Source organism: Gallinula chloropus (assembly GCF_964237585.1).
Source record: "Gallinula chloropus genome assembly, chromosome: Z".
In the NCBI taxonomy this organism is placed as follows: Eukaryota; Metazoa; Chordata; class Aves; order Gruiformes; family Rallidae; genus Gallinula; species Gallinula chloropus.
Genome location: NC_140089.1, coordinates 39,663,505 through 39,735,593, shown reverse-complemented (window position 1 = coordinate 39,735,593; position 72,089 = coordinate 39,663,505). Strand labels below are relative to the sequence as shown.

Genomic DNA, 72,089 nt, shown 5'->3' with positions numbered 1-72,089 from the left:
TACATCCCTGATGGTCCAGCTGGGTTACCCACGTATTGAAATTTCCCAATGTTTCTAGCCCCTCCCCCTCCAGATCCATAGGCTCCCGTTCCTCTAGTCACTGCAATTGTGAGACTTCCCAGAGTTGGGAAGTTCCCCCTGGTTAGAATCTCTTCCTGATGTGCTGTCCTGCTGCAGATATGGCCATTCCAACTGTAAATATCCTAAATTCCCATAACGGTAGTACTCCCTTCCAGCATCCCTTCCCGGTTCTTTTTCCTTTCTTACCAGTCTTAACTCAGGCAACGAATTTGATCTTCTCTGGCCCCTGTCACTCACTCTTGAATTCCTTGCTAAAGTGGCAGCCAGTAAATTTTTCTCTTCTTTCATTTTTTCCCTCTCTGTACCCTGCTCAACTCTTTGCCTTTCCTCATGTCCATCACATGCAAACACAGTAACACTCAAAATCTTTTGCAAATTTTCTCCCTGCCACCCAGGCATATGTTCTTTAAAATATTTCCTTATGTTGGGGGCTTCCTGACGCACACAGATGCCCGTTGTGAGCATTTCATTAGGATTTTGTGTCATTCCTCCATATTTTAATGAGGGTTGTTGGAATTGCATCCAAAAACAGCTAGGGTGTACCTTAGCTACCTTTGCCCTCCGTTTCTTGCATGCCCTGTTCACTTCTTCTGAATTTTGGAGTGTAATTTGGCAGATGGTTGTATTTGCTGCAGTATTATAATTCCAATTTGGATTATTAGCCAGCCAGGGGTTTCTACCTCCTCCAGGCATTTGAGCCAATTCTGCACCTTTTCTAATTATCTTTTCATTTTCATCTGGCTGAAACAACTCCCTTAAAAACAGTTGAACATCTTCCCAATTTGGTTTATAACTGATGCATATATTAGAAAACAACGGAGCACATTTTTCAGAAACCTTTGCCAGTCTCAGCATTTTACTCCCCCATGCAGCTAAATCACTAGAATCCCAGGGTTGATTAGTAAATATGTGCAGCACCGGGGAAGCCCCTCCACCTCCCAGTTGCATAGCAGCAAGACTAGGTAAGACATTAGAAAGCACAGCATAGAGTTCAGCTGCTTGCAGAGGAGAATCGGAGAACAGAGAAGGAACATTAGGCACATAAAGCAGAGCGGACACGGTTGGAGTATTATCCGAGGTTTTGTTCAGGGCAGGAGCATCCACTAATGCAAGCATTACCTTTGGCAAGGCCCCTTGCATCCTGCTTCTCTCCTTCACCCAGTCATCCCAAACATACCAGTAATCCATTTGTCTTGGGAACCTATCCTCTAGGCAACACCGCAGAAAGACAAGTGTCTGCTGCTCAAAGGTCCCGTGCAGTGGCCAGCATTCTGAGAGATTTCCCTTCCTAGTTAGAGCTGGCCAGCTTTCTCAGCACAGAATGTCAGCATGCTCTTTTGATAGAGTTGCTGTAAGAACAATGCTATGCCAGTTTTGTAAGACCTCGGCCAAGGGTGTCCCCTTTTCTGAGCCGGGTAAGTTTTCCATTGTTTTGTCAAGCTCTTGTGCCTCTGTAGTGCTTTACACTGACCAGGTCAGAGGGCCAACCCCTTTCTTTCTTTGTGATTTACACTGATCAGTCCAGGCACTTTAGACTGCTGCAGTAAAATAAAACAAACTGCTTCTCTCTCCTTCCTGCCCCCCCTCCCCCACCAGGGTCTGCTCTGGGAATTTTAACACTTTTGGCACCTCCCGCTCCAAAGGTCCCAGGCAAACTCACCTGTTGCTGGCAGTTGGAAGTTTGGAGCTGAAAGGAACCAAAAGTGGTGGTCTAGGGTCCAAGCTGGATCGCCACACTGTTAAAGGAGTAGCTGCTGCTCATGCATTCACTCACCATTCACGGTGGTGCACGCACACACATGCACACTTATTCTTGGCCGCAGTTCCCCTTTCTTCAGGCTTGACCCTAGGTTTCCCGCAGCAGAGTCTTAGGCATTGGATTTTATAGAGTCAGTAAGTTAATCAAAAGGTCTGGCAGCAAGAGCAGCCTGGGCTGGGTGCCTCCCAAGAAAGGGACCCAGTACTGAAAAATCCTGGGGCAATTATACCCTTAGGACCCACAAACCCACCCCTCACGTGCCTTTCACACAGTCTCCACATGTCCTTTAGTCCAATGGTGATTTTTGGTCTGGGATCTTCTAACTTCTAATTGGGTTTTGCTGCTGTGTCCAGGCAAGAAGGCCCTTATCTTCTTGATTTGCAGTTTCTGCAGTTTCCACTGAAGGTTGGAGCCTCTGCATCTCCTCATGCACTTGCCCTTGGAGGTGGATCATGGAGAACTGAAGAGTGCCAGGCTTGTAAAAAATACTACTAAAACACTAGTGTGATATCAAAGGACTTGCCCATACAGAAGACCAAACACAGCACTGTACTAGCTGTTAGAAATACTACTAGGAAAGTTACTGTGAAAAATACCTCTCTTGTGGCCTAAAGGCATCAGCAAATGCAGCTACTCATGCTGTGTAAAGCTAATCAGACAGCACAAATCACACGCTATTATCATAGAATCACAGAATACCCTGAGTTCTAAGGGACCCATAACGACTGAGACAAACTCCTGACTCCATACAGGGCCAGACAGGTCAGAGCTTGTGACTGAGCACATTGTCCAGACACTTCTTGAACTCAACCAAGCTTGGAGCTGTGACTGCTTCCCTGGGGAGCCTGTGCCAGGACCAGCCTCTCAGTAAAGAGCCTCTTCCTCACATCCAAGCTAAACCTCCCCTGTTGCAGCTTCATACTGTTCCCTCGGGTTCTATCACTGGTCACCAACGAGAGGATATCAGGCTCCCCCTCATCAGGAAGCCACAGACCACAGTGAGGTCTTCCCTCAGCCTCCTTTTTACATAAGACTTCCCCTCCAGACCCATCCCCATACTTGTTGCTTTCCTCTGGACACTGTTCAATAGTTTTGTGTCCCTTGTACTGTGGCACCCAAAATTGCACCCAGTACTCAAGGTGAGGCTGCACCAGCACAGTGTAGAGTGGGACAATCCCTTACCTGGACCCCTGGCCATGCCATGCTTGATGCACCCCAGGATACAGTTGGTCCTCCTGGCTGTCTGGGCACACTTCTGTCTCTTCCTAAATAATTTATTGGAAGTAAAACTTTCTGATGTTAAACAACTAATATCCCTTAACAAGGTCAATTGTAGAAGCTGTCAGCCCCCTGAGTCCTTTTGTAGGAAAAATATGTTGATGCTGCTGGTTTCTGCTCTCTTTCCCAAGGATCTGCTTCTTGTCACTTGTATACATTTTCTAACATGCTTTTTTCACATCTTCAGTGGTCTGTGCTGACACGCTGCATCCAAATTTACTGTATTCAGTGCCCTGTACCTATGTTAGTTGCCATTTACTTGTTCTCTTCATTATCTCTAAAGCCAGTTCTGGGTCTGCATTTTTTTAACTTATCACAGAAGACTTGTTTATAGTTTCAGGGTCTCTCTCTAGTGCTAAACCTGTGATCCATTTCTTATCACCCCATGCCTGCCCTCTGTGCTGTATTGTGTGCCTCTGATTCTTAAGGCTTCTACTGTTGCCCCAAAATAGAGTTTCTCAGTGCTGTATCTTTGCGTTAGAAATGTAAATATCCCATTTTGCATAGAAATACTGCTCACTACTTCTGTCTGCATAAAAATACGGCTGTGCTTCACACAGCTAAAGCAGAGTGATCATCAGCACCTGATCAGTTAGAGAAATTGGTTTCACAGCTAAGCTAAACAAAAGGGCAGGTGGAAAAGGTTGAGACAGCACAAGTCTGACAGGCCCCATCCCTGAGGCTGAGCATTCAGTACAGAGTGTACAAAGCGTGATGAGGACAGTAAACAGCACTGGCAATACCACGTTGCAAGGCTACATGGTGTGACTGACAACTCTCTAACTCTGGTTAGCTGCTTTGAGCCATTGTGGAAAGACCTCTTCTGCCATCTCTATCCTAAAGAAGCCAAATGCTAATTTCTCTAGGAGCATTTTCATTCCTAAAAACTCCAGAATTTAATAAATAAATAAATAAATAATCTTTTGCTTAGTCTCCAAGAAAGACGAGTAGCATTTGGCTTTCTGGACATGTCTAGATTGGTTCAAAGAAGAGAAACAGAATCTGAGAAGATGAGATGGGAAGATAGATGGATCTTTTACATGTAACACACACTCGCCACATGAATGGCCACACAGCACTGTCCCTTAAAAAAAAAAACACAACTAAGCAAAATCCAAAAGCAAAATCCAAAATGTATATGATTTATTTCTAAGTTTTGCCCTGTGCAAAATTTTCAGTGTGCTTCCAAATGAAACTTATATAAAGCTCATGAGGTAAGGGAGTCCACCTCTTTTATCTTAAATCATGCTCAATAAAGACACATTCCAGGAAAATACCCCTTTTCAGATTACTTTTTCAAATACTGTAAGTCTAGTAAACTCCAGGTAATGGGCAACTTCTATCACGTACACATAAGCAAACAAATAAAACTACAAAGTGGCTCAAGTATTATATTTTTATGTTTATACATTCAGCAGTGAAGTAGAAAATGCAATCCTCTTTTGTGTTAAAAGAATATGAGGCAGAATAATGTCAGAAGTGTCAAACTCATGAATTATGTGCGTTCTGTGTGTCCTATTCAGTTCTGGGAAATTAGTATTACCTAAGCAACTGCTGTATCACTTCAACCCTGCAGAAAGTGTGAAGTACAGATTTATTTGCTAGGCAAACTTAGCCAAGATAATCATAATAGGAAGTTGGTTGGTTGCTTGTTTCTCAGAAATCTCTTGGTGGAGGATTAATGCTTACATATACAATTTTCTGTTTGAGTTTAGGAAGTCACTATGCTTAATATTTTGTATTGCTGATCCTCTTTTGCTTACTTGTCATTGAAAGTTGGAATGATTTTATAGGGCAAATGAATGAACAAAAAATAATTCTCTAGCAAAAGAGTGTGGTCTCCTTTCTTTTTAAGAACAGAAAACTTCATAACTAAATGTATTGAAGATGGCATTTTTTTGGAATTACAGTTGCTGGTCCAAGCTTTGAAAAGGGCTCAAACATGTGCCTAACTTCAATAGCACAATTTTTCCATATATGGGAAGGTGAGCATCAGGACAATTCAAAGACAAAAACTGCCTAACTCATAGGACTTGTAGGTTGGCTCTCTAAAGAGACAGCTGTGAAAGGCAAAGGACACCAGCAAAGATGGTTGGCTTTTAAGGTCAGCATTCTCCAAGTGCAGGAATGGTCTATTTTTAGAAAAACGAGAAGACCTATCAGGAGGTTGGCCTGGTAAGACAAGAAATTCCTGGCAAGCCAACAAGAACAGGCACCGTACAGGTGTGGGGACAAGGACAGGGTACAAAGGTGAAATTGAGAAACACTGGCCCAGAATGTAGAGGCAGTGTTAGGGAAGGCAAAACTCAGCTGGAGTTAAGATTGATGAAGGGTGTCAATGTCAGCAAGGGACAAGTTGGTGCATCTCCATCCTGGGCACGGGGTTCACACCCCATCTAGGTGAAGGCCTGATAAAATCTGGTCTCACCACTGTCCCTGCTTTAACCAGGTAGTTAGACACTCCTGAGATCCATTCCAACCTGGATTTCCTAAGATTCCATCATAGTAACATGTCTGCAGCTTCCATATTCTGAGAAATTACCCTTTCCATAGTATTTTAACCAATATGATAGAACAGAAGTCCCAGACATGACACTGCAAGTCTTTCCCACAGGAGCAAAATTATCCAGTCCTGCAAGTAAGAGTTGACTGCTTTTCCACCATTCTTCCATATGACTTTTGTCATCATCTTCATTTTCAAATGACCAATACAGCCAAAAAGTATCTTAGAAGAAACTCAGAACTCCCTGTTCAGCTTGGAACAGGCAAAGACCTGTTTGACACTTGGATCAAAAGAAGCACAGACACAGGTCAGCCAAAACAAACAGCAGTGCTAAAAACATCATTCTACATCTAAGGGGGAACAGGTATAATACTATCTGCTGATGTGGCAGATTGAGCTGCTTATTTCACAAAAAACTACACAGCATGCTGAGTATTTACAAAACTGGGTGAACATTGCAAGAACAGTGAGGGCAGAATTTGACATTGGACTTACACTGCAGCTGTGCTGTGCTGTGCTGTGCTGTGCACAGCTGTTCCTCAGGATGTATAAGCCTCAGACCACTCTGGAGATCCTAGTAGTAGGAGCAGGTTGGAAGTCTACCCAGAAGAAGCACTATGGGAGCAGGCTGTCTCCATGATTAACATGATGTGATGGTGTGTCCTCAGCCCCACTCTCTATTCCCCTCAACCTGACCTTTATTTCCTGTAACACTGCTCAAGAGATAACCATTGGTGATGGTGGTGATGGATGTGTCTGGTCATGATGACAGTAGCTGACCGAAAGTGGATGTGGGGCAGACAGATAACAACACAATAGTCAAGGAGTAATTTATGGCACATAACCACGGTGCTGCTCAGTGTCTTACTGAAGCCCAGCTTGGAAGAAAGGAATGTCTCTGGTCGGCATTCAAATATGACTATGAATCATTCATCTTACTTCCATAAATGGTGAGCATCCTGAGAGGCCTTTGAGACCTTCTGCATAGCAGTGGGGTGCATGTCAGGATGTCCCCTTGAGTAGGGGTGCCTCTCAAGGTTACTCCTTGAGGCTGAGAGATCCCTTGCTGGAAAAGATCCTTGTAAGTGTCTAGTAGCATGCTAAACTTTGAAACCTTAGCTTAGTGACAGAATAGATTGACTGTTCTTATCTAATAGTTTAGATATAAACCATTGACCAAGTCTGGGACTAGGAACAGATACGGCCACACCTAGACTCCCCTCTGAGGAGGAGTTTGGAAAGCAAAGGGATCTTTTCTGAACCTTATGACTCAATGGGAGCGTCTCCCTGGCAGTTCTGTCTGACCATGTCCTCAGTGTAGTAAATAATCTGGCACCATTGTCATGGAGACACAGACTGCTGGTCAAACAAAATGCCTTTATGCACACTCTGATCCTGTGTTTGTTTATTATGTTAATAATTGCAACAATTTGGAGGAGCCAGTTATGTGCCTTCAGCCCCTGAACAAACCATAAGGACAAGACAGACGGAAAGCGCATTAATCGCACATCTGCATCCACAGTGCTGTGCCTCTGAGGGCAGCATCATGTAACAGACTCAGTGCAGCCTCTGAAAGCACGCTATGAAAGTATGCCCTTTTCATGCTTCCAGGCATTGCCTACTTCCATCTAGACTCTTAGTGCTCCTTAAAAAATACCGAAATATTTTTTCTTCCAGCATGTAGCATTCATTTACATAATGAAGTTTTCAGAGAAGCTGTATTACCTGTGAAGAACAGCCAAGATGAATAAATACACCGTGCTTATAGGTAATGCTGAGCTGCTGATGGTATTTTACAGTTCACAGATCACTTCTTGACCACAGAACCAGTAGCAATGAAAGCTCCATGAAAGCTCAATGAAAAAAAAAAAGCAAAAAAAAAAAAAGAGCAATTTATAATTGATCATTAACAGGAATCAGTCTGAGTTCAAACCTGCCAGTGCATGGAAAGAATATAGCTGTATCTGAAGAATTTAACTTCATCCATAAGCTAATATACTTTACTCATTTGATCCATGAGATGTCCATGAATACTTTTAGGGTAGAAATCTGAAGAAATATCCTTTCCATTAGAGAAATGAGGATCTGGAACAGCTGCCCCTTCACAAGAAACAGGACAGAAATCCTAGCTAGCTTTAAGATGGAAATTGATATTGCATGGATTTGTGCACATGAGGTGGTATCAGATGGCTGATCTCAGTGGCTGAGGAGGTCCTTCCTGTTGCTATATTACCATAAATATAATAAATCTTTAACTGATTATAGAATTCAGCCTGGAATGACATTAACTGTAGATACATTAGGAAGAAGCTTACTGTTTCAAATTTGAAATAAGTACAAATCTACCCTAGGGTGTAATGGACAATAGGAAGTATCTGTCTTTAAGCACTTTCATGTATTACAAGGCACCCAACTTTATGAATTAATCCTTCTGTCTATTCCTTAATAATGACATGAATTGTGTTACTTCAATCACAGTGCAGTAATTGAAGTGTGCCTTGGTGTGAGCAATGATTGACAGGGTCATAACTTTCACATATCAAATCCCATTGGCTTAAAGCATTACCGTCATGTTCCTAAAGCAGTCCTGCAAGCACAGAGCAGAGTCAGCCCTGCCTTTCAGAATAAATCAGTATGTGAATAGTTCAAGTAGTTCATATGGGCTCTGATGCAAGAAAGGAAACCCTTTATTTGGTGAAATGTCAGTATTTGCCCCTGTTTTCTGCTCTCTCTGTAGGAAGGCTCCTGGAGCTCTTCTGCCTGTAAGCCCCAGTACAACTGACATGAACAAAAGGAGCTGACTCTGGAGCCATTTTACTTGAAGTTGGGTTCTCTGATTTAAGCAAGTGATACTGTTAAAAACTGAGAGGTGAGTAGGCCATTGGTACTAACCAGACATGACTCTATTGAAACACTCATTGTCTGCAAACACTGCACTGAGCCGATTTCATCCCAGCACCAAATGCTTTTGTTGCCATATAATGTCTATCCTGGATTCTGTTTGTTGTTGCAGGAGAAAAACTGTCAGAAAAACTCTCACTCCAAGCAGTTTATGTTGCGCAGAATCACATGAGGCATTCTGCTGAAGTAAACTTCTGCTGTGAAATGTTGCTTTCTCTTTTGTCAGAGGTTGGATGGTTGGAAAGTGTGATCCAATGCCAACTTCAAGTAACTCCCAAGACTAGATGGGATATCACCTGACTTTTTTCTAATTCAACAGAAATGTTCTTTTCCTGCTTTTTATTCTTCCTTGAGCAGGCTGTGCTATGTGGGCGGGTGCAATACTTGCATAATGTATGAACACTCTGGGTGCCTATTACGTAGAATGTGTCTTTTGCTGCTTTCTACCGAGTTTCCCTGGATATATAATGAATGATAATTCTATGGAATAGTCAATATGTACCATCCTTGTAGCAGCAGCAGCCATTCTAATTTCCGTATAGTTGCAGAGAGTGAGAGGCAAAGTGCTTTCATGTTATTTCTTTATGCTGAATAAGAGCTGCAAAGCCAGGATTCAAAAGAACACGTTGTTTTGTTAAGGAGATATTTCAGGTTCTTGAACAGACATACATCCTTCAGTGTTTAGTAGGTTTTCTGGGTGATTGGTTGGAAATACAAGGCCTCATTTTCAACTACCTGGAGTCTGCTCAGCTTAATCTTTGAGGCAAGGTGGCTTGAGAGTTTCAGTCTAGTATATAGGCAACACTGAGGGTCTTTGAATGGAAATTTCATATAGTCATGAAAATTATCTATTTTTTTTTGTGTGGATATAAGACGTAAGGAATAATGTTCTCTATTATCAAGAACTGAAATTAAAAAGTAATCATGCTTCACAAATAGCTAAATAGAAAGACATACTGAAAATTATGTTACTGTGAAGTAGAAGAATGGTATGGAAAGACACGTGACATAGTAATTCTAGAGAGATTCCTGATTGCAAAAGGCAGTCCTTAATCTTTCAAGCATGGTCTTTCAAATATAAAATCAGCCAGTTGCTCAAGTATCTACTTATGCATATATAGAAGTGAGATGGAGAAGATCAAAGGACCATTTTTATCCAGAGACCCAAGAGAGAAAGAAGGGATTTATATTAAGGAAAACTTTCCTTCCCTTTCTTTAAGGATGCTGAACTGATTTTTCCAGAAAAAAAACCCCAAACAACAAAAGACAAAACAGCCAACTTGTTTATGTGATCCTTTTTCATGGTTCTGTTCATTGTACTAGACACAAATCTTATAAATGCAGTTGAAATAAACCCCCCCTTACTATTGTGGCTGCAGAGGTGTGAGAGTCGCATTTGTAGCAGGTGAGAGTTGCTTTACAACTTTCTCCTGTGGAACTTCTAGTAGAAAATAAGGCATTTAGTTCGCATGAGAAAGGGAGGATTAGCTTTTTTCCTTCTCCCTTCTCTTCTTGTCCACAAGTTAATGAAAACATAGAATCTTAAAGTTCATCTGACCACAGATTGTTGAAATTAGGGCCTTGAGATGGATTAGGGAACAGGCATATGACCTGAAACCACATATGGCAGAAACTGCTGTCACTTCTCAGTTCAAGAGAACAGTCATTATGAAAGAACAACATACTAGCTAAAAGAACTAGTTGAAAGAATGACTGTGGAGGCCATTCCGTTATGAGGGGCAGGGTGACCTCAGTTTTGTCTCCCTACAGAGTCCGTCAACTCTCTCACTGAATTAAAACTAAACTTTCAAATTCATAAATAGAAACCTCATAAGCCATTTAAAAAACCCACAGATTTTAGTGGCAGGAGTCACTGGGCTTGTATAGTAAGCTGTTTCACATCCTCCACATTGAAACAACCTCTCTGTAACTTTTTATACCTTGGTTGGCAGTCTGTTAGGCAGAAAGCTATTAAAATTCTTTCTTTTTTTGAAGGTGAAAGCATGCACCCAGAGGAGATCTGACAGGGACAACAAAAAAAATTGCTGCTAAGTGAAACATGTAATTTCAGGAGTTGAAATCAGAAAATAAGGAAAAAACACAGGCCCAAAAAGCACTAATTAGACTTACGTGTGCAAGCTTAGCTACACCCCCTGTGAAATTAGATATTTGGTTAGCAGACAGACTTTCACTGTGAAAGCATGTAATGCATTATCACTTTTTAGAAAAACCCCTCAGGACTGCATTTAATTTGGTGCATCTGAACATGATTTAAAGGAACGATTTATGATCAGAGTGGGTGGCTGCATGTGGGAAGTGAATGGAAGTATTTGGCAGTGAGGAGTTAACGAATACAAGTAGGTGTTGCTATTTTTGTTTAAGGCACGTGAACTAAGGTTGCCGTAGGATGTCAATACAATCTTCAGCTGATGAGTTGCTTAATCTTTAACCATTATAGCTTATTAAAAAGAGGTATCTGTTCAGTCTCAAAATTAGTTGTCTAGAAAGCAAATGATGAGTTGGTCTTCTGGTTAACTCCTTCACTGTGCAAAATTGCTTCCCAACACAAACATTTCTTATGAATCTTCTCCCTGGAGAAGATTTCTCCCTGGAAATATATGCGTCCTTCTTGGTAATAAAAGAAAGGTCTACTACACACAAAATCTTGGATTTCTACTCCACTGTCTAAAGTACAGACATATATAACCCCCAGTTTTGTTTTTTGATGAAAAACCTCTTCAGTGGACAACTTCTTTTTGTAGTTTGTCTGTGGCAACTCAGCCTGGTTTTTCAGTTCAAACTTGACTGCTCAGTCGTGCGGTCCATGACTCAAACTAGGCTCCCTGTGCAGGTTGGCCTTTGTTATAAGCTGCTATATATTGATTTAAATAAATCAATCTTATGGTTGTATAGCTAAGGTAAAATCAGGAGGTTTAACAGTAATAATGTCAAAATGACTGTCCATTATTTCAGTTCAGCCAGCTCCACAGGCTTCTGGATTCCCAAATGCACACGGGATGTAATTTTTGCAACAACAGAGTGTATTCTGAGTTCCGAATCTGTGGAGGAACAGCACTCATATCAAGTGATCAACAGGGGTACCTGAGAGGTTTGTGAAACTCTCCAGTCAGAAACTTGCTTGGATATTTTATCTTTCTGCACATTTCTACTGTTGTGACACACCAAATCTGGCGTCAGTGGAGCATGGTAATTCCTGTTTAAAGCACTCTAGGGTTTGCTGGCACAGGGCTCTGGAATAGCCCAGGCACAGATAGCTTCTTTAATCTTGCAGTGTCCTCTGGCACTGACTGTGCTGTGCAAACACGTCCAAATCATACTATATGCGGCATAGAAAACCAGAATTTACCACACATTGCTTGATCCTAGACCACCATCTAGTTTCTCAGTATCTACTTGGGGTTCTCCCTGGATATTGGAAATGCAGTTCTCTGTGGTGAAGATGTACTTCCTTCTTGTGAACTACAGTTGCAACACTGGAGTCCAATTATAGTACAGTTTCAAAAGCTGACTTTATCCTGTAATCCATTGACTCACAGTCTTCACTGAAGAATGAGACACATAACTGGCCCCTGATCTAGCAGCCTTGGGAGGCTCCTTGTGAGACTGAGAGTTGCTGCAAGAACAGCTATGAGCTACTTGTTTCACTCTCCCGCTTTTTAGCAGGCAATATTTTACCCAAATGTCTTGGAAAATAAAAGTGAAAAAGCAGAAAGCATTTTCTTTAGTATGGAATCTCAAAGCTAGGAATCAGTGCTAATACCATGGGAATTTCAGAACTTCTTCTGGGAATGTATAGGAGTTTTTTCACTCTCAGACCAGTGGGTCTTTCTGTCAGTATCTGCCTTGGCGGCTGTAGGGCAGGGACACATCAAAACTAGCGTGGCTGTAAAATCAAAGAGTACAAGTCCTCTTTCTCAAGTGACATAGCCAGAGAAGAAAGAGTACTTTTGTCTAGTTATTTCTCTTGTTCTTCCAGACATCCATTTCCCTCACACTGACAAGGAACCAGGGTAGCTCTTCCCCCAGATGATGAAGCATGCACGAAGAATCCACTGCAGGTACCTTGGCAGTTTTTCTGCAACTCTGACTGTGTGGAGGACTGAGAAACAGAAGCCTGTTTGATTTACATAAACTAATTGCCTTTTATAAAGGCTTACATTTTCTTTCCCCCCTCTCAGTTGTATCTAATCCAAAAAAACTACAAAAATACAGCAGTTTAACACTTAAAGTGTGTGAATGAGTGTGACTTACCAGGGACAGAGATTCTCAAAGGAGACAAGCCACTTTGCCTGCCTTGTCTTTCTGTCACAGTGTACTATTTAAAGCATCGTACTTGCATATCAAAAGGGCCTATGAGTCACGACAGTACTTCTGAATCACAAAAACAATCTTGCTTGTGCCACTGATGAAAAAATAGCCTAGTTGTGAATGCTAGCAGGTGGCAGATAATTAGATGCATGTGAGTAGATGTCCAAAACCATACTTTTATACTCTCAAGCAGAAGACTGCTACTTGTTAGCTCTAAGTGGCATGGGAGACAGTTGTAGATGTTGATAACACCTGGTCTAAATGCGGGTAGCACATCCTGAATCCTCCAGTTCATGGACATGAGATACCATGCAAGGGCCTGATCCCACATCCTGATGTTGTGCATGGATTGTTTTTACTGGGAAAGCTGGGGCCTGGAAAGGAACAGGTGAAGATCTGGGACAAAGGAAACATCTTGGAAGTGGGGGAAGATCCTGGAGATCAGAGAGCGGAGTTGAGATAAGTGCCAGGAGGATAACCAGCATCCTTACTCGGTAGCACCTAAGAAAGGCAACTACTAGCAGCACCACAGCAGGACCATACATGGCTTTCTGTCCAATTGTCCTGGATCAGCAGTGTCCTCCCTGCTGGGGACAGAGGTTGAGATCTTGGGAACATAATGCTGTGGAAAGTGGGGCAGTGAGTGTGTGAAGAAACCTTAATCCCATTGGCTCAAGAACAAACCCCGGTACCCAGACCCCTCTTGGTTGTCATTCAATCTGTCTCAAATATGACAACTTGACAGGTGGCTTCATACGTTTTTTTAACTGCTTCTGAAAGCATTTCAGAGATGACATTTAGTAATGTGCACCAGCCGATGCACGCAGATGCTTTGGAGTGGAGATCCCACTGCTCTTTTCCACAAGTATTGAAATAAGTGCTGAAAAAAAAGCACAGAAAGCAATTATTGCCCCTGTGGTTTTGATATTTTTCAAAAATAAGATTGTTTCTGCTGTAGTGGACTGAAAAAATGCAAAAAAAAAAAAAAAGTCAAGCAATTCTATTTTCAAAATGCTGAAAATTCAGTAAACTCAACACTGAATGTTTAGCAAATCCATTTTTATCAGACAAAATACAAGACAGAGTATGATACGCGATCTGCATTTGACCACCCCACCAGCTCACATGAGGAAGCAGAATGTCTCTAGGCACACTATAAACATGGAAAGACATGATGACATGCCTCTACACCATTCTTACCAGTCCATTTGGGAGAAAGGGCAACATTGTCATTGGTAAAATTTGCAAAAGACATGGAGGTAGGGAAGGAAAGAATGAAATAATAAAGTTCAGTTCTATGATCTGCACAGCTTAACCACTTTGTCTGAAAGAATTAGCATGCATGTCAACAGAAAGGAATACAAGGTACATGCCCAGGAATAAGGAACGCAGGGTGCATTTATTCGGCAGCTAGCTGTGCCTTTGAATTGTCTGTGATTGATAATCAAATGAGTACGACTTCTCAGTGCAGCAGCACAAGCAAAATATAAAATATGCTGGTTTCAGAGGTATAAATAGGGACGTTACATAACCTCTGTATTTGGTATTTGGCATTAGCATGATTGCTTCTGGCATATCATGTCCACTTCTCATTGTCCATGAAAGACACTGAAATCAGACAGCATCCAAAAAAGCCATAAGGATCATTTAAGGTTGGAAAAACAAGCTGTACATTAAAAGACAAAAAGCACAATCTATTTAGTTTTTCAAAGAGGGATCTGCTTAGTCACAGTTAAAGCACAGCTTTAATAAGGGGGTTTTCCTATTCAATATAAAATATTGTATGTCTCAAAGCTCAATGTAAACAAATTGAAATTATAAATATAATGCATTTCTTGTTTTTTTTTTCCTCCAGGATATAATTACCAATGAAATTAATTTGGAATATCCTTTTAAAGGACATAATGACTTCTCTATTACTGGCAAACTGTGTATCAAGATCTTCCTAGAGATATACCCAAATATGTATAACCTCAGGCATTGCCAACGGTGCATATTACATAAATGATGAGACATTCAGCTGCATGTATGCGTGAAGGGAACAGCCGTGGACCGCATCTCAGCTTTAGAACCTCAAGTACAATGTTTCAGCTTAAAATCTGAAAGAAAGGGTAAATCTCTTAGTACCACCAATGTGAATAACTGAAAAGCACATTTTTTAAAAATTTAATGGGAATTTTACTTTAAGTTTTAAGGAAGTCTGAAGAAAACATAGTACAAACTATAGAAATCCTTGAATGTTGCAAGACAACAAACACATCTGAAAACCAACCTGAATCTGATAGTATTCATAAGCAGCAGAAGGGCTTCAGCAGGAGTCATGTAAAAACAGAACCAAAAAAGAGCTGTTAGTTATGATGCTAGTCAATAAATCGCGATGAAGAAATAAAGAATGACAAGCTTGATGAAGTGATGTTCTTGGACAGTGCTTGGCTACAAAAAAATAACTGATCCAATGTCTCTTACCTCTAATATGTGGCCACTACCACATGTCTCCATGTCACAGTGCTCTGATCTGTGGCAGTGTGCAGTCTGTGTGTGTGTTTATAACACTCCAGTCAGCATGTTTTCTCCACAGCTTTTGCAGGTACATTTCTAACGGAGGAGTTTTACTTTGGTATTGGTTTTATGAGAAGCCCTGTGATGCTTTTCTGAATTCTGTCAGGATTCCCTTCTGTAGATTTTAATGACATCATGGGCTGTGGGACTGTGTTTCCCAAATGTCAACTTGAAATTCAAGACAAATAGCATGTTATAAAACTAGGAATACTGTTATTACCTAAGGGGAAAAAAATAGAAACAGGCAGACGTTTAGCATCACAGAATGGTTTGTGGGGTTTTGATATTTAAAGCTTGTCTAGTCCAGGTCCCTGGCCATGGGCAGGGACATCTTCTGCTAGGTCAGCTTGCCCAAGGCTCCATCCAACCTGACCTTCAATACTTTCAATATTGGGGCATCCACAGCTTCTCTGGGCAACCAGTGTCAGTGTCTCTGAACTCTCACAGTAAAGAATTCCTTTCTTATGTCCAATTTCATTCTATCAGTTTAAAACCATTATCCCTTGTCCTATCACTAAATGCACTGGTAAAAAGTCTTTCTCTGTCTTTCTCAAAATAAATAATTATATATGACATATTTAATAAAGAATAAATGTTGAAAGGCCCCAATAAATTCTCCCCTGAAGCTTTCTCTTCTCCAGGCTGAACCCCAACTTTCTCAAACGGTCTTCATAGGAGAGGTGTTCCAGTCATATGATCATTTTTGTGTCCCTCCTCTGGACCTGTTCTAACAGGTCTTTCTTGTGCTGAGAACCCCAGATCTGGAAGCAGTACCCCAGAGAGGGACAACCACCTCCTTTGAACTGCTGGGCACATTTATTTTTATGGAGCCCAGGGCACAACTGGATTTCAGGGCTGCAAACACACATTGTTGGTTCATATCTAATTTTTCATCTGCTCGTATCCCCAAGTCATTTTCTGCAGAGCAGCTCTCAATCCATTTAACACCCGGCCTCTACTGATGCTGGAGATTACCCTGATCCAGGTGCAGGACCTTCTACTTGGTCTTGCTGAATTTCTTGAAGTTCACATTGGCTTACTCCTCAAGCCTGTCAAGGTCCCTCTGGCTAGCATCCCTTCCCTCAAACGTATCAACTGCACTGCTCAGCTTGGTGTCATCTGCAAACTTGCTGATGGTGCACTCAGTCCCACTGTTCATGTCACTAAGAAAATCACTGAACTGTACCAGCCCCAACACAAACCCACCACCCAGAACAGACATCACGTGTTAATGATCTCTGTTTGGATATTGAGCCATTGACTGCAACTCTTTGGATACAGTCATCCAGCCAGTTCCTTACTCATCTAACAGTCCATCCCTCAAACACATATCTCTTTATTTTGGTGACAAAGATGTCGTGCGGGACGTTGTTCTTAATGGGTTAAGGGTCTGACCTTCATTTCTGGTGTGATTTAAAGGGATAGAGGTTTGACTTGATGTTACCTGCTGTGGTTCTAGGAATGTATACCTAAGTTGTGTTTCCCAGTGACAGAGTTCATGCTGGTCTTTAATACTCACCATGTGTCCACACGGAAGTGATTCAAAATAAGCTCGGAGCTTTGGCCTGCTATTCCTTCTTCCTGCACATATGAACCACAGCTCTGTAATCTTCCTGTGGAGCCTGACCTTGCTTCCAGAGTTCATACAGTTTCTTTTTTGTCTTGAAGACTTCCCTGTTCAGCCAAGCTGGTCTTCTGCCATGCTTGCTTGCTTTATGACACAGTGGGATTACCTGTTCCTGTTCTTCTAAAAGGTGGTTCTTTTCAGAACTAACCATCAATTGTGGACTCCTGAACTCCCAAAAGCAGATCACTAGCATACTCTGATGAATAGTTCCCTGAGTAGCTTAAAGTTTTCTCTCCTGAAGCCCAGGGTAGCAACTCTGTGGGCTTTTTTTTTTTCCTGAAAGGCCTGGAAATTTTAAAATTCATGATCACTGTGGCCAGGACAGCCACCTACTATCACATGTCCCATGAGTCTTTCTTGTTTGGCTCACTGAGTGCCTGTGACAAGAACTTGTCTCCTATAAACCTCAAGAATTTCCAAGACAGTAGTATGATATTTCCATACATCACAGTAGTATGACATTTTGAATTGATGTCAAGGAAGTTGAAGTCTCCCATAAGGACCAGGGCTAATGATCCAGAAATTTTTCCTAATTGTCTATAGAGTAACTCTTCAGCGCTATCATCCTGGCTGGGTGATCAGTAGTAGACACCCACTATAACATCTCATTTGTTTTTCCTCCTAATCTTTACCCAGAGGGTCTCAACCACATCGCCATAACTGTAAGGACTATGCAATCACACGTCTCCCTTATGAACAGTGCAACACTTCCACCTTGCCTGTCCCACCTGTCCCCTCCGAACAGCCTTCAGCTCTCCATCCCAGCACTGCAACTGCAGGAATCTTTCCAGTAAGCTTCACTAATACCAACTGCATTGTAGCTGTAGGATCTGGCCTCCTGTTTGTTTCTCATAGTGCATGTTCTGGTGTACAAGCCTTTCAGATATGCTCCTAAGCCCTTCATGTTCCCAGGAGCAGTGCAAATGTTATCACTAGCATTGCCACCCTCTGGTGATGCCATGCCAACCTTTGGCTTACCTACTGCATTCCTGTCCGTATCTTCTTACTCCATCAACTCTAGTTTAAACTCTCTTGATCAAGACCTCCAGCTTATGCCCAAAGATGCATTTTCCCTGTTGGAACAGGTCAGGTCCCAGCACAACTCTTGTCTCGAAGGCTCTTACATGGTTTGAAAACTCAATGTTTTGGCAGAGGAACCAGTCCTGGACCCAGGTACTGATAACTTGAGGTCAGCGGTTTCCTCCAAAGTCTCCCCCCATTACTAGGAGAACTGATGAAAACACACATTCATCATGTACTGTAATTTGACAAATCAAATTTTCTCAGTGAGAGACCTCAGGCAACTACATCAAGTCCTGACCTGATTTGTTGCCAAAAAACCTCTGCTAACAACAGCAGACAACCAAAATCTGTTCTATTGTCTCTTAGCACGATCCTAGGTAAAGTTTAGCAAGGGTAGTGATTCATCCTGTGTGTCTTATGGAAACTGAAAATTTTGTCACCTAAATCTTTTGGCATGTTTCACCCATTCACGCTTCTAATGAAAGATGAGTTTTACTGACTTTTGTGTAGTCTTTCCTGACTTTTCTTAAGAACGCCTCTGGTTTAGTTATTGCAGTTCCTGTTAGGAATGAGGAAGTAAGCAAGAAGATCTTTATCAGTGTTAAAACCAATGTGAGCCAATCCATGCATCAGGTAATTACGTATCAGTGACCAAGTAAGTTGTACTACCTTTACATTTTAATGATGGGATATTTTATGGCAGTACTATGTTAATACTGCTTGGTTTTGGAGGTAAAAACCATGAGAAGGCAACTCCAACACCCTTGAAGGTGTCTGACCCTTTGCAGGTGTAGGAATCAAAGGCTGGCAGCTCTGTCCAGGCACTGGAGAGTGAATGCCCATGGCAGTAAATGCCATTTTGGGTGGGGTAATTTTCAGTTTTAGATGGAGTTGGAAAACAAGTATTGCAAACAGAGGTTGATGATATAAATGCTTCAAGGAAAATTAGGTGCTTGAAGTTGCCTGTGCGGGAACAGCCCTAGCTCACGATTTAATTTCGCAGTTTAGAGTAGATATTTAGAATGCTTCAATGTCTTTCTCTTCCTGAATAATACCAAGCATTTTCTGCATAGTTAACTTTGACAGAAAAAAAAAATAATCACCTTTTGTCTCTCTGTTAACTCAGATGCTGCAGGATCAGCTTTGGTGCTCTGAAACTTTGAAACAAGGTTTTGAATTCTTACTTTGTATGGTGTACAAAGTGAAACAGAATATTAGAAAGTGTTAATGAGAATGAAGGCACTCTGATCCTGCTAAGATATGTCCCTGTGCTCCTAGAAGTACATTGATAAATTGTTCTTCTAGTCCTGAAGTTGTTTGGCTTCACAACTCAAACTAAAGACTTGTTTCTATAATTGACTGGAAGAGACTGATTTAGAAGACAGGAGAGTCTGATAGACTTTTTTTTTTTAGAGTAGCAGATAAAAATACCGTGATTATGTACTTTAATGTAGCTGTGTTAGTGCCGGTATGATGACTTCAAAGAGTTTCCAAAACTAAGATTTATTTCAAAATGCTATTCAAACAAAACATTGTGCAATTTGTAAGAAGCTAAATCTCTCTCTCTCCAGGCCCTCAACCTTTTTGAAAAGAAGAGAGAGTTATTTCAATCAGTAAGTCAATTAGTATGTAATAGTTGCAACATTACAACAGAGCATTACACTTCTATTCAAGGAGGTAAAGTGCCTAGCCCAGTACATTCTAGCGAAACTAAGCATATACCAGTGTAATCCTCTTATAATATCTTGAAAGAATGACTCATTTTTTCACAGCTGGCGAGGTCTCATCTTAAGCTATGTCGATATCTAGGGCACGCATACGAAACTTGCAAACTAATAAAGGAGGGAAGGGCGTTAACTCTTCAGGGGCTGCCATGCTATCCCACATGGCACCTGGGAAAAGCAGAGCAGATCTCTAAGTCTTTTAACAGTGAACATTATAAAAAAATCAGAGTGCTTTGAACCACTTCTGGCAACAAATCTATCAACAGCAGTGTTGCTTATTGGCATTTCCCCCTAAAAGTGCTACAGGAAGGAACTGTCAGTGTTTTGGGTTTTCTCCCTGTGCATAAATACTGGCTGGATTAAATTTAACTGAAGCCAGTGGAGTATCGCCCTTTACGTAATGTAGCTGAAGGAAATTCCTGAGATTTTTAATGGAAAACCAGGGTTGAAACAGCATGAGATTCTCAGGAGCTGCCCACATGCCCACCGAATGCAGCCAAGGGGTTTCTCAGGAACAGTGAGCTCTGCTCAATATTACTTAGGACTGCAGCATGCGTGTGCCTGGGCAGGAGCCAGCACAAGAGCTCAGGATTTGAAGCTGAAAGCTGCCTGTGCCTGCAGTGAGTAGAGTGAAGCACAGATACCTAGGACAGCATACAGTGGGACCCAGCTTCCTTGGAAAATCAGGCTAGCTGCTGGCAGGAGGGCAGGGCAAGTTGATCAGAGCAGGAACTGTTGCTCGGGAAAGTTGTTTCCATTCTTCTGCTCACAGGACGATCGAGTGAGTTTACCTATACAGGGCTTGATCTCTGGTCACCCTGTTCCTCAGGTCTACTCCCTCTCCCGCTCGTTACCCGGTAGCAGAACCAGCATATCTCACTCCTTACCCTTCACACAGCAAAAGACAATTTTCCTTGCTTGAGGTCACAGCTTGGAATACAGCTCACTTCAGTTGCAGCCTTAATAAATACAGCAGTGTCACCCTCAGAAGGGTTTTTGTAAGATGGCTTTTGCAAGTTAAAAAAACCCACAAAACCTCCCCCACAAAAACCCCCAAATCAAAACACAACCAACTTTTGGTGCTATTCTTTTGAATTTACTGCCCTGCTGTTCAAGGAAGCAGGAAGTATTACAGAAAGATTTTCATTCCAGTTTCTTTTCCAAAAGACCAATTTGTGTTTTGTTTTTGTTTTGTTTGCTTGCTTCTTGTGTCAAAGAGACTAGAAATACAACTTAAAAGGCCATGTCTTAAAAAAAAAATAAATTTTATCTCATTGAAAGTCTTTTTAAACTACAAGACCTCTCACAAGAAACAGCCAGTAACAGCACAGGAGTGACTTTCGCATGTCCATTTTATTTTGCATGCTCTTCATGGCCTGACCAAGAAAAGTCAAGATAAGATATTTCAGTTAGAATAAGTCCATGAATTTTTAAATTTGCTTCACCGTAGCCTAAACATTCTTACACAAAGAAGGCAAGCTAAAGACAGATGACATGCTCACAGCAGACCAAAATTAAATTGATTCTTTGCTTTCTCACTGCATCTTTCTCTCTCCTCCCACCACTGATCTGGTGAGCTTCTGTGGAAAATAAAAAATCTGCTATGCATTTGTGTAGTGTCAGCACAGTGGGAAGGTCTTTTAATGGTAAACTATGGTAGGACAAACTTTGCAATCCAGCTTTCAGAATGACAATGTCAGTGTCCTTGATGCCAAGTTCATTTACCACTTGACAAAATGGTGAAGAAAGGTGTCTTCATATGGGAATTCAGAGGACACTCATGGTGTTATACTCGGTGTACATCATTCTGGCTTCGTGAAGTCTTACCCCAATGTTGTCCATAGAAATCCTCTTAGCACCTGTTCACGATGTACTTTTACTTAGGTTGTTGGAGCAGAGCATGGTTCTGGAAGTGTAGTGCTTTGTATTAACAGAATTAATTTTTGTTTGCCTTTTGTTTTCCTGAGGCTGTTTTCTCCTTTTACTGTACCTATCTCTGCCCTAGCTGACTGCCTGCTTCTGCTAGTTCTGGTAGCTCAGCTGGCATCTCTTTTCTACCCCCGTACCTTGTGCAGTACAGGGGCCAAGGACTGAGGAGACAAGAAACATAATGTGTTTAATGTTTCTAACATTTTAAAGTTATGATTATTCTTCTGAAAACATCCAATAAATTTCCTAGCGCTCCAGGCACAGGTTACAAGCTGCTGGCAGCTTGCGGCAGAGGAAGCTTACAAACTCAGCCGCCTTGTAAAAGCCAGTCTGAAAGCGGTTACAACCTCTGGCTTGGCTGCAAAATTCGGTCGCCAGACACTCATAAAACATTGCCAGACACCTTGTCAGGTTTGCCACCACTTCCCGGGAAGTACCTGGGACCCCAGACTCTGGTGGGTATTACTCCAGGCTTCTGCACCTCTTACACGGTGGAGGATGCATGGTTGAGGGGATAGGGGTGTTGTCCGGCCGTGGGGGTGGCTGATGGTTTGGACGGGAGGGGAAGGGATGACGCGGGACGGACGGGACAGGACCCCGCGTACCTCTCGACCGCGTCCCAGCGCCCCCCGCCCGCGCCCGCGGGCAACTCCCGCCTCCGGCCCGGCTTCCCGCCCTCCCTCCGCCGAAACCACTCCCCGAAGAAAAAAGTCACCGGGGGGGGGGTGGGGAAATGGTGACAGCTCCAGGAAGCCGCCGCCGGCAGCGGGAGACACCGAGGGGTGACAGCCTGCTGGGTGGCAGCTCCCAGGCGCCTCCAACACGGCGAAGCGAGACCCGCCGGCGGCCGCCTGCCCTCCCGCCGACATGGGCTCCCCTCATCGCTCGCCGCTCGCTCACGTCTTCAAGGGGACCTTCGTGCACTCCAGCTCCTCTGCTCCCATGGAGATCCTCCACGGACACCTTCTGGGGGTGAACGACAGCGGGACGGTGAGCGCGGGGGGGGCGAGGGAGAGGGGTGGCGCGGGGAGGGAGGGGGGCAGGGGAAGCGTGGGGAGATGCCCGAGCCGCCCCGCTCCAGGTGTCCCGCTCTCCCCCAGCGTCCCCCTGGCTCGGGGTGAAAACGGCCCTTTTCGGTCCCCAGTCCCGCTGCAGGGAAGGTGAGGGGCAGGGCCGTGTCAGGCGGTCTGTGCCTGAGAAAGTGGAAATTTTTCACCAAGTGCTCGGCGTCTGTCGGCAAGAGGCAGGAGCCGCGAGGGGATTTCGTGCTTGCCGGAGCTGGGGATGGCTGGGATGGCATGCCGTCTCCTTGGAACGAGTGCGCAGGTAGCTTAAATACGGTTTGGAAATGCGACGAGTGTTTCCAAAACACCAGAGTGCCCGGACCAGGCATTCTTCCAGATTCTCGCAGTTCTCTTTCAGTTTCACAAGTGTGGTTTTCATCTCTTAAGTATCAAAATAGTAACTGTGGGCAATTGCAGTTATCCCCTCTGCTCCTGCACAGCCTTCTGAGTGAGAGAGACGTGGGTTTGGGTCTTTTCCCTTGTCGCAGGAAAAACCATGGCGCAAACCCGTAACAGAGTCAGGAAGGTGATCATGTTGGGCACGTTAGTGGCACAAGCCAAGTTTAAAGCAGGCATTGCACTTCACAGGTTATAACGCAGGATCGATTCCCGCAAGGAAGCTGTATCATTCATTCCCTTAACAATATCCAAGGAGGAAGTCATTTGCAGAGTGCAGTGTGCGTAGGCAGATTGCTATAGTCGATAACGTGTATAGCTGCCCTCTATATAACAATGATAAAAAAGGTCATTTTCTTTCCTGTGGCTAAGTAATGGGCTTCAGCGTGTTTAGCTTCAGTAGCACTGGAAATCTGTGCAAAACACACTTTGAGCCCTTAGGCTGTTTATTTCCTCTGTTTGTACTGGTCCATGAAGGCCTGTCTCAAGACACAGCTCTTGAGGAGTTCGGTACCAGGTGTAGCAAAGTCTATGAGAAGCTGTGTTTTGAGGCATGGAGGGGGAATAAACTCTTACATAACAACGTGTTGGCTGGTGTCAACTAAAACCAATAGAGCTGAATGAAAAAAGGGTTCAGTTTGCGAAACTCAGGTGCAGGAGGCAGAAACTCACACCCCACCACTCCCTCTCACTAATGGCAGTTTCTGGGAAAGGGTCCCTAATCAGCATCCTTAGGAAATCAAGACATTTAAGTGATTTTCTTGAAAAAAGAGTACTTTAGGAAGCTATACCTAGGGATCTGTGCTCTCAGTGACTCTCGCCCCTTCTCCTAGTGAACAATGGATGATGTTTTCCTTGCATAAATTGGCACATTCCCACACAGTGGTTTTTTAAAAAAATTTTCCAGTAAACCACCATTGTCCAAAAGTAAAAATCCCACCAGAGTACATCAACAAGGACTTTCAGGTTCTTCTCTTTGTAATACAAATTCTTGGCATCATAACTACTCCAGGTTATGATACAGTGAATTCTGGGACCATTTAGCTTATTACTCATAATTTAACATTATGCAGAACCTCCATTGGAATCACAGAAGATGACTTGGCTTTTCAAGGACATGGTGGTGTGGTGTTTTAACCCTGGCTGGAGGCTAGATGCCCACCACCATCATTCTATCACTTCTCTTTTCATAGGGACAGAAGAGAAAATATGTATTTAGGAGGATTATGGGTTGAGATAAGGACAAGGAGAGATCATTCCACAATTTTCACAGAATAAAAAAAACCCATCTAATTTATTACCACCACCACCCCCCCGCCCCAACAAAGTACCCCTTAAAACCAGAGTAGGATAATGAGAAATAAAATCAAATCTTAAAACACCTCCCCCATCCCTCCCTTCTTCCTGGACTCAACTTTATTCATGATTTCTCTCCTTTTCTCCCACCCCCAAGGTGTCACAGAGGGAGACAGGGAATGGGAATTTCAGTCAGTTCATCAGGAGCTGTTTTTACTCTTGGGAGTGGGATTCCTCACACTGCTCCCCTGCTCAGCGTGCGGTCCCAACCACAGGAGATAGTCATCCACAAACTTCTCCAATGTGAATCCTTTCCCGTGGGGCTTCAACTCCTCACCAATTGCCCCAGTGTGGGTCACTTCCTTGGGGTATTTAAGGAAGAGACTGCTCTAGCCTGGTCCCCCATGGAGTCACAGGTCCCTTGAGCAAACCTGCTCTGGTGTGAGCCCCTCTGTCCCCATGCTGCAGGCCCTGCCAGGAGCTTGCTCCAGTGTGGGTTTCCCACCAGGTCACAGCATCCTTAAGGTGTCTCCACCCACTCCAGTGTGGGGTCCTGCACAGGCTGGAGGTGGGAACTCTACTCCTCATCACCTTCCATAGGCTGCAGGAGGACAACTTGCTTCACCATGGTCTTCTCCACAGGCTGCAGGGACATCTTTCTCTCCAGGCCCTGGCGCACCTCCTACCCCCACTTCTTCACTGACCTTGGTGCCCGCACAGTTTCTTACATCTTCTCACTCCCTCCTCTGGTGGCAAAAAGTGGCTGGTTCCATTTTTGTTTTTTTTTCCCTTCTTAAATATATTATCCCAGAGGTGCTACGACTGTCACTGACTGGCTCGGCCTTAGTCAGCAGCAGGTCCGGCCTTGAGCCCAGCTGGTATTTACTCTGTTGGGCCTCAGGGAAGCTTCTAGCAGCTTCTTGCAGAAGCCACTCCTGCAGCTCCACCCCCCACCTCCATTCCCCCAAAAAAACCTTGCCAGGCAAACCCACAACAGATGGTTACAAGGCTGCTTACTTGTATTTTCCAAATTTACACCAAAACCGTTTCAGTATTGCTCCCAAAGAACTCAGTTTAACTAAGTAGGTGTTCTTTTCCCTGACATTGCTAACTCCACCGTGCAATACTCTTGCACAGACTCTGAGAGGGTAAGCACATCAGCTTTTGTGAACAACCAGGCCCTGTTCTCCAGTGTGAGTCCCTGCCTGTCTTCCAAGGGACAGGAGCACACAACCGGTGCCACAGAAGCACTGCCCAGGCCCCCACAGCACATGGGGATATTTGGCTGGTGAAGGCAGCAGAGGAAATGCCAGCTCTCTGTGTGTTCCTTGTAGATTAAAAGGGAGCTTTAGCAAGGAAAACGCTGCTGTCAGGTATGAAGATCCAGGTTATCATTAAGTTAGCAAAATAAGGACTGTGTTTAACTAAGCAGTTTGAAGAGCAGAGTGGTGCCGCTTGTGAGGAATGGCAAATAGAAACTGTAGAATTCATCAGAGTAAAGAAAATAGAGACAGGTGCAAAATGTGAGTTATCATTCAAGTGTTGGTGTAATTAACTTAGCTGAGTAGAATATTAAGTAAATAGAGCACGTATTAATATAAAAGCTCCTGTTGATGGCATGAAAAGAGCTAGAGTTGTGGAATAAGAGTTAATATTGTTAAGTACTGCCAGACATAAGTGTTTGATTTAAGCCAGCTGGGATAGCAAGTGATGTATGTTAGCTGTACAAGGAGGAAGGTACTGAAGCACCAATATCCATCTGGAGTTCGTTGCTCAGCCTTTCTCAGCAGATTGGGCTGTTTGTTCAGGAGCCGGATCTGGTAAGTGCGTCTACCTCTTCATCTAGCCTCACAATCTGATTTGGGGAACTAGGCAAGAAGTCCCCAGTTGCAAGTATCAGCTTATAGTTGTGGGAACAGGTAAGGAAGAGAAGCATGTGGGAGGAGAAGGAAGGACGGACCCCTTACTCATGTTCATCCATGAATGTCATGGTCAGAAACAAAGTAACACAGGCACTCTTGGATCAAAACCCCCTGTGTTCCTTCATCCAGTGTCATTCACTTTGCATTCTTTTGTTAGTTAATTTATTTGCAGTGTGGTGCTTAGAGGCAGCCAGAGTTTACTGCATGAAGGCTGATGCATAGATTAGTGGACCAGCTATGCATCAATGGAGGAGCTTTGGGCATATCTTGGAATAAAAAACCCCTGACCCATCATGGTAGGGAGGTCTCATCTTTGGAGCCTTTTGTCCCTTTATGTGGGTGACAGATGAGAACTGTTTGAAGTGTTTGTGCACTGGTGTTAGCAGCTGCTGGTCCTGCTTTTTGTGACACACCTTTCTCAAAGTTCTGGTTGTTGTGTTTGACATCTTTCTTTACAAGCTGAAGGTCTTAGTCTTGCCAGTGCACTTCTCTTGACTCAGTGGTGATTCTGTGCCATAGAGTTTTTTCTTGATTTGACAGTGTTAAGGACCAGTGCACTAGGTTGGTTACCTAGATTGTACAAGCAAATACTCAAGCATACTTCCAAGCCAACCTCAAAGATTTTAAAGCACTCCATGTTAGAAAGGTGGCCAGAGCAAACACAATGCAAAGCAACAGGGAACGTCTCTTGTGTGACCAAGGAGTTCTGTTGGGAACTTTGTTTGAAGAGAGTATAGATGTCCTGCTGATTCATCTATAGCTGGATCTGACCATAATGGACCAGGTGTTAGGTTTAGGGTTGATTTCATGTGTCCAGCTCCCTTGAAATGTATTTTCTCCATTCTTCCGTGGTTTAAGTGTTTTATTTATTTGCACCCTAAAAGTGTATAATATCCACTTCTTTTCCATAGCAACGCCTGTTTCCAGAATTTGCCATCTGGTGTTTCATATTTCTCTCTCTCTCTTTCTTTTTTTTTTTTTCCTTTTTTTCAGCAGCTCTAACATTACTCATTCTGCATCCATTTTGACTTCAGTATCTGAGTGACATTTTCTTTATTGCTTACCAGAAATTTCAGTAGGTCTGTACTGTAAGCCCTCTGCAGATATATAGCTAATTATTCTGGCTGTATTCCTCTTTAGAAGGAGAGAGATGCTGCTTCATGTGAAGTATTATTGGAGTACAATATTCTTTCAATTTTTGCTATCGTGGTATTTATTTATGTGGTATGATTTTTATAGGGTTTTTTTCTGACTAAAAATATATAACACCTGCTCTTTAGACAATGTAAATCACATAAGGCGTATATGTGTTTAAAAGACCAGGCAGTCAATAGCTTCTTCTTTACAGTTTAGCAGCTTTTGCTTATTTTTCTCTGTAGAAAAAAATGGAAAATACAAAAGGTAGTGTCAGACACATAAAAAAATGGGTGTGCAAACAACTGCTAAACAGTGCTCTTTTTGGTCCTCTTGATCTTCTTCCTTAGTTCCTTCCTGTTGCCTTTTTAGAACTATTTGATTTTGCCTTTACATGTTTTTTTTTTTAATTGCTGCCTTAGCAACTGCTGTCATGAGGGTGATACAGGCCCTCAGTGTGGGAATCTTCACAGAAGCAGAAGGATGCCAATAGCAGTAAGATTACTCCCTTGATCATGAAGGAGCAAGCTCCCTATACCAAGGGATTTAGAAGTACATGAGGTGGTTGCTGGCGAAAGTTATGGTTAGGAGAGAATTCCTGAAAGCCCAGGATGGAAAGTCTTTGGCTGGGGGAGGCATCAGGATCCTCTACTCTGTCAAAAGTTAGGGAAATTCAGATCCTACCTGGACCCTCGAGAGGGCATTGCAGTTCTTAGACTCCCAGCTATTAGACTCCCAGTTTATTGGAGAGCTGGGAGTTCTGCTGCCATTTTACAGATTAAAATACCATGCAATTTAAAAATAAAGTGTGCTAAAATTCTGATTTGACAACAGAAACTCAGCAACAGTACAGCCAATGTCCTCACAGAGTTAAATGGTGCTCAGTTGGGCTCCAGATTGTAGGGTTTTTTGAAATAAACAGAGATCTTATGCATGCTTTTAGTCTGTTCTGGAAAATGAAAATACTATCTGAATTTTTTTACCTCCATTTCTTTTATTTTCCTAGGCACTTAGAAAATAAAATAAAATAAAAAAACATTAATGACACGAGCAGAAAATTAGAAAATACTTAGCTCAATTCCAGTCAGTCCTAGGCAAAGCAATTAATTCAATCCCTCTGGTTTTGAATACTGTAATTGCATTTCTGTAAGGCTGCTGCACACCTCTGTAATGAAGGACTGTACTGCCAGCGTGGTGGGATGTTACAGGAGGGCCACTGGACAGCGAAGTCTGTGCAGGTCTGCCCATGAGAATGAATTAATTGTTTTCTTAAAACTTATGAAGTGGGTGTGGTTATTCACTGGATGGTGAGTAGGCATTTCAAAATTATGCTGGATCATCAGGAAGAACAAGTATTTCAATGCAAACCTATCACCTTTGTAGTAAGCATGTAAAATCCGTTTTAAGATATGGCTTGTTTTGCCTTTATGGAAAGCTGATGTGGGATACAGGTTTAAAGTATGTAACTATGTTTTCTTTCTTTTAGATTGTGTTTTTGGAGCAAGCTGATCAGCAAGAGCAGCTGGCTAAGAAGTGGGGTTTCAAAACATCTGACATAAGAGAACTGAGTAACCAGTATGTGTTTTGTTTAGATTAATTTCACCAAATACAGTTTATTCTCTAAGTGAAGTAATGTGAGTCTCTGTGAATACTTTTTGGCAGAGAGCACGTTAGATCCAGACGCATGGGCAAAATTTCCTTTCAGCTCTCTGAAAGCTCTTAACCCAAGAGCTTCCTGCATCCTGGATGGGACTTGGAGAGTGGATGATCCATGTACTTCCTGCATTCCTTGGTTGGGGACTGCAGCCATAGCTGAATTATGCTGGCTGATTTACATTGCACAGAAAACAGATGCCATATTTAGCTTTCATACATGACCTCTTCTGTGCTTACAGAAGTAAATTACATTCTTTCTGGAAATTGCATTTCATAGATGTTTGTTTGGGCTGTGCCTAACTAGCTTGAAACTCTAGACTTAGTAAATTTAGGTAACACAAACATTGCAGACATAAAAACTCTGTTGCATGGTCTTTGACATGCTCCCTAATAAAAAATAATTAAATTAGAAAATTTAAACATCATAAACAGAGAGTTTTGGATTTCTAACTATATTGCAGTTTAAACATTTTTTTTTTCTTCAGCCAGTGAAATTTCCCATCTTGCTGGTTAACTGAAATGGTTTTGGATTGCACCTACTATGCTTTGTGTGTAGTAGGTGCACAACAGTAAACATCTTGTGGCTTAGAATCCAGAGCTGCAGCACCATTTTAGTGTTCAGTTGTTAAAAAATCTGTATGCTTTGTTGGAAGGCAAATCATACAGAATATGTGACTCATCAGATGTTTTCTCCACTTGAAATAGCCTGAGGAAAATAGAAGGTGCTGGAAATATGGATCAGATTGAGAAATATCTTTCAGCATTACTAATATGCAGGAAAACAGGAAGAAGGGGATTTACAAAGAGGCAAAATCACTGTTCATTCAGTAGTCAGGGAGAAGAGGAACAAGAGAAATTTTGTACTCTATGGAGTAAAACAAAAGCTAAACAAATAATAGAATGATTATAGCTGGAAGGGACCTCTGGTATCATCTAGTTCCAAATCCCCTGCCATGGGCATGGACACCTCTCACTAGACCAAGGTGCTCAAATATAGGCAACCTAGTCTAGTGAAGGGTGTCCCTGCCCATGGCAGGGAACTTGGAACTAGGTGATCTCTGAGGCCCCTTCCAACCCAAACCAGCCTGTGATTCCATAATTTGTAGACACAGTGGTTGTTCTTCCATTAAGTGTTGAAATTAAGTGATTGGATATATATACAGACACACATAGATAGTGCAGTGGAAACAGAAAGTTTCAGCTTTGTAAATATAATGGTCTGGCAGCTACAAACATTCCAACTGTGTCCATAGTAGAAAGCAAGACTGTGCCCAAATCTCTTTTTCAGGTGGATTCTATGGTATAGTAATCTTAGTTTAGTGAAGTGAGTTTGGCTTTATTTGTTGGTGTTTAGTCTGGGTAAATATTAAAGATAATTGCTCTTATATTGTTTTTCTTTACATTTGCTACATATGAATCTGTATAACAGTTATTATTCAACTGCTTCATACCATAAAAGAAGTATGGTACAGTACAAGTTGATACACTGATGCTGAAAGAGAAAGTATAATCTGTACTTGGTATATTAAATGGTGGATTTTTCTCAAATGTATTGTTTAAAGCAAAACTACTTGCCATGGAAAATTTTGTGACATTTTTAATTATTGTAATTTTCTTTTCTTTCCTTTCTAGTGAATTCTTTATGCCAGGAATGGTTGATACACATATTCATGCCCCTCAATATTTATTTGCTGGTACAAGAGTAGATCTACCTCTTTTGCAGTGGTTGTCTACCTACACATTTCCAACAGAAGCCAAATACAAAGACAGTGATTTTGCAGAAGAAGTGTACACCAGAGTTGTTGTAAGTGCTGCAAATGTCATTTCCCTATTTTACATCATTCATACTTGTGAAATGTATGTATGTTTTCAGAATGCCAGCAAAAAGAGTAGAACATGTTTTAGTGTCATGAAAACAAGATAAAACATTTACAGCCACTGTTCTAATTGCCAGCCAAGTTTGTCCCTTGCTAGTCCCAATCTTGTTCTGTTATTGCTGGTTCATTTAATCACGTGATTAACAATGACCTTGTTTATCATGTTTTCTGATATCTGAGTACAATGACCGTTTACGAGCACTTCCAGGACTAGTATAGCCAGGAGGTGCTGACAACCTCAACGCAGAAATAACCAAGCATGGTAAAGAAGCCAATAGTTCAGAGCATATTTCTCTTCCTGCACAAAAAGCCTCTACTACAAAATTGTCTTCTGAAAAGACTACGTGAAAGAGAAGATGCTTCCCACGGACAACAGATCTTGGGTGTTTTGGAGAAATTAAGGGAGGTATTTCTTCAGCTAAGGCCCTTGTAGCAGGAGTATCTTTCATTGCAGAGGCTTTAGGTGAAGTCTGTATAGTATTGTGGCACAGAGAGATTGCACTCTAATCTAGACTGGTTGTGAGCAATATAAAGGTTTTAAGGTCAAATTCCACTTGGAGAACAATGCGCAGCTAGGTCACGTTGCAGAGTACTGATCCTGTCCTATAACCAAAATGTATCCAGTAATGTGGGGCCTGAAATATCTTCAACAGATTAAATGATTTGGCCAACATAAGTTGTCTTGCATTTGTCTAATACTGTGATAACATGTTGTCAAAATAACATAGGGAATTTGAAATAAATAGCAATGCTGTCCTTGACATTTAAATGAAAAAAAAGATAATTTCTGCCATCTGCCATAATAAAAACATGTAGGAGCAGCTTGGTCACAAATTCTAGTGACAGGCACACATGCCTTCAGCTCCTTAAAACATGGAGGTGATCTCACCTTCCAGCTGTGTGCCTTCAACATACTGCCAGTTCAGATTGGATGACATCAGCACAGATGCCAGCTGTGTAAGGTGTTTAATAACATCACCTGGAAAAGAACTGCCAGTGAGAGATGGAAGTTAGCTGCATGAGCTTTGACATGGTGGTCAAATTCTCCCTGCAGGTATCAGATAGGACAAGGTCATGGAAACAGCTTCACCCCCAAATGCTGCAGAATACCAGTGACTCTGGCAGTGTTTCATGGGGCCGATAATAACCTTGAATTCTTAGAAACAGGACTAAGCTTGTAGGGATTTTTTTGGTTTTGTTTTGTTCTGTTTCATGTATTTATTTGTACTTTTGGAGTTGCAATTGTGGTGGTTTGACCCTGGATGGAGGCAAGGTGCCAACCAAAGCTTCTCTGTCAGTCCCTTTCTCAGGGACTCTGGACAGGAGAGAAAAAATGTAACAAATGGTTCATGGGTCAAGATAAGGACAGGGAGTGGTCGTTCACTAATTACCATCATGGACAAACCGGAGTCAATTTAGAAAATATTAATCTAATTTATTATCCAAGGAAAATAGAGTAGAGCAATGGGAAATAAAACAAAAACTTTAAACACCTCTCCCCACCCCTCCCTTCTTTCTTAACTTTACTCATGAATTCTCTACTGACAGTTCTCAGGCAGCACAGGGAGACAGGGAACGGGGATTGTTCATCACAGGCTGTCTCTGCCACACCTTTCTCCTCAGGGGGATGGCTCCTTCAACTCTTTCTCTGGTCCAGCCTGGGTTCCCTTCCTTAGGAGACAGTCCTCCATGAACTGCTCCAGCGTCAGTCCTTCCCACATGCTACAGTTCTTCATGAACTGCTCCAGGATGGGTCTCTTCCATGGAGAGAGGATCCTATTCTGGAGCAAGTTTGCTGGCAGGACTTGTGACCCTGTGGGGGACCCACATTGGATCAGTCCGGTCTGGCAATTTTATCTGGAACCTCCTCTGGTCCCTCAAATTTTGGGAAAGCCAGTTTTTCATTGTCAGGTTAAATGGGTAAAGGAATCTGTCAGGAAAGAAAAACCAACCCTTGAGTTCCAGCTTGTCCTCAGATATCAGAAGGGCTGTGGGATCAGCAGTGCTCACGTTCTGAGTGATTCCCGGTTCAGCACTGGAAGTTTGGTCATGTTCAACATACTGAACTCTCACGATTACGGATGCACAAGCAGGGCAAAGCTCCTTCAGCCTGTTTGCATGGCCAGACTTCAGGGGTTTGGTTGTGCTCAGTAGGAGCTACCAATGCTGGGTTAGTGAACGGTGCAGTTTACTGAGGCCACAGATAGCAGGTTCTTCTCAATCCCAGGTGGTGATACACTGTCTACAGAAGCACGTGCAAGTAAGATAGCAACGTAAGACAACCCAAAACTACCTATAAAACAACATTAAACTACTCAAGTACTATAGCAACATAAGTGACTTTCTATAGAGGTTTCTAAGTTTCCTGGGATAGCTAAGTGTTCAGATCTTACCCAAGGCGTGGGTGGGAAGAGAGGCTCAGCTTGTTGACTGGTCCCAGAAGCCAGTGATGGTTTGTGAGGGTATCTTCCCTAACACACCTTTGCTCTTAGGCCACTTTTATATGATTTTCACCTACCAGGGGCAGCTTGAGTAACTCTAGAAATACATACCTTTGTGGTGATTGACGTAAATATTCCTTGCTTTGTGCTTAAAGGTATAGACTATGAGAAATTCAGAGCGCACACTCAGTCAGGGGTGGTCGCACCTTGGAGGCAGGTAGCTTTTTGTGAATGAGATGTGTTTTGGTACTATAAAGGTACTATAAAGGGCAAAGTTTGCCCAAAATACATGATTTGACAGGAAAATGATTAACTGCTGGTTCAGTTCTGGTTCAGTTCTCGCTTGGGGCAGGAACAATGCAGCTTCTCAGTACCATAGTACACCAGGTTCACATAGAACATGGAGCCTGGTTGTGTTGTCTCCACTCTGCTATGTACTGTTCTCTCAGGGTTAGCACATCAGGATCTCCTGATGTTGCCAGCCTCTAAAGTTGCCTAGGGAACTTTTGTGGACTGGACCCTTGGTATATCAGCTGCACTCCACCCTGGAAGTTTATTCAGTGTTGTACCTTCTCTTACAACATGAACATAAGTTTAACTGCTAAGTCACCTGCAGCAATTATTCCACATTCATGCTAATGGTTAGAAAACAGAATGCTTTTAAATTTCATTTATCAATCATGTTAGGAATCCAGAAGTAGAGAATTATGGATTTTAAACTCTAAGAAAGAACAAAGTAGTTTGTTTTACTGATGACATTTTTATTTCTGAGACTCATTTTGGGAACCTTTAAATAAATGTTTTTAATTATTTAATTTGAATATTGTATGGAAAAGACAGAGCTTGGCTTCATGTTTGTCCAATAATTAGCTCTAGCCACTCCCAAAAGTTGCTTTGGATGTCCTACCCTCTATCTCATTAAAAAAATAAATTTTTCAAATTACATTTAGCCTGAATCCAAAACTGTAATTTAAACCTGTATGTTGGATGAGTAGTGAATATACCTTGTAATACTGATCAAGTGAAGTTTGTATTTCATTGTGACTTGAAGTAACTTGAAATGGCTCTTCATCTACCCTTATGTCCTCCAAAGTAATACAAACAGGCATCAACCACCCTCTCTTTTCAAGTGGTATAATTAATTAAATAAATGAGTTGCACTCTGAGTAGTTGTTCTCAGTTTACTTTTACCCTAAAGTTTGTTACTTTGCATTCAGGCATAACAAAGGGTTTAGATGAATGAAAGCCTGCCTATTTTTCCTAGCCGCATCAGGTGGCCAAATGAAAACCACTACTTTTTCCCCAAAGCCTTGCTTTGCCAAGGTTAAGTAAACAGTGCTTGACTGTGAAAATAGGAGAGCCTTTCAAAACTAGGAAATAACATAAATGACTGGTTCTTTGTATTTCTGAACATAAGTCATAATTTATTTCCAGTTCACACAAAAGAAATACAGACTGGTTTCTATGGGTTTAGCCATTGTTAAAATCCTGTACGAACTTGGAAGAGGAATTCTTGTAGTTATTAACAGTCAGATTTTAAAGAGCTATTATGAAATTAAAAATTTTACCTTCCTGCTTCACTGTAAAATTTCACAATGACTAAATGTTCTTGCAGTTTAAAATCAGAATGCCTGTTCTGCATTTTGGCAGCCTGACTATTTCTTTTTCCAGACAGTTGAAACTGGTTTCTTTTTATAGAGGCGAACTCTAAAGAACGGCACGACGACGGCCTGCTACTTTGCAACAATTTACACAGATACCTCTCTTCTTCTTGCTGAGATTGTAGGTAAGACTAACAGTGAGTTTTGAAGGGCGTTGCACAGGCTGTGCTAGTCAAAGGAAACAGAGTTTTGGAGCTTTAGGCTAGCTAGGGATCTATCTGTCTACTAACTTATTTTTATTGATTTTATCTGTCGTACTGTACCCTAAAATCCACCCTACTTATCCTTGTTCACTTAACTGCCTCTTGCCTGCTGCTGTTCCTGCTAGTCTCTTCATTGACAACTCAGCTGCTGGCTGAGCTTGTGCTAGGTCTGCTGGAGTTGGTCTTCAGCTGCAGTTCTCTGCTCTTCCCAGCCTTTTGCTACTTGAGGGCTGAATGAGGAGAGGTACAGTCAGTGCATTAATTTCCTGATACTCTGAAGTTTCAGTTGAGAATCAACATAAAAAATCTCCACACACCCTTCAAAACCAAAACAACATGAGTTGCATCAGGATCTTATCCCTCCCTTCTGTCCACCTCTTCAAATGCCTACTGTTTGAAAAGTGTGGCGATTCTTGCAGAATTTCTCAAGGCTTGACCAAATCTCAAAGCAGAGAAATTTAATGAGAATATCAATTTCCATAAAAAAAAATAAATCTACTTTTTCTGATTTTGTAGGAAAACCTCAAACTTCAAAGCTGTCATATTCAACAACTCAGGAAATAAAGTGGATAGATGAAAGAGATCAGATTTAGAAAAATATTTGAAAGCTTAGAATTGAATACTATATACAATTCCTTTAAGCCTTACATGTGAATTATGAGTCCTAACATTGAAAAATCTTAAGAGGCAAGAAGCAGCTCTGGTAATTTTCTCTATCCAACTGCACATGGAAATGTGGGCATGTTAGGGACCTTTCTCTTGAGGAGACATAGTTTGTGAGAATTATGCCTTTTCTTTGCTCAGGGTTATCATCTACTACAGCTACTGTACTTTGCACTTGTGTTTCTCATCTTCTAGTTCACAGAGGTCTTCATATACTACCATTATGAATTCTGTCTATGGGTTATCTGCACTAATCTAGACCCCAATTATAGCATCTATAAAGTCAGCTACTAATGTGAAAGAGGATAAATCCTGTGTTAGTATGTTTTTGTTTTTTTTTTAATCTTTCCTTCTCAGCCTTAAAAATCACATGGATGGTCCAAACATAAAGATAAGAAAAGAGCATAAATCCTGTTCACCTTGCATGAAACTGGGGTGGAATGTGCTATTTCATTTTCAGTGCGGGCTGTGATAGCAGCTGTTGTGAACCAGTGATCCTGAGTTTTATATTCTTATGCATCTCAACAGATAAATTTGGTCAACGAGCATTTGTTGGAAAAGTCTGCATGGATATGAACGACACTGTGTCACATTACAAAGAGATTACTGCTGACTCTGTCCAAGAGACAGAAAGGTAAGGTGATTAATATGACCTTTATAAATTAGGCTTTTTCATACATCTCAAAAGGGAATGTGGAACTGACTCAGGACTTATATGTGTAAATCTGTTAGGAACAATTTTTTCTTCCCGTTATATTGTTTTCTACAGTTCTGGCAATTCCTGCATGCCTTGTTGCTGCACAGACCAAGCAGTGTCTCTTTCACAGAAATGGAGAAGCTACCACTCTAGGATTTGGAGAGAATACTTGTGTGCTGTTGTCTATTTTCTGCCTCTTCTTTTCCTTTCACAGCTGTGCGTGGAGGTGGTGCAACCTGACATGGAGTGGTAGGGTGATGCCCTGGTTTGGGCTAGGATGTAGTTTATTTCTTTTCTAACAGTGGATGGAATGCCGTGTTTGGGGGTTAGGATGGGAGCAGTGCTGGTAGTACCCCGATGTTTCTAATTGTTGCCAAGCAGTCAATGACTTTTCCAGTTGTTCATATTTCCCTACTAACGAGGAAGGAGGGGACGCAGCCAGGACAGGTGACCTGAACTGGCTAAAGTGGGTATTCCATGACAATTACGTCATGCTCAGTATAAAGGGGGGCTGAGGGGAGGAGGAGCGGGCGGCTCCAGGACAGACAGTTTTTGGGGATGGTCAGATTCCAGGAGAGCTCTGGGCTGCACAGTCTGAGCTGTGTTATCAGGTGAGAAACTGCATTGTGTATCACCAGTTTCATATATTTTGTGCTTTAAAGTCCTGTTATCATTGTTATATCTATCTTCCTGCTATTCTAGTAAACTATCCTTATCCCAACCCATGGGGATTTGGTTTCTTGGTTTGGGAGGTTTTTTTCCTTTCCCTTCCCTTCCCTTCCCTTCCCTTCCCTTCCCTTCCCTTCCCTTCCCTTCCCTTCCCTTCCCTTCCCTTCCCTTCCCTTCCCTTCCCTTCCCTTCCCTTCCCTTCCCTTCCCTTCCCTTCCCTTCCCTTCCCTTCCCTTCCCTTCCCTTCCCTTCCCTTCCCTTCCCTTCCCTTCCCTTCCCTTCCCTTCCCTTCCCTTCCCTTCCCTTCCCTTCCCTTCCCTTCCCTTCCCTTCCCTTCCCTTCCCTTCCCTTCCCTTCCCTTCCCCCATACTCCCCCCCAACTTCCCCTCCCCCCCCCCCCCCCAATTTCCTTCCCCCCTCTTCCTTTTAAAGAACAGTGTGGTGCTCAGCTATCAGCTGAGGCAAAACCACAACAGGTGGCAAACAGTTCCTTCAGGCCCCTTAACTTCTAAGCTATTTCCTTCCCCCATGTAGGATAAAGCTTTATTAAACTGTTGAGACCAGCTTTCATATACCTCATTTTAAACATGCTGTGGGTCTCCTCTCCTCCAGCATAGCACCAGTGAAATTACTCTCACTTAGGGCTAGGGAAATTACGCTAAGTTAGAGCTGAGAGAATGGAGGCGAATCAAATCAAGGCAATGTACAAGGCAGAGGGGACCCAAGACTGCATTATGGCAGCCTGCTGCCTTAGATTTCCCTTGTCTTCTGCACCCATGCTCAGAAACAGCTTTTCCCATGGGACTGTTTATTTACTTGTGTAAATGTTTCACATATCACGCTGAACAAGAAATTGCCTATCAGTAACATATATCCTACGGCAATTGTGTGAAGTTGCTACTTTAGTTTTGCAAATCACGCTAGGATTTGCAAAGCTAAAAATTGTAAAGTAGTCACGGATTTCTGATGGTGTTTAAAGACATTTTAAAAACATGCAGCATTAGTCATTAGCAGTCCACTAACGTTTGTTTTCTTTCACCCCCGCCCTGTTTTTGTAACACAGCATGAATCCTGTTGAATTGGTCTGAAAGTGACAGAACTTCCAGTTCTGATAAATTTTTAAGCTTCAGAATGATCTAAATAGCTTTCTTTTAGATGCCTTTTGTGTGCCTTCAACTCCTTTCTCATGTGATTGTGTTAATAACAAACGTTTCTCAGCTTTGGATGAGAGCGTGCCACAGGTTCTCCAGAGCTGTCTGGAGACGAGAGCTGTGTGCTTGTCAGCATGGGTCAGGAGTGCTCACTTCATCAGGCCTGAATCACAGCAATACAACTGTGGAAGGATGAAAAAACTCTTCCTTTGAAAGGGCAAACTGTTTTTTTTAAAGAACGTAAGAAATGTGATCTGTCACACAGTCAGTAAGAAAATGCATGATTCTGGTTTCAGTTCTTTACACTCAGACACTGGAAATATTTATATTGTAAATGTGGAAATAACATACAATTCCATATATCCATATGTTCTTATATGAAATATATGTTTCTTATATGAAATATATGTTTCTTATATGAAATTTATATATAATTATATACAAATTCAAGTAAAAAAATTAAATCTACCTTTCTTTTGCAAAGAAGGTTGAATAAAATTTCAGACAACTGAAATCTAGAATACATAATATTGTTATATGCTATTGATAATTGTAGTCATCTGGAAAGAGAAGGATCCATGTTCAAATCTGTTCTTGTGCTACAGAAGACAGTGATTTGAACCTGGGCTTCTTTCCTCATAGAAAAGTATGTAAGACAACAAAGTGATTTGATAAAGGTATTCCAGTTCTAAAACACTGCTGATGGTATTCAAACAATGTGGAAAAAGATGGAAACAGCCATCTCATCACCTGAGGGCTGTGTTGTGTTACAATATCTGCTCCAGTGGATATTTTACTATCATATCAGTTGAATCAGTAAGAGGAGAAACAGACATGTGATACCTAATTCACATTGCATTTTGGCTCTCAAATTCAGACAATATTGGGCTGAAACCCCTTTCTTCATTGAAGAAATTCCAGCCAGTGACCTAGCACCAGCTTCAATTCCTCCTCCAGTATTAATTTCTTTTCCATCTGAAGATATTTGACAAGTCTGATTCAGTGTGCCCCGTGACCAAAGTTATGGCGGTTTTTTTTCTGAATATAAACTATGACATAAAAATTCACAAAGATCCTGTCCACAACCCATCTTAAACTGGCTTTTGGAAATGATTTGTGTATAATATGCCTATGAATTTTGAAAGATCTTCTTCCCTTCAAAGTCAGAGGACATTTTATTTGCTCATTGCATTATCCATTTTGACTGCTTAGATTTTTTTGTAGAGGTCCAGAGGTAGCTTTTTTATTTAACAAAGTAAATAAATCCATACTGTGTTTTCCATAAGGTAGATAATCTATAGGCTAACATTAACAGAAGCATTTCCAGAAAATCAAGAGTCCTTTGAAGGAATGAGGGCATATGCAACTACTGTAAGTGAGGTGTCTTTAAAAAATAGGATCATATGTTTTTTTTAAGAAAGAAGGTGTATTTTAAATTCATGGAGAGACAAACTGAAGTGTCTTTTTTTTTTCCTAATGTTGCAGCTGTAGCTTATAATTATGTTTTCAGTGAATTTAATGTAATGTGTATTTGGTTTTCAGTGAAAACTCAGAGCAACTACCACGTGTCCGATGTTAATTATTGCAAATGAAAAAATTCTGCATATTCAGGGTCAGATTCAAAACTGACATAACTTAGGGTACTATGCACACTTCATTGGGTTGCTGGTGAGAATCTGCCCCAATTTCATCTAAAAAAAAAATTGATCTAGATCTGAAATTCTTAATAGGGCATCTAAACAAATGCTTCCTGTATTTTTCATAGTTTGTAAGACAGATGCCAGATTTATATAGATTTTTTTTCTGACCTTTTTTCAGGTTTGTTAAAGAACTACTGGAAAAGAAAGTAAGTACCCTTGTTGTCTGTATTCACTTCTGTGTTCAGAAAATGTTGGCTGAATATATGAAATAGTTAGCACCTATAGCAAACTCTGCTGGCTTAGTGACAAATCAATAAATGTGCATCTTTCTGTGTAGCACACAGATACCATCAGTCCGAAAAATGCCCTGCTAGCCATATTGTTGGGAAATGGATTGCACCGTTGTAACGGCGTAGATTCCATGTCGTGTGGTCAAAACACAGCAGAGTAATGATCTGTGTTCCTTCCCTATCCATTTTAAAATATTTGGTTTCCTAGAAAGGGCCATTTTTTGTTAAGGAAAGGTGGAAGTCTGTCGATCACTCTGTGGTGTATGAATAAACTCATAAAAGAAATTCTCATCAGTAGAAATCAGTATTTTTTACAGTACAGTTACTAATCCATTACTAAATGAGTATTCTGGGTCAACATGAGCCTTACAGGGTGCTTCTGAAGAAATTCAGTTTTACACTTCTGAGGTATAAGTAGAGGTTTACACTCTGATCTCACAAACTGGGATACTTTTCTTACCAGCCTTTGGTTTCCAATGGCTTAATTTGTTGAAATGTGTATCTCAAAATATTAAAGAACATATACGTTTAATGCCCAAATCATATGTATTAATAGACTAAATCAGCCAGCCTGCAGAAGTTCTGAGTTCCTTGTACATGGGAGGTGGTATCTGGGAGAAACTGCATACCAAGTTACCATATGCTGTCTTCTAGTGGTGCCATGAGCACAATTGCTGCCTGTGAGTTGTGATGCCATTGCCCAGTTCGACTCACTTCACCATGCTGTTTAATCCAGAAGTGCAAGCTGTAAAACATCTGTAGTCTTGGGTTGAGAACTGGCTGTCGGACCGAGCTCAGAGGGTGGTGATCAGTGGAGCAGAGTCTGACTGGAGACCTGTGAATAGTGGTGTTCCCCAGGGCTCGGTGTTGGGTCCAGTCCTGTTTAATATCTTCATTGACAACCTTGATGAGGGAATAGCATCCACCCTCAGCAAGTACCCGATGACACAAAGCTGGGAGGAGAGGCTGACATGCAGGAACACTGCGCTGCCATCCAGAGAGACCTGGACAGGCTGGAGAGCTGGGCAGGGAGAAACCAGATGAGGTTCAACAAAAGCAAGTGTAGAGTCTTGCACCTGGGAACGAACAACCATTCATTTCAGTACAGGCTGGGGGATGACCTACTGGAGAAGAGCTCAGTGGAGAAGGACCTGGGGGTCCTGGTTGATGACAGGTTGGCCATGAGCCAGCAGTGTGCGCTGGTGGCTGAGAGAGCCAGTGGGATCCTGGGGTGTATCAGGAGGAGTGTGGCCAGCAGGTCAAAGGAGGTGATCCTCCCCCTCTACTCTGCCCTGGTCAGGCCCCGCATGGAGTATTGTGTCCAGTTCTGGGCTCCCTGGTATAAAAAGGACAGGGATCTCCTGGAGAGAGTCCAGAAGGGCTACGAAGATGATTAAGAGCCTGGAGCATCTCCCCTATGAGGAGAGGCTGAGTGAGCAGGGACTGTTCAGCCTTGAGAAAAGAAGACTCATTGGGGACCTTACTAATGTTTATAAATATCTTAAGTGTGGGGATGCAGGGGGAAATAGCCAGCCCGTTTTCAGTGGTCTGTGGAGACAGGACAAGGGGCAATGGCTGCAAGTTGGAGCACAGGAAGTTCCGCACCAACATGCGGAAGAACTTTTTCACAGTGAGGGTGACAGAGCCCTGGGACAGGCTGCCCAGGGAGGTGGTGGAGTCTCCTTCTCTGGAGATATTCAAGACTCGTCTGGATGACTATCTGTGCGATATGAGCTGAGGAGCTGCTGTGGCAGGGGGGTTGGACCCGATGATCTCTTGAGGTCCCTTCCAACCCCTACAGTTCTGTGATTCTGTGGTTCTGTGATTGGTGCCTTCTCCACTGTTTCCTACTGCACAGCAGATCTAGAGCTGCCATTAATTTTCCTATCTAGGGAGTAAAGGAATCTTGTTGCTATCATGAGAGGAGAATACCAAACAAGAAAAAAGGCTTTGGTTTTACAGAACTCTGCAGTTTTGCATCATTACATGTTTCATATTCACAGAAGTGGGGCTTAGAAAATCAAGTAGTCATTCATTTGACTTATAATGCATACTGGACTGTCAGCAAAGATGAAAAAGCAACCAGTGCTTCTCCTGAAGCAACCAGTTTCCCAGTGACTCAGTGAAAAAGTTCTAATGAAAATAACTTATTTACTAAGGTTCATTAAAAGTATTTTCAGAAAAAAAACTGATTCTCTATTTCTGTGCTGAAATTTCTAATAAAAATAAGGAAATTACGACTTAATTTGAATTGCTAAGGATGCAGTAAACAACAAGTGATGGAGACAACATGTAATTGCTGTGTAAATGCTTGTCTTAATTATGGTTACTGATTTATAGATGTAGAATCTCAAGCATGTCTTTCTTATAATTTTCAGTATCCGAGGGTACAGCCTATAATAACCCCTCGCTTTGGCCCTTCCTGCTCAGAAGACTTGCTGTGTGCCCTTGGTGATTTAGCACAGGCCCGTGATCTCCATGTGCAGGTAAGGTCTGAGAGCTCTGTGTAGTATTTCATTTGGATAGACAGCACACAGACCAGGAAGTTTCATAATTTCAGCCAAACAGTTAAATCACGTTGTTGTGGTTTTACCCCAGCTGGCAGCTGAGCCCACCACAGCCACTTGCTCCCTGCCCCCGGTGGGATGGGGGAGAGAATTGGAAGACTGGAAGTGAGAAAACTCATGGGCGGAGATAAAGACAGTTTGATAAGTAGAGCAAGACAAGACATTCATTCCCCACTTCCCATGGGCAGGCAGGTGTTCATCCATCCCCAGGACAACACGGCTCCATCAGGTGTAATGGTAACTTGGGAAGACAAACGCCAACACTCCAAATACTGCCACTCCCGTGCCCTTCTTCTTCCCTCAGCCCCTTTAAGCTGAGCACGACATCATATGGTATGGAATATCCTCTTGGTTAGTTTGGGCCAGCTGTCCTGTCTTTGTCCCCTCCCAATTCCTTGTGCACCCCAGCCTCCTTGATGCTGGGGTGGCATGAGAAGCAGAAAAGGCCTAGGCTTTTTGTAAGCACTGCTCAACAAGAAGAAGAAAATCTCCTATATAACAAATAAATCTCTCTATTGTCAACCCTGTTTCCAGCAGAAATCCGAATCACAGCCCCATGCTAGCTACTGTGAAGAAAATTAACTCTATCTCAGCTGAAACCATGACACACATTCTTACTTTGGAGCCTGCTTTTAAATTGCTCTGAACCTATTAATGGTACTCTGTGAGAACACTGTGACCTGCACAGGAAATGAGAAAGCTCTCAGCTGGAAGGATGCACAGTTCAGCAAGCCCCAGTGTGTGGTCACTAAGAGGGTGGCACCCAGTACTGTAGGTTAGAGCAACCCTTGGTTTGCTAAAGGTTGTTCTTCCTGGCCCAAGGTTGTTACATCTGTCTTGCCACTTTCTTTTGTTTCTGTACAGAACAGATTTCAGTATATAAAAGAATTACTTATTTTTATATCTCATTTAACATTATTAGCATAACTGTAGGCTTGCCAGGGTGATGAAATTTCTGTTTTTAAAAGGCATATTTTAAAGTTTACAGGTTTGTTGAAAGTTTGAGCTGTTCCTTTTCTGGTTACACAGTTCTAAGCATATACTATTTTAAAGATATCCTATGTTAGGTTCTTTGTCATTATGAAGTGCACATTTTGAAAATACATACTACAATGGAAGTACAGGAGGTTCTGATTTTTACCTGAGACCAGGAATTAATCAGCGTATCTGAAGATCCATAGAGCAGATACCTGTATGCTGCCGGTATCCCAGGAACCACTCTGTGGTAGGCTGGTTTTCTCTTTTGTCTCAGAGTCACTTGTATTATTCTATTTATTATTTTAACATTTGCAAAACAAGTGGGCCATTATGTCACTGAACTACTGGGATGCACTATCTGGGCATACCATCTCACATAACTTTTAAAGCAACAAATGAAGCTATTTTTTTGTGTCCCAGGGAGCTCTCTGATGAAAAGAGAAACCCCAAGGATTAGGTCTAACTATAGGCTTTACAAATACCAGTGTTCTCATGACATGTTTAGCACAGGTAGGTTACTCAGAAGGCTGTAATGCCAGGCTTAATGCTATTTAAAGCACTCACTGCTTTGTATTTTCTTATTGCAGAGTCACATAAGTGAAAATGAAGAAGAAATCAAACTCGTGGAGAACATGTTTCCTGCCTACCAGAATTACACTGAACTGTATGATAAAAACAAGCTGCTTACCAGCAAGGTAGCTGCATAAAAAACTTCCACAGCATAGTTTAGATTTAACTACATGAATAATGTGATGATGGTTAACTGTAGTTACCTGAAAAGTTTGTATTGTTTTGTCAAGGTCAGTGACATCTGGGAGAAAGTAAACGTTTATGTTCTCTGTTGCACAGGTGTTGGTCAAGGTATTGGAATTTTAGACAAGCCCACGTTTTTCCTAAACACTTCAGGGGTGTTGAACAATAAAGATGTCTTGTGATCCGTGATCCATTTTTCAAGGGCTCCGAAGAGAATTGGGGCACTGGGATCAGAAGGATGCTAGGTGGGGGCTGCTAATTCTTGGGTAGTACCCAGTTATACCCAGTTATTCTTTTGCTACAAAGTTTTTGGACGTTGTTTTTGCCTGACAATTTGTTCTCTGGTGTTATGGTAGGACAAGCTTCATTTTTTTGACAGTTTCTTGCAGAAAAGCATCTTGTCCTGTTGTGTTCTGTGTGTGAACCTCAGATATATACAGGTACACTTCACTGTTCCGCCTGTCCAAAAGCACTCATGTCATTAGCTGATTTTAGCAAGTATTGAGAGGCACAGTGGCCTGAAGTGTTGAAATTCATTAGTGCTTTATGCTGGTGAGGTAAATGCAAGCAGCCCTTATCAGTCCCTAATAAGTACAGGACACACTTTATTAGGTAGTCGAGAGCCCATGCAAGGCTGAATATGAACAGCCTAACTACACTCAGAGTGCTTAATCATCAGTCAAACTGATTTAAAATTTTAGGAGATAATTTTCAGCAGCACAAAGGGAAGCTGGGAACTCCTTGGGAATTAGCTATTGAACTCCCATTCGTGTCTTCAAAATGTACTCCGGTAAATTATGTATTTACAGCCCTTTCCACCTAAGAAATCAATATAGACTACTTAATGCACAGTATTAACTTTTGTTGCACTATCCTCTTCATTCTTATTTTTTGTATCAGTCTACTGAGATTATTAGTGCTGCAAAAATATTGGTCTTAATTCTGTCAAACTTATATGGACAGCACCAAAAACTAGGCTTACTGGTGCTTTCTGGCATCAGGCTCCTGGTTGCCTGGGGAAGCATTTTATTAAGTGCAAGCATAACAAATTGCATCGTTTCCCCCTCCCCAACCACCAAAACCTAAGACACCAGATTTATTTTTTTTAAAATAATTAGAAGTATGGTTTAGAAGTATGGTTTCCAGAGTTACAGCTGAAAGATTTCCTTCCTTTTAAAAAGTATAGATCAGCGGAGATACGGTTCAGCAGCTGCCATATGATTGTTCTTAAGATGTGGTTATTCTCATTGCATTTTCAGTTATGATGAAGTAACTCACTCTACTATGAGTAGAGATGGCAAGTACACAGTGCTGTTGGAAGATGCTCAGTGGAAACAGTCCCTGTGTGCCACTCTCATTTTTGTCAGCAGATTGCAAGGCCTAAGAGAGCTCCTGCTCTTCTCTTTGAGTAGGCATTTGTCATATGACATAATTCTAAGTAGATTTGTCTGAGAATAATTAGTTTATGTCCTATTAAATTATACTATCCCGTACTTTTTATGTTTTGTGTATTCTGCTTGTGAGTTTATTTTTAAGTCAGCTATGTAGGTCAAGAAAGTAAAGTCATTAATTAGTTGCATAAAAAAAAGATTATTTTAATTAAGAAAAATTCCATATATATATATATATATATATATGTGCCTGGTAAAATCTTTAGAGAGACAATGGGAAGCGTGCTAAGAGCACATATATCTTGCATTGGACTTGATGTGTTCCTGGCCCCAGTACTTAATCTTTGTGTTAGCTACAATACATAAATCACAAGGTTACTACAGTGCTAGGTCACTTGGGAATGTTTGCTTTTGTTCCTTGGAGCTCTTAGGTCACAGCAGTCACTGCAAGAGTCAGTGCCCTATCTTCTTCCCTTAATAAGTGAAAAAAAGTCAAGAGAGTGTTATGTCAGGCACACTGAAGTTAATGAGAGTTCTCTGCTGTTGATTTCAAGTGCTCAGTTCAAGAAGAGAATTAATTTCCCTTGACGGTAACAGGTGTCCTTTTGGCTATTAAAATCAGAGCAGCAAAAATCACAGGCGCTGGCATAAATGCAATTTTGAGTAAATTGGTGATTCTGTTTTTCTTTAGACAGTGATGGCTCATGCCTGTTATCTTTCTGAAGAAGAGCTGAAACTTTTTAGTCTTCGTGGAGCTGCAATTTCACACTGCCCCAGTTCTAATTTTTCGTAAGTTAAACCTAACACCAAAAATAAAGGGGGAAGAAAAAAGCACAAGCTATAAATCTATACAATTAAAGAAAGCTCTTGTTCACATAGTCCAACCTAACTTTACAAGGTTATGTATAAGATAACTCACTCCACTAGAAGTGACATATTTGATGAAAAATGACTGTTCATGCTCTTCTGTGTGGTATGCTCTGGACCGACTTGTGATCTTTCAGTATACAGATATATATGTATGTATATGTGTATAGACAGACACAGAAATAATTATTTATATCTATATAAAATATAGTTAAGTTTATATATAAACACTTTTATATATATATAAACTCATATTTTATTTATATATATAAAAATATATAAAATATTCCCTTTTTAAAACTTTATTTCTTTTGACTGCTCTATCGATGGTAGATTCAGGCCATGTCCCTTCACCCCAAAGTATGCATAAATGTTCGGGAAATGGGAATAGTCTTTCTATTAAGCAGAAATGAGATACTCTGTGGCATCCAGACAGGATACTGTAGTAAATGCTAGCAGGCATTTTGCTGTCAACCTAATCAATATCTTGTCTGTGATGACTTACTGGATCTCATGAAATGATGTCCTGTCTCTGGAATATACTTCACAAAGGTATGCTGAGACCTCATTTTCAGCAGATAAATAAACTTGTGGGACTGTTTAATTGAGAAAAACTGCTTTCCTTTTTGTCAATTAAACCCCATCTTTCAGATGCATGAATATAAATGCTCCATCCCAGTTTAATAAGCCCGATCTATTGCATGCATTCTGAGAGCCTTTGTTGTTGAAGTGGCTCTGCAGCCCTACTCTTCCTAAGCTTTCTCTGTGTATGTGACACAGAGCATATTTTTTCTTCCAATCCAGGTTGCGCAGTGGTGTCTTAAATGTACAAAAGGTCCTGAAACACAATGTGAAGCTTGGCCTTGGCACAGGTCAGTAGTTTGCTGTTAAAATGGTTTGTTTTGTAAACCATTCGGAGATACAAAATCACACCCACTTGTTTGTATTTAAAAGTCTCCATCCTGTGGACCTGATTATTTTTCCCCACGACTTCTAGATTAGTAAGGTTTGGAGTACTGAAATCTAGAGCTGGTCCAAAAATGTCTAAAAAGAAAACAAAAAATGAATAAAGAAGGTTTTGTTGCTGTCATGAGAGTAAACAGAGCTTGAAGAATAACTTTTTGGGTTTCTGTTATTCTGTATTGTGTTCTATTTATCTTATCTTACATGTAAGAACACTTTTATTGGGAATTATACATTCAAAGGCAGTGCTTAGGAGTAAAATTTTTTGTGCTTACCACACCTGCCACTTTGTAATATTTAATTAAATCTCATAGAAATTTAACCCAGATAATTATTCCCAAAGCTTGTTTCTAAGAATGTGATTCCTTCTAGATGTTGCTGGTGGTTATTCAGCTTCTATGCTTGATGCCATCCGGAAAACAATGATGGCATCTAATAGTCTTCAGATCAATAAGGTGAATGAAACAGGACTAACTCTTGCAGAGGTTTTTCAGCTAGCCACTCTGGGAGGAAGCCAAGGTAAGAATAAATTTCTTTAGGATATACACAGAGAACTGCAGGTCTATTTATTTTTATGTTTCCCTTAAAAGGAGGCTGAATTAATAGGTTTTTATTGTGCCAGAGCGAAGTCCAAAACGGTATTTGCTGGGAAGAGATACCCTTTGGACTCTCATATCCATACTAGGGTCATTACAGAGGAGTATTTGTATTGATTTTGAGAGTTCAATAATAGAATCTTGATTTTTCAGGGTAGTACAATTTCTTTCCAAAGACCGTCAGGCTTCTTAATCATTAGTGCCTGTATCTTTATCACACCAATTGGAAAGACCTTGTTTACTTGGTGTCGTGGTTTTACCCCGGCTGAGAGCTGAGATCCACACAGCTGCCTGCTCTTTAAAGAAAAAGAGCAGGGGAGGCGGGGCGGAGGGGGGGGACACGGGACACGACGGACGCTGAGGGAAGAGAAAAGGAAGGGGCAAATTAGGACCCCAAAACCAAGAGACTAAAAGGCCCGTGGGTTGGGATAAGGATAGTTTACTAAAACAGCAGAAAGACAAAATATCACAATGCTAACAGGACTTTAGAGCAAAAATGATGTGAAACTGTTGATACACAATGCAGTTTCTCACCGAACCCACAACTCAGGCCGTGCCACCCAGAGCCGTCCTGGAACCCGACCGTCCCCCAAAAACCACGCGTCCTGGAGCCGCCCCCTCCTCCTCCCATCAGCCCCCTTTATACTGAGCATGATGTAATTGGCATGGAACACTCTCCTTGGCCCGTTTGAGTCACCTGTCCAGGCTTTGTCCCCTCCTTTCTCATTAATAGAGAAATATGAAGAACTGAAAAAGACCTTGACTGCTTGACCACAACTAAAACCATCAGGGTGTTATCAGCACTGCTTTCATTTTAACTCTCAAACACAGCATTCCATCCACTGCTACAAAAGAAGTTAACTCCATCGTGACCAAAACCAGGACACTTGGCAACCAGGACTCAGAGAAAACGCTGTGTAATTCCCATAAAACCATGCGTTTTGTTTGTCATTAGCTTCTAATTTTGTTTCTGCTCTCTGACCTCTCAGTGAGGCAGTTTGCTGCTCTCTTTCCAGCAAATCAAAATGATGCAAATCACTCCTCTGTCAGAGAAAAGCACGAAGTTTAAACAGGTTATGCACTGCGGTTGTTTAGGACACAGTTGTACGTATTTAAGATACACACAGTCTACCGGTTATTCTGCTTCCCTGGCAAGTTTTCTTAGGATCAGTATGCACAAACTGATGTAAACAATTAGCAAGTTCCTACTATGAGTTAGAGAGCAAACCCAAACATAAATAAAATTTTATTACTATTTCGGTAGGCAGAAATGAGCTCATTAGCTGCTAAAAAGTTGGCCCTGAGTCCTTTCCATGTAACATCTTTGTAGTTGTCACAAAACACCATTGGGAACTATTAATGTAAATTTGAAAGGTGTAGTGAAAATGGCATCAAACAGGTCTTCTTAGGACTGTGTCTGAGTTTCTGGGGAGTGTAATGGGGAAATAGAGAAGATAGAAGATGGGCAAGGGAAAAAATAGGAGAGACCTTTTTCACCCACAATATATACCATTCTTATAAAGAGTGAGAATAGATTGCAGAGATATGGAAAAAAAACCTTATAAAAATCCCAAATTCATATGTGGATTCCCATCTCTGCTGCTCTTGTGCTTGTTTTATTTGGGTACCTGGGTTTGCTTAGTAATGTGTTTATTTTGTATATTGATTTTGAGCTTTTTTAATCCTTACTGAACTGCTTTCAAGTTCATAATGTAAATTACTCATACAACTTTTCAGTATCCTGGACACATACAGGTTGCAGAAATTTGAAGGAGTCACTCTTTGTTGCAGTAATTTGCTTTGCTGGACTCCTGAACACTTGTCACCCTCTTGTGTTTAATCTAAAAATTGCATTCTGTTCGGAACCTGAAGGAATATGAGATTATTTTAGTTGAAACTGGTAGGTAATAGAAATATTTCACCATTTGAGGAGTTTGAACTCCGGACTACTGGAACAGTTGTTTTAATACAGATATTTTGTATACCTTAAAGCTAGCCCAAGTAATTTTCAAGGAGACACAAAGGCCCCTCTTTAGATATTCTAAGCACTTGCAAGCACCAAGTTGCTGAAGATGAAACTGTAGGTGTTCAGTGCTTGTGCACCTGAGAACCAGAGGCTGTAATGAAGCTTTGAAATAACAAAGCTAAATAATAGACCACAAGACAAGCCTTGCAGTTGGGTATGAGAACTTCAGATCCAGCTATGGCTTTTTTTCCACATGTATTATTCTTCATTCCTGCTAATTACCCTCAGTTTTCCTATCTGTGCACCACTTTTATTATCTTATTATTGTATGCTACTATTGTAATAGGTCTATACTTCTTGTCAAGTTGCTTAGATAGTTTAAACTAGATAACTTAGTTAAATCACCATAGCAAGGTGAGCATTATTGTATACTTTACTTTTTCTCTGACTTCAATTCATTGCCCATTTTCGGAGCTTTTGCAAGGTAAATGATTGTTATTCCACTTTAAATAGCTGGTTGCCTATACATCAGCTCTGCAGTGACACAAAGTCAATGGAGAACATGCAAAGGGCAAAAGTCAAAAGAGGGGTTCACATTGGTTTTCAAATGTCTTTTAACACATGGCCTTCAGAAATTCACCAAAATATACATGTTTTCACTGAGAAGTTGCTTAAGTACTCAAATAATAACATGCTCACTATTGAATCTGTTTCATGGTTTTCCTTGCATTCATCTAAATTCTTGTAGTTCTTCTTAGGGACGTCTTAAGTAATTTGCCAGGTAGTTCTGCATGGTGGAAAGAGGCTTGCATTGAAGATCTGTTTGTGAATTTGCTTTCTTCCTCAGCTCTGGGACTAGATGATGTGATTGGAAACTTTGAGGTTGGCAAAGAATTTGATGCACTGCTGATCAACCTGAAGGCTTCAGACAGCCCTTTTGATTTGTTCTCTGCTGATAATTTTGAGGTAACCAGAACAGAATTAATGATCTAAAAAAAGCAATGGAAGTGGTGTGGGGAGGGTCTGTGATACAGCCAGAATAAGTGTCTTGAAATGTATTGCAGGGACAGGAACTGGGTGTACTACACCACTACTGCCTGTGTTTTCAGCCCAAGAGGTTCAGTGATTGTTTGGTGGTTTTTTAGAATCTTTCTGTCTTCAGTGGCAGTCCCATATCCCTGGGAGCAAAAATGTCTGTCACATTTTTTAGCACATGCTTTATTAGCCCAAACTGACAATTTGGGTTAGCTATTTGCAGTGAAAAATGGCAGCCAAGTAAAAGCAATTCTGTTTTAGTTAGCTTCTTGAGTTCAAACTCAAACGTGGCAGCCTGTTCCCAGGCAAAGGGTAGGGTCCCTTGAGTACACTCCTATTGTAAATTTAAGCCTGAACTCCAGACGGCTCATGTGAGTTTAAAGCACATTTTTCACACAAACAAATAAGCAGTATTGGTACTATGCAATGGCAACACCTTGTCATACAGAACCTTTATACGGCTAAAAAAGTTACTTGAATTTACTGATGTGGTCAGACTGTCTTACCACCCTTACTATTCTGAATAACCCCTTTTACTTAGAAATGTGGGCAAAAGGGGTGAGGCAATTGTTCCTTAATTGGGTTCAGCCACAATAATCTGGATTAGATCAAATTCTTAAAATTTTAAATCTTCTTCCTAATTCAAATAATTCTGGGAAAAATATTTTCCTGTTTAAGTCTAAAAGATTTTAGGTAAATTAGCAGTTCTTAGGACTTCAAAAATGCTTGCAGTTTTGTCTTATTTTTTGATTAGTAAATGATTTTGAGAACTCTAAAAAAAGAGGAATGGAAAGTATTGTGTTCAGTCATGCATTTGTTTATACAGTCAAACTTGTGCAGTGTGCCTGAAACATACAGCATCCTTACTGAAAGTTATTTTGCAAACAGGCAAATTAAGATGTGATTTCATTGTTAGTAGTAATATTTGGGGAAACTTTTTTAAGCAGTTCTTTCAAGCTTCAAATAATTGTCTGGAATAGCAGATGATGCTTTCTGAATTTGGCTTTCTTCCATTTTTTTATAGGACACCCTCCAAAAGTTCCTGTATCTAGGTACGTTCTGATTCTCAGCCCAAATAAAATTCTCTTGTTGTTTCATACATCAAAAATTACCTAACTTGACATAAGGGGCAATAATAATTTTATGTATTCATATGTAAACATACATTTTGTTATGGTAATTGAACCTATTTGTTTATTTTGCATATGAACATTAATATTTCACTACTAATAGTTATCTACTTTGATTAAATAGACATTTCCTTACATTTATTAGTAGTCAATTATAAAGAACGTGTAAGAAGTAAGTGGTTTAACTTTTTGTCTTTGGGATATAGTTAAATGGTCACTTTAACATGGTCAGTTTCACATGATCAGATGCACCAAATTTGTCAGATTTATCTTTTACTTACAGTACAAGGTAAATTTTATTCCACAGTAAGGTGACTGAAATCATCAGTTCAGAAGCACTTCAGCTCAGAAGGACTTCAGCAGACCAGTTACTATTGTGGTTATTTTACTCCCAAACAAAAGAGGTGGCCTTTAAAAGAAACAAAATACAACCCCAAACAATTCTACCCTGCTAAGCGAATCAGTATTCTTTATAGAGCACTGTCTGGACCAAGAGCTGTGCTGCTCATTATGTTGTTATGAAGGGGCAACTGGCCACATTTGTGTCATCCTCTAATTGAGTTTTTGCCTTTTTGGGAAGCTGGCTGCAGCAAAACAGCTCTACTGCTGCCTAGTACCTGAGTTAGTTGAGATATTGTGCAATGACACTTTTTCTGTAACAGACACACGGTATTTTCAGGGCTTGAATCTACTAAACGTACAGAGAACCCCTGACATCATTGCAGCAGCTGAATGTTACTTTTATTTCTTAGAAAAAGCATGGGCAGTTTAAACATGCATTGATCTTTGTAGTAGTAGCCATGACAATTCCTCTCCAAATAAACTTTCTCAGTCTGAGGAAACAGTCACTGCAAATGATGCGTTCCAAAACTGATTCTGTAGACTGTATAATTTTGATCAGCTAAATCAGTGCATAGATTTACATGCAAATCTCTGTTTTGACCATGTTGTTTCAGGTGATGATCGGAATATTTCTGAAGTATACGTGGCTGGAAAGCAGGTGGTTCCTTTTTCAAGTTCAGTATAAATCCATTTCCATTTTGCAAAACACTGCTGATCATTCTGCATCTGATTTGGAAGAGATTGATTAAACACAGTGCCTGATCATCAGCAACGGCACCTCATTTTTGTTTGATGTTTTAGAACTTGCAAACAATTGGTTAGACCTTTCAAGAATTATTTTACCAATATTGTCACACTCATGAGGAAACGGGTATCTAAATCTGTCTGTAAAAACAGCATGTGTGCATTGATAAGGGATTTGGTAAATACCTTAATTAAAGAGGACACCTGCTGTCCCTTTTAATAATAGTATAGAAAACATTACAAAACACACTGAGACTCTCATTGTCTATAATGCAACTGAATTGAAGAAAAGCCAGTGCTAGTAAATTGGTTTTGCAGATAATTAATAGCATAGAAGAATGCAATGTCCATAATATTATCATCAAATAAGGGAAAATCAGTGACCTTTTGGAGCTTTTAGAACATTTTTGAGTTTTCTTTAGGAGCTCTTTTTAAAACATTAATTAATTTTTTTTGAAAGTGAAATTAGGTAAGAAGTACAAATAAATAAGGGTCCTTACTAGCAAAAAGTTCAGATTTGCCATTCATAGAAGAGAACTGCTGGAGGAATCAAATAAGCAACAGGGCATAAATCACACAGAGATGGGTTGGGGGAGTGGAAGGGCTGCATTGTTCTCTGATGCTGCCAGCTGAAACTGCATTTCCACAGACTTCCTAAGTCTAGAAAGGATCAGCCTGACCTCCCACCCACTCCACTGAATTATCTTCAGCTGAGCAACAGCTGAATGAAATCTGTTAAATTAGAATCAGACACTTAGCTATCTGGGCTTGCTACTTGATGGCTACTAATGAAGAGCTTTTTCTGCACTAGAAAGGGTGCTTCATCTAGTTCAGCCTCTTGTACAACTATCCCCAGCTCATTTGCTCCTGGCTGTTCAGGCAGGATGATACAACTTCCCTTCTCCCTTCTGCAATGGAAGTGAGCTGGTTTTAAAAAATATCTAAAAGAAATTGGCTATTTCTGGCCATTGCCACCTTTGACTTGAGGTGGAAATGATCACTGGAAGAAAACATTTCAGCTTTAATGTGCTCTTCTGTGGTTTTCAACATGGCAACCATAATTCCAGCCCTTTGCCTACATTTATTGGACACACTTCTTTTTTTTTCAAGGTTTGTTTGAGGAGGGGTTTACTTCTTGGTTTTTTTATTATGTTTCTGCAAGACAAAGGATGCGAGCTTAAACGTCACTGTCAATAGAGACAACATTGTACTGAGTTACTGTAAACATGTGTTGAACATGGTTTTAAGGCCTGCTTCAAACTTCTTTGGTTTCACTAAGCTTTGTTTAACACTTTTATCTCACTGCCTGGGGATATAAAGACACAGGACTTCCTCTGGTCACTGCACCAAAGTCTCATTTCACGTCTACTTCTGCGAGAGTGCTTGGCCCAATGTCACTGATAACATTCTGGTTTTAAAAGCATTTTCAGAGCTTATTTACCATTACTGTTACACCTACATGAGACAGTGTAGTGTCAAGTGGGAGTGTAAAAGCTAGCCTGGACACTTAGGCCAGCACAGTCTTCTCAGTGCGGGTTTTTAGGTATTTTTTGTTGTTGTTGAAGACGAGTAGCCCTACTGAGGAGCAGGGGATACTGGCTTACAAATGCCACCAAGTGCAGCGATGTGGCTTGCTTGCTGAGAGCTAGCTCAGGTATCTTCACAGAGCACTGCACTGAACCGTGTGCTGGCAGGGGTACAGCCTGCATATCCATTATGTTCAATGATTCCTAAAACTTTAGGAGTTACGATTTGAGGATCAAGATTTCCACATTCCATCAGGATGCTTTCTTAACTGTTCTGTTTTCCATGTGTCCCAGTCACCTACACAGTAGCACACTCTTGCTTGGCAAATACAATCGTCAGTCTTTAACTTTGGTTCCTGATTCAGGGAGCAATTTTTTAAATGAATTTTGACAAGAATTTAATTGACCAAATTTCACATTCCAAAACCAAAGATCTGTGAGACACATGTTTCAATTCTCCCAGTTACTGTTTGAAACTATTTTTAGGGGGTTGCATGGTTTGGTTTTGCCTGCAAAAATGTTTTCTGGAGTAGAGAAAGATTACACTACCTTGTATACAATGTATGTTTGTGCCCTACTTCTTTGCTTCCAGAGCTAAGAATTAATGCTTTCATTTTAGTGGTAGTCTTAACTGTCTCTGAATTCATTGTTTTCCTGCTATTTTGAAGTGTTGTTAAGAATGGGATTTAGCATCTCTTAAAAGATCTGCAGGGGAAGAGGGGTTGCTTATTTGCACACTGGGGAGGCAGAAAAACTTTAATGAGCTCAACACTACACTGCTGGTCCAGTTACAAAGAAGCTCCCTGGGATAACTGCTGCTGCTGAGCTTTGCATCTAAATATTGGCTGCATCATGAGCACCTTGATTCTTGTTAAATTCAGGGGCAAGGTGGGAACTTGCCCTTTTGATTATAGCTTTACTAGTTTCTAGTGCCCAGACACTACCCATGCTTAGAAGTGGAGAATGAACCTCGGCTGGAGGAGGAGCTCTGCCTGCAGGTAGTGCCACGGGCCACCTGCTCCACCTCACAATGCCCAGGGCCAGGCAGTGTACGGACCAAGACAGGTAGCATTACACTAAATGCTGTGGTGCTTCAGGGTAGAGGAAAGAAGCCTGAATTCGATGTGGGAGGAAGCCAGTGGAGGAATTAAAATAACAGATAAAACCAGAGGTACTTTCACAGCAGCATCTGAAACAGAATTAAATGGGAAAAGACTGGAATGCCAGAAAAGAAGTTGAAGTGGGGTCGGTCCTCTGGGCCTCTGAGGTGTCCCCAAAAGCTTGCTGAACTCAAGATGGCTTAGGCACAGATATTTTAAGTTTTTAGGAGATTTAAAAATTGCAGCAGCTAAACTTGTCTGGCAAAATTTTGGGAAAGTTACTGAATATCCCGCTGTGAAGTTTCAGTCCTTGGGACTCTCTGGCTATGCTTTGATTGCCAAGATACCTGTTGCAGTAGGGGAGGATCAGTAGATGAAAGCAGTTATTGCTGAGATTTGTACACCTACACTACATGCAGCTTAAGACAACTTGTAGTCTGTTTCCTTGGATGAATGTCCCCACTGCATATGCAGTTTGAAGCAGGTGAAATAATTGGCTCAGACTCTTAACTACTTTTGTAGAGACTGGACTGTATTTAGCATGCTTCCACTGTAGTTCCTTCCAAAACAAACTTCGTTCTTGTGTACCAAAACCACCCCGCAAACTGAAACAAGGTTCAGTCATGGAGGATGGTTTGGAATTCACTTCAGAAGAGCACTACTGTTTCAAACCAAAATGCTAATGGAGGCTAGCATTTGGGCTGTTTCCCCTCCGTGCTCATTATCATGGAACTTAGTAGCTGAAGAACCCTGCCCTCTCCCCCTCCACCCCCCAGCAAAAAAAAGGAAAAAAAAAAAAAAGTAGCAATTAGCAGCCAAACAGTAAGGGGAGATGAGTAAGTGTAAGACAAGAAAGGGATAAGTTTCAGTCAGTATAAATTGACACAGCACTACTGACTTGAGGTAAAACCTCTGGAAGAATGTACATGCAACTTTTTCCAGATGTCACTTCCCATTATCTCCCTTGCTGGATTGCGGACGGAATCTTCTTTTTCTTGCTGTGTCTTTGTGTTCAGTGTTAAGACACTGTTCAGGCAAAGGGAAAAAAAAAAGGGTAGTTTGTGGAAAACTCGCTTGTTGGGACATGCTTAATATGTTCTATGTTCAGATGAGCACTTATTTATTATAAATGGAATGTATTTGAATTACTGTCACATGTTGATCTCATTGTGTCACTTTAGGTTTTGATTATTAATGAAATGCTAGTAAGTATTGCTATGCATTATGCAGAGTTGTTTGAATTATTCATGTGTGGCAAGTGGAGTTCTGCACTTTAAAATGTTGCCTTGGCCTAATGTTTATATTTATTCTGTGTTTTTTGTGCAATCAGAAAGCTTTGTAGGGGATAAAAACAAATGTGTATTTGTTCACTGTACTGAACATTTTTATTATTGTAAGTGGACTTCCTGTTAGAAAAAGAAATGTGAAAATGACCCTGTTTAAAAGTCTGTGCCTGATCATACACTTGTGTATGAAAAAATTATAATAGTGTTATGAAAGCTGACATGAATAGTAACATTTTAATTTAAAATATTCATAGAGAAATAGATTTTTAAAAAATGTTAATCATGATTACACAATGCAGATTAGCTAAAGCTAGTAATTTTTGCTAAAATATCTACAGAGCAAAGGAGAAAGTAGCTATTCTTGATCATACACGTAAAAAGAATATGCAACTCTTGAAAAATAAAAAGCCCAAGTCCTTTCAAAGGGTATTGCAGTTTTAAAAGAGAAGATATTAACAACATTGCTCAGGCAAGCTGTTTAAAAATACTGTTTTAAGCTTTTCCAGGAATAATCCCTAACAGACAATAAGGTGGGCAGCTTTTAAAATTGTATGAACTGTATGAACAAACAGAGCCGCCTTATCTGCAGCCCTGTGAGTAGCAGTGGTCAACTCACCTCTGAAATGACAGTGTGCCAGTAGAACTAGTTGAAAAGAAACAAAAAAGGAAAAACCAAGGGATTTTTAATATGAGAAAGGACTGGGGAAAAGGGAATTTGGTTAGAGATTTGAACAGAGTACAAAATGATGCAAAGTAGAAAGAGGCCAGATAAGAGGAACTCCTTAAAACAAGACCACATGTCAGTGAAGCTTTAGGTGGGAAATGCTCAGAAAAGAAGGTATGTTTTTAGGCAATGTTCTGTTAAATCATGGGCCTCATTCCTTCTGAAAGTCATTGAGGCCCAACAACTGAACGGATTTCCAAAGCAGTTACTGACGTGATTAGTAATACTGAGCCCAAATAATCATAGCTAATCATAGCGTAATTATACAACGCTTTTCAACCTCTCAACCCCTACTTCAAGATTTAAATCAACAACTGACAACTCCAGAAGAAACTTAATGCAGGGGCACGTTGTGCTGTACCTCCACGTGTCCTGTGAAACACATGGCACTGGCCAGGTCAGAGACCAAACTAGTGCGGTCCTGGGGAAGAACCTCTGCTCCTGCATGCCCCAAATTTTGTCACCTGTCATGTGCCTGGTGGCACAGTGGTGACTGAGTCCATCACAAGAAGACAAGCATCTGGTGTGACTAGAGTAACTGAAAATGATCTGGCTTAAAAACCAGTTTGTTTTGAATTTAAGCACACCGTGGAGTGCACAGCACGTTTTAAATTACACAAGCATTTTAAATTACACAAGCTTACACCTGATAGTGAACTTCTATGAACTTTGGCTCCAATTTGGACTTCTTTTATTAAGCCCTTGTGCTGGAAGTGCAACAACTGATGCTTCTTTCAAAAGAGAAGCCAGCAAATGGCACCTGCAAGGGTCTCTGTGCAAAAACAATTCTTAGGAAGCCAAAAGTACATCAGCAACATTAACAGAAATCTGTTGTGTAAAGGTAATGGAACTGTTAGCTTTTATCAAAAGGCTGAGCAATGTGTTTAGGGGGGGGAGCAGTTTCCTGGAAATTTCAGTGGAATATTTTTCTCAGAAAACGTCCTGAATCAGAGCATAATCTGGCCAGTGAGGTTCCCCATGGCTTCTGCAGAGGCAGTCACTTCTGTAGTGACTCCCTCCCCTCCTCCCCCCCACGCCAGGCCTTGGGAATGTATATTAGCTTTAATTCTGCCTTTAGTTTGTGGTTTCTCATATGGTGAGTTTTAGTTTGAAAATAACTGCTCTGAATGAGTTGAGTTGGGAGGAGGAGAAGGTTAAAAGGCAGTCTTACACCCACCTAACATTTGAGCTCAAAAGATTTGTCCCATCTGGGCGATGTTAGTCTGTTTGCACAGCTTTTACTCAGTGGTTTGGGTTAATGAGTTGAGTCAGCTGGTCACAGCTAAACCCAGCCAAGGCCTGGATGTAAACTGTGAGAAGCTGACAAAAACATGAAACTGTTTTACCTTGATCTGCTCTTAAGTCACCAAAGCCTTTGCTTAGCCAAGTGCTCCTAGGTACATTTAGGAACAAAAACTCCCTGGAGATAAACCTTCAATAAAAGGGACCAATGTTAGTACACAGCTGAAGGCTTTGATCTCTGTGCCCTATCTGGCTTTGTGGCTTTGGAGCTGGGTTGTGTGTCCCTGTGCCAGCCTTTGCTGATAAAGCTTTTAAAAAGTGGTTACACATGCTTATTAGCTGAGGATGTTTGCAGCCCTTGCTTCAAGATGCATCTTCTTTCCCCAGAGTAGAGTTCACATCTCACTGGAGCAACCTTTTCTCATTCTGGTCCCTGGTCTGTGTGCTGCCTGTTCTGCATAGGCTCTGGTTCGTTTGTTTGTGAGGAGCACCTAACAGGAGTTAATGTTGTTGAATTTATCCTTCCTGTTGTACTTGTGTAGTTTTAAGGAAGAGCAATGTAATAGGAAAAATGGTATATGCAATTTTCTCTGTTCTGCTTGGTTTTGGTCATGCTAAATGGTAAGTCACGTACTGTTGAAACAAAATAAAGAGGCCTTGCGTTTACACCACCCCTCGCCTCTGTCTGTGTTTGGCTTTGGAAGAGGGAGAGAAAGGTGGAAAGCTGACCAGTGAGGATTTACAGCGAAGACACCACAACATCCAAGAAAGTGTTAGGGATGCACACAATTCACATTACCCGAGGAACTCAGGCACACCCATCATAGGGGTTTGCAAACTCTGCCTAGTATGCCTAATGTTGTTTGTGGGATCTCCTTCCAGACTCAAGACTGCTGTAGCTTTTGATGTGTCTTTGCTTGATAGATCAAAGACAGTGTTTTGGTAACCTTTTTTCATTATTTTGTCTCTAAGTACACCATCCTGAAATGATTTCTTTTTGTGTTTGGCCACAAGCGTACAGAGTCACATCTCCTTTAATGTGTTTTGCTTAATTTTCAGAGCCCAGGCATAAAAATGTCCCAGTCTAACACACCAGAAGTGGATTTCCTTAAAATAAAAACTACCATATCACACACTCAGGAACTGTATGTTGAAATCTTGAAAATTATGTGCAAGGTGTTACCAAGTTAAGCAAAACTATGTGAACTAGAAATAAAGCTGGTTTGTATTTTCATCAACAATATTACCGGCAGAAGTCAAACAAATTACAGAGAAAAGACAATAGAATGAAAACTTTGTTATAGACTAATGCTTTTAATAGAAAGGCCCATTTAGGCATTCAGCATCACAATTCTGTTACTTACTGTTTTATTTTGGAAAAATGGGAGCAAGACATGAGCACAGTTGTTACAGTACTGAGGGTTTCTGAGCCAGTTGGAAAATTTGAGAGTCTTTGGGTATGCTGTCATTAAGTCTCACAGAATCATAGAATCACAGGATCATAGGGGTTGGAAGGGACCTCAAGAGATCATTGGGTCCAACCCCCCTGCCAAAGCAGGTTCCCTAGGACAGGTCGCACAGATAGGCATCCAGATGGGTCTTGAATATCTCCAGAGGAGACTCCACAACTCCCCTGGGCAGCCTGTCCCAGGGCTCTGTCACCCTCACTGTGTAAAAGTTCTTCCGCATGTTGGTGCGGAACTTCCTGTGCTCCAACTTGCAGCCATTGCCCCTTGTCCTGTCCCCACAGACCACTGAAAAGGGGCTGGCCAATTCCCCCATCTCCATCGCTTCAGACATTTGTAAACATTAATCAGATCCAATCTTAGTGTTCTTTTCTCCAAACTGACCAGCCCTGATTCTTTCAGCCTTTCCTCATAGGGGAGATGCTCCAGGCCCCTAATCATCTTCGTAGCCCTTCTCTGGACTCTCTCCAGGAGATCCCTGTCTTTTTTATACCAGGGAGCCCAGAACTGGACACAATACTCCAGGTGGGGCCTGACCAGGGCAGAGTAGAGGGGGAGGATCACCTCCTTTGACCTGCTGGCCACACTCCTCCTGATGCACCCCAGGATCCCATTGGCTCTCTTAGCCAAGCTGTCATCAACCAGGACCCCCAGGTCCTTCTCCACTGAGCTCTCCTCCAGCAGGTCATCCCCCAGCCTGTACTGATACAAGTAGTTGTTCCTTCCCAGGTGCAAGACTCTACACTTGCTTTTGTTGAACCTCATCTGGTTTCTCCCTGCTCAGCTCTCCAGCCTGTCCAGGTCTCTCTGGATGGCAGCGCAGTGTTCCTGCGTGTCAGCCACTCCTCCCAGCTCTGTATCATCGGGTACTTGCTGAGAGTGGACACTATTTCCTCATCAAGATCATTGGTGAAACTGTTAAACAAGACTGGACCCAACACTGAGCCCTGGGGAATACCACTAGTCACAGGTCTCCAGGTAGACTCTGCTTCACTGATCACCACCCTCTGAGCTTGGCCTGAAAGCCAGTTCTCAACCCAGACTGCAATTGCCTGTTTCAGTGCCATAAGCTGATGCAGACACAGTACACACAAGTGAACACAGAATTTTCACACTTAAGAAAAAAGTCATTGAATAACCACAAACAATTTCATCATTCTTCTCCTATGGCTGTTAAGAAGTATACAAAGGTTCTTCTTGGTTTGGGATCAGACACTGAATCACTTGTAACTGAGCTTAATAGGTTTATAGTTCATGAGTTAAGAGCACAGTTAAAATGCAGAACAAGGGTGGCTTGCCCTATGCTTGTGCCCTGCTATTAACTGTCTTCCTTCCAAAGTAATGAATTTGTGACTGTGTTCTTGCATTTTAATTCCGATTAAAGTTGTCTTTTAGGAATTAGCCTAAAAATACGGCCAGAAATGATGTGAAAGCCAGATGAACCTTTCAGATTTTGTCCTAGATGTACCATCTCAAGATGCAATAGATATTTTGAGTCTTCTGATACAATAGAGATATTGATTCTGATACAATAGATACTTTGATTCTAGAAATGTTAAAGGGGTAGCTAAAGTTTAATCTCAGGCTCCACAAATCTCAACCTCACAGCACACTGGTGAGGGTTCATAGCTGTAAGGAACCCAACTCCCCTGGCAATTCATGCAGAATATTATTTCCAGCTAGCTGTGGGCAGTGCTAATGCTTGTTGTATGAACTCAGTGCTGTGAAAATCGTTCCCTGAGTTTGTGTTTTTGAGAAGGAGTTCACTGTTGGTTTTCTTACAGTTTGCAGAACAAAAAACAGATGTGCCAGATGAGAACACCACTGTCTGGCAGCACACTCCAGCTGGTCCTCCCTACCTCAGCTGAGGGGCTTCACATGTTGGGGACATTTCCTGTGTTACTACACAAAGATTCACATGGTCCAAGGGATAACTGAGGGAGAGGAGTTTGAGCTCTGTGTGGAAGACACTGTTACAGAAAGAGACATGCACAGATTTTTGAGCCTAAACCTATAAAGAAATAACCACCTGTTGGGCTGAAAGTCTCAGTGAAAGCCAGGACAAGTGCAGAATGAGTGGGAGTGAATAGTGCTAGAGTCACTCCAGGCATAATACGTGAGAGCAGCTTGACCCTATGCACATGCTAGACACTTGTTGTCTTAACTTATTCTGGAGGCTTGTTCCCCCAGCCACTGTGCTGTGCTGAACTCTGTGCCAATGGTTTGGGAGGTCACTTGGAACACCCTCTTGCTCAGCCAGCCTACTTTGGCACACCAGAGGTTTGTGGGATGAGGGAGCTGAGCACAGGTTCCTGCACTCCTGGACTGGTGCCCATATCCCTAGGGCACCCTCACCTCAACACCACCTCAAACTGTCAAGAATGAAATTAATTTCACATTGTTATACCGGCACTTTTTTTCTGAAACAAAAGCGATCTCAAAGCAGGTCATGTGCACAAGCAGCTTTTGGCTGCATCTCTGTTTGTTTTGGGAGCTGCTCCTGGCCTATGGCAGCTGCCACATCTGGCTGTAGGTGCTGGTGTGGGACTGAGACAAGTGAGGAAGAAGGATGTGGCACAAGCAACCTTCATAAACCCATGAACTTCAGGTTTTTTCCTCTCTTCAAAAAGAACAGTGCTTGGGAATGCTACCCCTGCTTTGTAAATGCCTTTGTAAAACACTGCTCCCAACCCACCGGGTCTGGACAGCAGAGTTGATGTTATTCTTCTAGATGAAAGTTGATTATTTGCTGGGGAATGGAAGAAAATAAGGGAGAAAAAAAGGAAAGAGAGAAATAGAGAAAGAGAGGGAGAAAGAGAGAGAAACAGAGAAAGAAAGAGAGAAAAGAAAGAGAAGAAAGAGAAGAAAGAAATAAGAACGAAAGAAAGAATGAAAGAAAGGAAAGGAAGGAAGGAAGGAAGGAAGGAAGGAAGGAAGGAAGGAAGGAAGGAAGGAAGGAAGGAAGGAAGGAAGGAAGGAAGGAAGGAAGGAAGGAAGGAAGGAAGGAAGGAAGGAAGGAAGGAAGGAAGGAAGGAAGGAAGGAAGGAAGGAAGGAAGGAAGGAAGGAAGGAAGGAAGGAAGGAAGGAAGGAAGGAAGGAAGGAAGGAAGGAAGGAAGGAAGGAAGGAAGGAAGGAAGGAAGGAAGGAAGGAAGGAAGGAAGGAAGGGACGGAGGGGGTAGGAAGGGGGGGAACTGGAAGAAACGAGCCTCCTGATTTTCCCTACTGAATTTCCAAGTCTATATCTTACAGAGGTGTTTTGGACCAGTGGGAGCAGTGCAGGGATAGGGGCAGCAGGGGCCAGGCTGTAGGTGGAGGGTGGTACCGCCTGCACTGCTCTACTCCTATCCATGAACAGCCCCTCTGCCTCTTCTGCGTGGTGTTTCATCAAGGCTGGGCTGCCAGGGCACCTACAGTCTTCCTAGCTCCCTGGTGAGCCACTGCCCTCTGATAATGCCGCCTCACAGTATCATGTGCCATGCCCTTTCCTGAGCATCTCCACATGTTCAGAGTACAGTGCATCACCTAAAGAAGCAAGTGCCTGCATGCAACACGAAGCCATTGCCCTACACACTTACTGCCCTTTTATGCTTTTGACTCCAGGGACATCAAAACCTTCCATTAAAAAGGTCTGACCAGTACAGAGAGTTGGAGCTGAAATCCAAGGTAGGAATGAGACTCTCAGATGTTACACTGTCTGACAGTTGTAGTACTGGTTTGAACAGTTCTCCAGCCTCCTCACAGTGTTGACATCTGCAGAGAAGAGGACACAATCCACCTGATGGAACAGAGAGTTACTTGGTGTTTACGCCATGAAAACTGCATTTAAATTAAGATGACAGCAACAGCAAAATAGTAATGTGGTGGAAAGCACGAAACCCATGAGCCTGTGAGTCACTGGCACCATCATACATGTGGCTGTAGGGCATGTTCCAGACTTTGTGGTTCAGCTGTCCTACAGGACAGGTTCCTGTAGGCTCCAGCGTGTTGGTGCTCGGAGCTGACAGTTTTCATGACTTCCTAGGCCTTTCTTGCAAAAATGTGATTTATTTTAAGGTGCCTGGAATTCGTTTAGTGACCTTTTCCCACAAAGAGGGATGCTGCTGAGTGAATAAAAAGCAGATGCATCTTTAAGGTCATGGAAAAGGAAGCATGCAGTAAGAGCTGAGGAATTGGAGACAGAATGGTAAAGGCCATTTCTACCTTCCTGCTTCATCCTGTTCCCCACCTATATGAATCATAACTGTGGTTCATCTTTAATGCAGCCTTGGGGAATCTTATTCTAGGTTATTTTTTCCCTTGGAAAACTGCTTAATAGAAGCGTGTGAACTCAGTCCCTTACAAAGTCAGAGCAGCACCATGCCAGTACAAGTTACTTCCTCTCAAATTAGTCCTTTTAAGAAAAGTGAATTTCCAGGAGGGTGAGTTCAGTGTGGAGGCCATGAACCCTACATACAAACAGAAGATGGGAAATTACTCTTCCTCACGGTCAGCAACATCAAATCAGATTTTCCCTGCAACAAGAACCAGGCAATTGCCCTGATTGCAACACTCACTATAAACCCAAAGTCTTTTGACAAAAGATATCTTTTCCAATGTTTCATTAATCCCAGTGGAATTTAACTATCATTTAGGTAAAATGTTTTTTGGCAGGAATTTTTGCAGCTGGCAAGATGCATCTGGCATGGGCGTCAGGTGGACTAGTTCGTATCTCTGAGCAACCAGGTGAGGTAACAGCTCAGCTGAGACCTCACAAGAGCCGTGGTTTTCTGTCTCCTTCTCTCAGTCTGGAATCATTTTTTTGAGATGCTGAAAGACAGCCGCCCCTTTAATTAGTTCATGAAGTGTCACTTCTAGGGTAGTCACTAAATCCAGATTAGGCTGTCAGCAGCAGAAAGTTGCTACAAGCCAATGGTCTTTTAGTGGCCTCTGCTAACTAAAATGCTACTGCATGAGAAGAAAAAAGTGGGGGTGGGGTGGGGGGAGGGGGAAGAATGAAAGTAAAATTTCACCCATTGCAAATGCAGTTTTCTCCCTGTAAATGTTATTTATGTCCTGCTGGTTTTGTTAGGCTGTTGTAGGACTAACCAAGCATCAAGGTGGCGGGAGCATCTCTAGCTCCCACACAACACCTCTTCTGTGAATCCACAGAGAACTTCAGCTATCACACTGATGACCCTGGCCCCTTGTCATGCTTTAACCTGTCCAGCAGCTAAAACAACCACACAAATATTTGCTCCCCCCACCCAGCAGGATGGGGGAGAGAATAAAAAAGAAAAAGATAAAACTCGTGGGATGAGACAAAGGCAGTTTAATAGCCAGTGAATATAATGATAACTCTTATATAATTATAGTACATGGTACATAATTATTTTTATTGTTGTTGTTATAATGCTACAAAACAAGGGATGAACAGCGTACTTGCTCAGCACCCAAAGCTGATGCTCAGATTCCTTGTGAGCTGTGCAGTCTCCTGGCCACCCCCTCCAGTTATATACAGAGCATCATATAGTTTGTAATACCCCTTTGGTCAGTTGGGGTCAGCTGTCCTGGCTGTGTCCTCTCCCACCACCTTGGGTGCCCCATCAGTTCTCCTGCAGGGATAGCTGTGCTATTCCTTACGCAAGGGTGTAAAAGGGACTGAGCTGGGTCAGACCAAAGGTTTACTTCACACAGCTGTCCGATTTCTAGTCAGGTGGATAAGCATGGATATGAAGGAGGACAACAGGACACAGCATGAGCCTTCCTTCTTAGCCTCCCCTGCTTTCAGCCAACAGGTTTTAAAGCCAACACTGCAGTGAGGAAGTTTGGTTTAGCTCCTTAGTTTGCCTCATCCCTTTCCGAAACATTCATGCTTTTGCTCTCTGTAACACCCAGTGATGGTGAGGTGAGCTGTACCTGTTCATTATGTGTTGGGTGGCCAACCATTTCTTTGGTTTGCTTTTCACTGGCTGCCTAAACACACCCCTGCTTCCCAGATGTCAGGCTGCAGTGTTGTCCCAATAGTGGGGTTGTTACCTGCTGTGCAGCAGGCCAATAAACACACAGAGCAGGGGGGGATCTGATTTTTTCCCATGTCTGTGCAGGGATGGTAACGAGGTGGTGACTCCACAAAGCCAGCACACCACATACAGGATTGTCAACACTTTATTTTTTTGAGACAAACCCACCTAACTTGACACTAACTGGTTAGTAATTACCGCATCATCTACTATTGGTCAAGCATATACAAATTAGCACACATGCCCCTTGAAGGTGGTGGTGGTGGGGGGGTCGTTTGCACAGTCCTTGAATTGGGTGGGTGGTGATGGAGTCCTGCTGCCACTTTTACCTTTCCCCGCATTACTGTCGGTTTTTTGTTGACTTGAGGCTTCTCTGGTACTGCCCCAGCTCTGGCACCTGCTGGGGCAGGCTGTTTCCTCTTAATCAGCCTTTCAGCTCTTCTCCAAGGACACTTTTTAGCAAAGCATGGCAGTTATCAGTCCTTTGGCCCTTCTTCAAAGGTACAGTTGTTAGAAAAACAAGTTCATACATCTAACCCTAAATTAAACAGTGTCTAAGCACTAACCCAAGCACGTTTCTGTCCTTGTAAAGTAAGAAACCCTCGACTTTCTAGATATCAGAGTGAATAATATACTGTCACCTTTTCCATTAGTGTAACTGTCCTTAAGATGCATTTCAAGGCAAACTGGAAATGTTTTGTGCTTCTTATAATTTTGGCTTGGATTTATCAAAAGGGTTTTTTTCCATGTATTCATTTTGCAGCTTGGATTGACAGAGAAAGCTCGGTGCTGGACAGCAAATTACACATCAAGCAGGCTGGGCTTGGTTTCACAGAGAGCATGGAGTACCAGCCAGCTCTACCTATCCCCCAAACAAAACAGACCATTTCATAGACCTGGAAGCAGCAGAACATTATGTACATGTTGTGCAAGGGCCAACAAGCTTGGGATTATCCTGCTGTCACGGAAATATATGGTGTCAGAGTGCCAAGGCTGATAGACGTGTTGAGTTGGGCATTGCTGAAGGTTGGCTTCAGATTCAGCGTTGGCCAGACTTTAGAAAAAAATATTGTACAGCTAATGTCCTTATCTTGATCCAAGAATGATTAACAGTATCAAGTGTCCACAACTTCTTCCTGCACAAATGGGGTGTGTGGAATAAGAGCCACAATGAAGAAGAGGGCAGAAATTATATGCCAGGGCATGAAAGAGGGAAGAGGAGTAAGGAGAGGATATTTCCTTCATCTTCAGTGGCTCTTTGTAAAAGGATATCTTTTCTGACAGAAAAGGGGTACAATAAGAAAGAACATGGTTATTTTACCCTCCTAATAGGGAGAGGAACAGTCACCACAGCTGGCAGCAGCGTCGCCCTTCAAAACTCCTTCCAGAGATGTTTTGTGAGCTCCTGCTGCTGAGAAGTCCACGAACACTACTGAAACCTTATGGTCCAGGACAACTTTAGAAATCTACATCAAAATATGGACACACTTGAGGTCCTACTCCAGCAAATTCAAAGTTAAAATGGTTTGCAAATAGATACACAAAGTGCAAAAATACCACTTTGGAAGATTATTTATACTTCTGTTATTCACAGTGAGCATTCAGAACAATTACTTTTTGTTTTCTAAATTGTCCTCCAAGTATACTTAAGTGAACACCCAGATACTATGGTGACAAATGTGAGATGGATGGTTGGATGGATGGACTGCATGACGTAAGCATATAACAAGGATAAGCATTTGTAACTTGTTTTCTTAATCTAAGATTACTGTGCAGCCCCAGCATCCTCGTAGATGGAAAGACTGAAAATTTCAGCTGGCCTTCTTTTGTGGAGGAAGGTTACAAACCCAAGATCCTAGACGTCACTAAGAAATACTTTGTAATAACCAAGCCAGTCCTTTAATAAGACTTGTTCATCCTTTTACACTAGAGGGCAAGAAAATCAGCAGGGGTCCATTGCTTTTTCTGTCTTTGGCAGAGCCCAGGAAAGACCAGCTGGACACTGATGTTTCTTTGCCAAGAGAAGGGATATAGCGATCTGTATTTCTCTTGGCCTTGAGTCCTCACCTGCCAGCTCTGGCTCTCTCTGGAGAAAAGAAAGTCACTGCTGACTGCGTGCAAGCCTCTAGGCAACCTGCTCTCACAGGTAGTGGGAGACTTCCCTCTGTAATGTTTGTGCTGCTTTGGGGGAGTTAAACCTTTCTGCAGGCATAGTTTTTTTCCCAGTTACTTCCAGCCTCAGCAGCACGGGAGGGTGCTTGTGAAGGGGGCTCCTGCCTGTTCAGCAAAGAATGCTGCTGTGTCTACGTTACTAATATCACCCAAATAATTGCTCTGGGTGGTTCCGTTGTTTAGCCAGGCTCCAGAAGCCGAAGAGTCTTTTGCATTTCCTGGGATGGGTGATTCACCCAGTTCCCTAAATCTCTACGTGTTTAACTCCAAAATGCAGGGGCTGAGTTAATGGAATTCAAAGAGGTATTTAATAATCAGATTCCTCCACTGCCCCCACAAATGCATATTAATAATCAGACAAAATTAAGTACGTGCATGAGACGTGGTGTCTCTCACTGGCATAAATAGCTTCTGCACTCCCCTCTGCATTCCCCTTGGTCCATTTACTGTACAGGAACTGTGGCCTTTTCAATACTAAAATAACAGTTGAACGTGACTGCAGAGGTTAGAATATTTGTATAGTGGACTTTGAGACTCCTTTTTTAACATTTTATCATACCGGCATGAAAGTAGAACAAAAGCTCTTATTTATTGCTGCTTGCATGTCAGGTCACCTAGACATGACATAGAACTCCTGGTTGCAAACCTCTATAGAATCAGAAAGTGTTTCTTTCCTTGCCAAGAAGTAATTTCCTTTACATTTCTCTCTCTCTCTCTCTCTTTTTTTTTTTTTTTTTTTTTTTGTGAGAGTATGAGTGTGTGTGTGTGATGTTCCCCTTGCAATTTCCATGGGCAGACAGAAAAACCTTGCCTGTAAGACCTCCCAGGTAAGGTCAGATATGGGCAGAGGACTTATAAAGGCCAACTGCCTATGGCAGAAATTCTATCTTCATCTCTTTTAAAGGAAAAACATCACTTTGGAAATCAAAAAAGGGACCTAAGACACAACACTCCCTCTTGGGAGTGATCTGCAGGGCAGCTTGCAAGGCTTTGTGCCATCAGCACATTTGTGCCTTGCCTATGAGAATAGATAAAAGTGAGGAAAACATCCCTTTGAGAAATTTAATCGTCCCAGGCACTTTCAGAGAGTGTGGGGGAATGAGATTGCTTGCGCTGGAGCAATGCCAGCAGAGGGATGCTGTCGTGCCCCCAACGCAGACTCAGCTTTGCCTGGCTGACTTCAATCTTTTTCTCCCTTGCCCCAGCACCACAGGCACCAGCAGGGACCCTGCAATGGGTGTGAATTGTCACCCCATTTGCAGTGCATCTGGTGGAGCCTGAGTTGGTCTAGGTAGGGCTTGGCAGCTGGCTACACCCACACACAGCAGAAACTCTGCATCCGGCATCACTGGGGGGCCACGAATAACCCTGCCCTTTGGACAGCCCTTCAGGATACCCACAGTCCCTCTGAGATCCGGTGTTTGGCACGGTACGGGCAAAGCGGTCTGATTTCACAGTGCTGGAGCTTGGCACTCAGTGCAGATAAAGTAAACACACCTGCCCAAAATATTTACTTGGCCCTGAAACCTGTTCTGGCCCTAGTTGATGTGCCTGATGATTTCTTTAACTAAACAAGTGGGGTAACTTTGCCCTTAGTTTGCAACCTTGGAAAAGTGGAACCTTAAGACACAGGTTAGTTTGTTTTATTTTAATTTCATTCTGAATTTCCTGATACTGAAATTCCTTGTAAATACAGAGGGGGAAGGGGAAAACCAGCCTGTTGTTCTGATGCTGAGTCACTGAAGGGAGAGTCTTGCCATGGCTGTGATTCAAAGAAATGTAACCATGCTGAATAGGTTGATATAGGTGTAGCTTAAGAGGAAATTAATATAACTTTAGCATAAGAATTTTCCTGGTTATAAGAATAGATTAGTTTATGAGAAAGCTGTAACTGTGTAAGCTGCTTGTGAGAGCAGCTGCAAAACTTAACCATAGCAATGTAACAGTAACAGCATTGAAGATAAAGAAGTAAGAATCTGTGTGGGTTTAGGAACAGATTAGTTTTGGATTTTAGCAGAGTTTGGCTGTAATCACATAAGCTGTTTCATGAAAATGGCTACAAAACTTAACCATAATAGTGCAACAGCTTGAAACTAGAGGAAGTAGGAGATAGGGGAGTCATAAATAATGAAACTAACGACCAATTGAGAGACAGAGTATATCTTGTTTTCAGCGAAAAGGGTCCCTAAATAGTTGGTGCATTTGGAGCCCAGATAAGCATGGAGAAGAAACGTAAAGAGCATGCACTAAGAGAGAGGAAGACGTCCAGCCTTCATCCCTGAAGACCACCAGAAGACTCCCTTAGTGTCACTGAGCATGCTCTATCTGTGAGGAATTAATATAAATGACTTCTTAGAAATAATTTGCCTAACTCTGCCTTTTCCTAGAAATTATAATGAATACGTAGAGTTAATCTGTATAAATATGAGGAATTTGGCTTTAATGGGGGCACACATTCAGAGGAGCGATCCCCTGTGTGCCCAGCGCTGCAGTAAAGGACACCTGCTTAACAGTCACCAAGGCCTTTCAGTTTTGATTCCGGCTTTCCAAGGCATCAGCTGGAGGAGACATAGCAGGAGGGTATGGGGTGGGCTGGCATGGCACCATAGCAGATAGGGCTGGGGGTCCTACCCTAGGTGCTGTGGCAGGGGCACAGGCAGCCCAGACCAGGGTCGTGAGAGGGATGGCAGCTGGGAGTCCGGCTCGCATGTGGATGGCAGTGTCAGAGCTCAGCCAGCAAGAGGGAGGCCCTGCTGAGATGTTCTGGC

The 72,089-nt window shown here is 41.9% G+C and overlaps 1 protein-coding gene across 1 annotated transcript; it reads left to right on the top strand.

Moving 5' to 3' along the window:
* Positions 1 to 22,446: 22,446 nt before the first annotated feature.
* GDA (guanine deaminase) lies at positions 22,447 to 53,943 on the top strand (the record flags this gene model as incomplete). Its single annotated transcript, XM_084278549.1, is given in 15 exon segments — positions 22,447 to 22,543; positions 22,546 to 22,703; positions 29,012 to 29,100; positions 30,814 to 30,985; positions 35,198 to 35,285; positions 36,555 to 36,660; positions 40,362 to 40,389; positions 42,852 to 42,959; positions 44,606 to 44,713; positions 46,854 to 46,951; positions 47,834 to 47,901; positions 48,365 to 48,511; positions 51,402 to 51,520; positions 52,614 to 52,641; positions 53,676 to 53,943. Coding segments are annotated over 15 exon segments (1,485 nt in total). The 3' UTR covers positions 53,747 to 53,943.
* Positions 53,944 to 72,089: the final 18,146 nt, after the last annotated feature.